This window comes from Bos mutus, chromosome 26, assembly GCF_027580195.1.
Source record: "Bos mutus isolate GX-2022 chromosome 26, NWIPB_WYAK_1.1, whole genome shotgun sequence".
NCBI classification, from domain to species: Eukaryota; Metazoa; Chordata; class Mammalia; order Artiodactyla; family Bovidae; genus Bos; species Bos mutus.
In genome coordinates this window covers 15,228,058-15,300,146 of record NC_091642.1, presented here as the reverse complement: position 1 = coordinate 15,300,146, position 72,089 = coordinate 15,228,058, and the positions used below count along the sequence as shown (strand labels likewise).

The window sequence follows — 72,089 nt, the reverse complement described above, 5'->3', positions numbered from 1 at the left end:
CCTTCTCAGGCCCCACCCAACCTAAGAAATTCTGGTAGGATCACTCTAGCATAGGGTCTAAGAATCTCTGTTATTTTTATTGAGTATAGATTTACAATGCTGTGTTAATTACAGCTATATGTACAGTTATACATACATATACATATATAAGCAGTCTTCCCTGGTGGCTCAGTGGTAAAGAATCCATCTGCAATACAGGAGACGCAGGAGACACGAGTTCGATCCCTGGGTCAGGAAGATCCCCCTGGAGGAGGGCATGGCAACCCACTCCAGTATTCTTGCCTGGAGAATCCCAGGGACAGAGGAGCCTGGCGGGCTACAGTCCATAGGGTCACAAAGAGTCAGATACTGCTGAAATGACTGAGCACTCGCACACACATTCACATATACATTCTTTTTCTAAATATTCTTTTCTGTTGTTTTATCCTAAGATATTGAATATAGTTCTCTGTGCTATAATGTAAATTCTTATTGCTTATTCGTTTTGTATGTAAATGCTTATGTCTGCTAACCCCAACCTCCCAGTCCATCCCTCCCTTAACCTCTTCCTCTTTGCAACCATCAGTCTGTTCTCTCTGTCTAAGATTCCATTTCTGTTTCACACATAGTTTCTCTTGTGTCATATTTTAGATTCCATGTATAAGTGATATCATATGGTTTTTGCCTTTCTCTTTCTGACTTACTTGCTTTCAGTTAGTTCAGTCACCGAGTCGTGTCCAACTCTTTGTGACCCCATGGACTGCAGCATGCCGGGCTTCCCTGTCCATCACCAACTCCTGGATCTTGCTTGAACTCATGTCCATCAAGTCGGTGATGCCTTCCAGACATCTCATCCTCTGTTATCCCCCTCTCTTCCTGCCTTCAATCTTTCCCAGCATCAAGGTCTTTCTTAATGAGTCAGTTCTTCACATCAGGTGGCCAAAATAGTGGAGCTTCGGCTTCATCATCAGTCCTTCCAATGAATATTCAGGACTGACTTCCTTTAGGATGGACTGGTTTGGTCTTCTTGCAGTCCAAGGGACTCTTCAATAGGCTTCTTCAACATCACAGTTCAAAAGCATCAGTTCTTTGACGCTCAGCTTTTTTTATGGTCCCAACTCTCGCATCCATACATGACTACTGGAAAAACCATAGTTTACTTTACTTAGTATGATAATCTCTAGTTGCATCAAGAATCTCTATATTGAAAAGTTTCCCAGGTAATTCTGATGACCATCTGGGTTTGAAAAATGTGGTAGACTGAATAATGGACCCAAAGATATCCAGATTCTACTTCTTGGAACCTGCAAGTGCTACCTTAAGTGATAAAGGGGAGGTTACAGATTGATTAACCTAAGATTTTTGAAAAGGGGAGATTAGCTTGGATTACATGGATGAGCAGTGAACGTAATCAAGAGGGAGACAGTGAGCTTTGACTATAGAAGGAGGCAAAATGATGATAGAAGCAAGATGCCAAGCCTCTGGCTTTGAAGATGGAGAAAGAGGCCAAGAGCCAATGCATGTAGGTGGAACTAGAAGTCGGAGAGGGCAAGGAAAGAGATTGTCTCCTACAGCCCCCAGAAGGAGCAAGCCTTGCTGGCGTCTTGACTTTAACCCAGTGAAAGAGATTTTGAACTTTTGACCTTAAGAACTGTAAAATAAATCTGTGTCGTTTAAAGTCACTGTGTGTGGTAATTTGGTACAGCTGCAATAGGAAATGAATACAGGAAATCACTACCCTAAACTGTATCAATTTTAGTAGTCCCTGTTGCTAAACACAATTCCTCGAGCCAGAGCTTTCAAGGCCCTAACCTGTTTCCAAGGGTAGAAGGACACAAAGGCAGCCTTGTCTCTAGCAAATACTGCTGTCCCCTCCCGCCCCCCACCCCCCGCCCTCCCCGCCCCCCCACACACAGACACCTGTGTTGAATACTTTGCTCACAGTCACATTCCCCTGAGGAAGTCACCAGTGCCCAAGAGAAAAGGCAGCCATGTGGGACCCTGGCCAATAAGTGCATCCTTCAAGCTTAGACATCAAGCCACAAGGATTCATCATACCCCTCCCGTGCACTCAGCATTCTGCTGGCCACTGTGGGGAATGCAGAGAATTACGAGAGGTTACTCCCCATTCTCCTGCTGAGCACAGACATCGCAGAATGATTCCGAACAGTTTAGGCTGCATTTTCCAGAAATGTCAAAGCTGAGCTCCCCTAGTTACAAAGGATATTGTCTCATTTGGGGTTAGGCAAATGCATCACATTTAGAGGAAAGAAGATGATGTCAAAGCATGGGCTTCCCAGTTGTACTCTGATTAGAAGACCTGGAAATCAAGTCATTTTTCCACAGTTTCAAGTTCTCAGTCCACTGAGGGATGTATTAATGAATTATCGGTGCAACATTTGAAATGTAGTTTTATTTTCTGAGCTAGGTGAGCATAGTGGGGGAGGGGGATCTCTATATTTTATCAGTTCTTGCTCCTATCAGAACTGCTCATAGAGAAGGTGGCGGGGCGGTGGGGGGAAAGATGGCAGCTGCATAGAGCTGGGATAGCATCTCGTTTCTATGACAACAGTGTCTGCTCTGCTCCCCAGTTCCATCTGGTATTTTCAGGCCTAACAGCCAGGTAGCATCTAAATGCCTAGCGGGGAAAAAAAAAAAAAAGGTTTCAATAGAGATTCTTCAGATCAGGCACAAATGAACACAGCAACACCATGTCCTTTCTAAGAAACACAGTGAATTACTTCACCAGCAGCAGGGCATTATGAAAGCGGGCCACTGAGTACATAGGGCACACTCAACTCTAGCTCATAAGCTAAGCAAGCACAACACGAAGGTAAAATTAAAGTAGGCTGTGGGAGCTGATGTGGGCTCTTTCCTAAAGGCAATCTAACAAAACTCACACAGGGCGATTCTATTTTTCCCTCTTGCCCTTTCTAGGTCCGGCTTGGTCCTGTTTAGTGGAGCCGTGTTTGCTTTAGGTAATATGGATGCACCAGTTCTTACCTGCCTCACTGACCTTCCCTCCAGATTTTATCCTTGTTGATTACTGTTCCCTGGTAGCACTGCAGAATTTATGAGAAGCTGAATTTCAGTCCCCGCTCCATGGGCACTGGCTCACGGTGAAGCATACTTTTAAAACAGCGCAATGCAGCACAGCCAGTTTCCACTGTCTACCCCCATTTGTGAACACAATCTCCTGACAGCACTTCCTTTTCTTCCTGCATAATATCATCGTTAAGGCAGTAACATCTTTACAAAGTTACAATTTGTCTAAAATATGATACAATATGACATTATAGCTAGATTGCCATACAATATTTGGAAAACACTTATATGAAAAATTATTCATCGTTTATCTGATGTTCACATTTAACTGGGCACCTTGTACTTTTATTTGATAAATCTGGCAACTGTATTTATAGACAGGAGTACAGGGCTCTCATTCATTTGATCATTTAGGTTCTGATATGATGCATCAAAATGCAGTACATTGAATTGAGTATTGGTTTCTAGCATTTTCCTGTTATTGAAAGGAACATTTACACATTCATTGCCTATACAAAAAGACTTTGTTCATACCACATATTTTCGTATATTTATTTTTTTTTCTTTTCATTTAACACAGTTCCTGGGCCCCTGCTCTTTGCCTGGCACAAGATCTGGGAATTGGTGGTGACAAGACTAACAAGCACTTCCTCGTGGAGCTAACTGTCTGTTGTGGCTCCTGGATTTTATTTCAGGACACTTGTTCTCCCTGCATATGAGGCATTTTTTTTTTCTTTCTTTCCTTCTTCACTGTGTCTTAGTTGAGGCATGCAGGACCTTTCGTTGCGGTGGCAGGGCCTCTCTCTGGTTGTGACATGTGCCCAGTAGTTGCAGTATGCAGGCTTAGTTGCCCTGTGGCGTCTGAAAATCTTAGTTCCCCACCCAGGGATCAAACCCACATCCCCTACATTGGAAGGTGGATTCTTAACCACTGGACCACCAGGGAAGTCCCCAAGGCATTTTGATGTACAAAGACCCACCAGATATGGCCCAGCCCTCTAAAATTAGCTGTGTCTTACCCATCTTTAAATTTCCCCAAACCTCATCAAACCAATCCCATGTAGTTCCAGGGACATTAGGTCCCAGAGGAAATTCAAATTGCCATTTTTCACTTCCTTTGTGCCTTAGTATACCAGGTTGAGAGACAACTGATCCTGGAAGGGCTGGACATTATCTGGTGAATCCCACCATCAGTTTCTGGGGTCTTCTCTAGCCTTGTTGGGATCCATTCACTTGAAGGTCTTTGCTCTTTCCCTTCTCAGTCTTTACAGGAGATTTGGACACACAAGTAATATTTCTATTCTTTCTCTCTCTTCCTTACTCCATATTTTTATATTTCTCCCAACATTTTTTCACTTTTAACTGTTTCATCTATTTGATACTGAGAACTACTAAATCAGATGGGAAATGAAAAGTCTGTAGTATTTAAAATAGTTCTTGAGATGCGGACCTATATTTTTTTCTGTATGACAGATTCTGTCATGTGTCAGCTTTTGACTATGACAATCAGATTTATTTTATGCAAATGTTAAAGTAACTTATTATATACATTCAGAGATGATATTTTAAATATATAACCACTGTGGCAGTCAGAATAATGGCCCCCAAAGATATCTGCCTCTAATCCCTGAAACTTCAATGTCAGTTTATGTAGCAAAAGGGACTTTGAAAGTGTGACTGAAGTTAAAGATCTTGAGATAGTGAGATCATGACTTACCCAGGCAGGCTCAGGGGAGCCACAGGGTCTTTTAAGAGAACATCAGAAAGGTTAGACAAGGAGAGAGATTTGAGGATGCTATGTTGCTGGCTTGAAGATGGAGAAAGGGGCCAGGAGTCAAAGGATGCAAGCAGCTTCTGCAGGCTGGAAAAGGCAAGGCAACACATTTTCTTCTAGAGCCTCCAGAATGATGAATTAAAAAAAAATTTTAGCCCACTAAGACTGGCTTTGGACCTCTGATCTCCAGAACTGCAAGATAACAAATATTTTACACCCTTGAGTTTGTGGCAATTTGTTATAACAGCAATAAGACAATATTCTGATAAGTCTCGGTAGATATCAGAACTGACCCTGATCAGGTTCCTTGAGACCCTTTGCTAGGCCAAGCCAAGTATCAACCCTTAGTTGCCAGATAGTGGAGACCTGCATCATCATGGAGGTGGGCAGTCTGGCAGTGGGAGTTGACACTAGAGGGCTAGGGGCCTGGTTATTTACCAGCCAGTGTGAGAGTATTTCAATATTTTTGCAGTCCGAATGTGTGTGCTAGGGAATTTTGCTGTGCATACACTTATGAACAACTAAATCTAAAGGATATAGAGTAGATTCTAGCATCATTCTTGAATTTTTCTTCCTTAGGGCCCTGATATAAACTTTAACCAAAGGGACAAAGGCAATGACTCTAACAAATTTCTAGATTCTTTTCTGTATAGCCTGTGCTGTGGTGTTGCCTGTCATGTCCAACTCATTTTAACTCCGTGGACTGTAGCCCACCAGGCTCCTCTGTTCATGGGATTCTCTAGGCAAAAATATGAAGTGGGTTGCCATGCCCTCCTCCAGGGAATCTTCCCTACCCATGGATCGAATCCAGGTCTCTTACTGTCTCCAGCATTGGCAGGCAGGTTCTTTACCACTAATGCCATCTGGGAAGCCCTCTATATATCCTACGTTGGGCTTTTCCAGAATGGGGACTGAGATGACTCCTTCTTGCTTAAAGACTTTTATTAGTATTATTGATACTAAATTCTTAGTTGTTTGCTTTTTCGGTTTACTATCTGAAATTTCCATCTGCCAAGTATTGAGATTACCTTTATCATCTCTTTTGTTTCCTTCTCTCTTATACTCTTCCTCTCGATCCCCATTTGAAAACAAATGAAATAAGGAGGATAGAGAGTCAGTGACTTGTGCAAGGTCACATAACTAGTGATCAGCCAAATTAAGCTCTGGACCCAGGTCAGCACTCTGCGTTTCCATCCAGTGATGTTTAGTCACTCCTCCCCCAAGGGAACAGGGCTTAGTGGTCATCGTTTGTTCTTAAAATGCAATCATTCCCCTACAGAGTCCTTTCATGACCATCCACTGCATTTTGAATAAAACCCAAACTCCTTCCATTGCCTTCAAGACTGAGCATGATTGTGCCCTGACCATTTCACCAACCCCATCTGTGCTTTGATCCTACTAGCTTTCTATCTGTCCTCCAGACACCAGCTCTGTCCAGCCTGAGAGACTTGATGGAACATAATGTACCAGCCACAGCCTGCAGTGGGTCTCTGCCTCATGCGAATAGGTTTTTACACCATCACTCACTCAGTGTGTATTGAGCTGATGAATGTGTGTCTGTTATTTCCTGTGGCCCCTGTGGGCTCCATGCGGGCAGAGAGCTTATCCATCCTGCGTATTGTTGAGCCTGGTACGCACTGGTTATTCAATGAACACTCCATGAATGATGTTTGTGGTCATTCCTCCTGGCCTCACCCTAAATTCCTGCCACCACTCTATTCCTGGTCCACTTCGTATACCACCAAGATGGGCTGCCAATCAGATGCTGGGACTGAATAAGGGAAAGACAAGATGCCTGGTCAGTTATAGAAAATATCTTATTAAATAGATGGTACCGAAAGAAAATGGAAAGTAGCTTTCTGACCTCTCTGGTAATCAGCTTACACAGTGAAGCAGGAGATTTGAATCCCCTTATCTACTTGTTGATGAGAATATTATGTTTTATTCACAGCTACAGCCTTCTGGACTGAAATACCATATTTGATGAGTAATAGCATCTTTAAATAAGATAAAGACATCAAAAGAAGAAAATGAAAACATTTAAAATACAACAGTTGCTGAAATAAAATCATCTTTAGGACATACTTCTGACAAGTTCTCTTAGGCTTTATTAATTTCTTCTGAGACTATCCTCATGAATAGTCTGGGTCTTGTGTTCACAACCCTTGTGATTTTTCACTTAAATAAACAGAGTGCAGGATCTCGGCTGTTTTCTGCTTTTCTCTGTTTTCTTACCTTAGAAAAGGAAATGGTAAAGGTACATTATCAAACGGTTTAGGAGACCTGTGCATGTACACATTTTATAAGGAGAATAATGAGATATAACAACTGCAGAATTTCAAGACTGTCAAATTTCAAATGATGATATATACACAGATGCAGTAAGTCTAATATATTGCAATATTTCTTCATTTATTTTCACATATTTAAATTCCTTTTACTCTCTTTATTCATTCCGTTCAACTGTATCCCAGAATTGCTTCGTATTACCTGTTAAATAATCAGTTTATTCTCTGTTTAAACTGTTTCTTAGGGAGCTCTTTTATTTAAATGCTAATTAATTGTTTCCTTTAACCATCTTACAGAGTTTCCATATCCTATTATCAACACATCTGCAATGTCAAATGAAAGGTAAGGTTTATGAGCCATGTAAACTATGATAGAACATTTTGAACTGTCTATGGCATCATGAAGAAAAAATAATGGCAGTGTTTAACTTTTATAGTGTAATACTATTGTACTAAGGCCACTAAATTTATTTTAAATATTGGAAACATAAAGCAATTTTACCCTGATACATGAGCAATTTTTCAAATTATTTTAAGAATATATAGGATTTATGGTTCACTCTATCTACACATGTATATATGAACATTTTCCTTCAAATTTTCTAAAGAGTCACTGTGAATAATTCATAGAAAGTAACAAAAATATTGAAATTTACCTCACATTTCCAAATAGTCACCATGATTAATTCACTGAATTAAATAGAAATTTTCATAAAAATTGCAAAAAGAGATTAGAGTATAATGTATTGATTGTGGGTTTAAATTTGGACTTAATAACTAAGGAGTCAATTATTTACTAAACTGTCATGAACTTATTAGGTAGGCAAAGAATACATTAATGACTAAAATAAATAACTGGTAAGAAAATAAACAAGTAACATATTCCATGTTCCTGGGTAGGAAGAATCAATAATGTGAAAATGACTATACTGCCAAATTCAATCTACAGAATCAATGTTATCCCTACCAAATTACCAATGGCATTTTTCACAGAACTAGAACAAAAAATTTCACAATTCATATGGAAACATGAAAGACCCCAAATAGCCAAGGCAGTCTTGAGAAAGAATAGAGCTGAAAGAATGAACCTTCTTGACTTCAGACTGTACTACAAAGCTGCAGTAATCAAGACAGTAGGGTACCAGTACAAAAACAGAAATATAGACCACTGGAACAAGATAGAGAGCCTGGAAATAAACCCATGCACCTGTGGGCACCTTATTTTTGACAAAGGAGGCAAGAATATACAATGGGGCAATGTTAGCCTCTTTAATAAGTGGTGCAGAGAAAACTGGACAGCTACATTTAAAAGAATGAAATTAGAACCCTTCTGAAATACACTTCCTAAACACAATACACTTCCTAAAAATACCCTTCCTATGCACAAAGATAAATTCAAAATGGATTAAAGACCTAAGTGTAAGACTAGAAACTATAAAACTCTTAGAGGAAAACATAGGCAGAATACTCAATGATATGAATCAAAGCAAGACTCCCTGTGACCCATCTTGTAGAGTAATGGAAATAAAAACAAAAATAAACAAATGGGCCTTGATTAAACTTAAAAGCTTTTGCACAGTAAAGCAAACTATAAACAAAGTGAAAAGACAACCTTCAGAATGGGGGGAAATAATAGCAAAGGAAACAACTGACAAAGAATTGATTTCCAACATATACAAACAGCTCATACAACTCAATACCAGAAAAACAAACGATCTAATCAAAAAGTGGGAAAAAGACCTAAACAGTCATTTCTCCGAAGAAGACTTACAGATGGCTAACAAACACTTGAAAAGATCCTCAACATGGCTCATTATTAGAGAAATGCAAATCAAAACTACAATGAGATACCACCTCACACCAGTCAAAATGGCCATCACCAAAAGTCTACAAACAATAAATGCTAGAGAGGATTTAGAGAAAAGGGAACCCTCTTGCATTGCTGGTGGGAATGTAAATTGATACAGCCACTATGGAAGATGGTATGCTGCTGCTGCTGCTAAGTCGCTTCAGTCGTGTCCGACTCTGTGTGACCCCATACATGGCAGCCCACCAGGCTCCCCCATCCCTGGGATTCTCCAGGCAGGGGCTGCCATTTCCTTCTCCAATGCATGAAAGTGGAAAGTGAAAGTGAAGTTGTTCAGTCGTGTCCGAATCTCTGCGACCCCATGGACTGCAGCCTACCAGGCTCCTCAGTCCAAGGGATTTTCCAGGCAAGAGTACTGGAGTGGGTTGCCATTGCCTTCTCCAAAAGATGGTGTGGGGACTCCTTAAAAACTAGGAATAAAACCACCATATGACCCAGCAATCCCACTCCTAGGCGTATACCCTGAGGAAATCAAAATTGAAAAGGACACATGTACCCCAATGTTCGTTGCAGCACTATTTACAATAGCTAGAGCATGAAATCAACCTAGATGTCCACTGACAGATAAATGGATAAAGAAGCTGTGGTACATATATACAATGGAATATTATTTAGCCATGAAAAGGAACACATTTGAGTCAGTTCTAATGAGGTGAACAAACTTAGAGTGTATTATACAGAGTGAAGTCAGAAAGACAATTATAAATATTGTATACTAAGGCATATATATGGAATTTAGAAAGATGATACTGATGAACTTATTTGCAGGGCAGCAATGGAGAAACAGACATAGAGAACAGACTTATGGACATGGGGAGAGGGGAGGAGAGGGTGAGATATATGAAGAGAGTAACATGGAAAATTACAACACCATATGTAAAATAGATAGCCAATGGGAATTTGCTGTATGACTTAGGGAACTCAAACAGGGGCTCTGTAATAATCTAGAAGGGTGGAATGGGGAGGAAGATGGGAGGGGAGGGAGGGTTCATGGGTGTACCAATGGCTGATTCATGTTGATGCTTGACAGAAAGCAACAAAATTCTTTAGAGCAATTATCCTTCAGTTAAAAGTCTTTTATTTGTCTTTTACTTCTTCCTGTGTAATCCCCAACCACTTAAATTTATTGTCATGGAAACTATAACTTGATATGACCAGATTTCAATTTTCTTGTTTATTCTTCTTTGTAATCACAGATTCTTACTTGCCTTACATATAGAATATATATAGTAAATATTTACGAAGTAAAAGAATTTTACAAGGTGGAGAACAGTGGCTTCAAAGTTCTGTTTTATTTTTGTTTCCTGGGCCTAATAGTCTAATCTCATGTGGAGTAGCCTTCCTGGATCCTGTGCTGGGTTCTGGGCTCTGACAATGTAAAAATCAAGTTCAGTAGCTTTTTTCTTCCAAAAACCTTGGTATTTAATGACTCCTATACGTAGAGTACATCATGAGAAACACTGGGATGGAAGAAGCACAAGCTGAAATCAAGATTGCCAGGAGAAATATCAATAACCTCAGATATGCAGATGACACCACCCTTATGGCAGAAAGTGAAGAGGAACTAAAAAGCCTCTTGATGAAAGTGAAAGAGGAGAGTGAAAAAGTTGACTTAAGGCTCAACATTCAGAAAACTAAGATCATGGCATCTGGTCCCATCACTTCATGGCAAATAGATGGGGAAACAGTGGAGACAGTGTCAGACTTATTTTTGAGGGGCTCCAAAATCACTGCAGATGGTGACTGCAGCCATGAAATTAAAAGATGCTTACTCCTTGGAAGGAAAGTTATGACCAACCTAGGTAGCATATTAAAAAGCAGAGACATTACTTTGCCAACAAAGGTCCATCTAGTCAAGGCTATGTTTTTTCCAGTGGTCATGTATGGATGTTAGAGTTGGACTGTGAAGAAAGCTGAGCACTGAAGAATTGATGCTTTTGAACTGATGTGTTGGAGAAGACTCTTGAGAGTCCCTTGGACTGCAAGGAGGTCCAACCAGTCCATTCTAAACAAGATCAGTCTTGGGTGTTCATTGGAAGGACTGATGCTGAAGCTGAAGCTCCAATACTTTGGCCATCTCATGCAAAGAGTTGACTCATTGGAAAAGACCCTGATGCTGGGAGGGATTGGGGGCAGGGGAGAAGGGGACGACAGAGGATGAGATGGATGGATGGCATCACCGACTCGATGGATGTGAGTCTGAGTGAACTCTGGGAGTTGGTGATGGACAGGGAGGCCTGTCGTGCTGCGATTCATGGGGTTGCAAAGAGTCGGACACAACTGAGCGACTGAACTGAACTGAATATGTTAATTGGGCTTCCCAGGTGGCATCTGTGGTAAAGAACTCACCTGCCAGTGCAGGAGATGAGAGAGACTCAGATTCGATCCCTGGGTCAGGAAGATCCTCTGAAGGAGGGCATGGCAACCCACCCCAGTATACTTGCTTGGAGAATTCCATGGACAGAGGAGCCTGGCGGGCTATGGTCCGTGGGATCACAAAACGTGGGACACAACTGAAGCAACTGAGCACACACACACATGTTAATGGAATTTCTGCAATATATTTTACAACCAAAAAATAGAAGTTTGTTTTTCTTAATCAGTAACAAAGAATTGACAGTTTACTTTCATTTCTGTCTAAAAATGAAAACCTTAAAGCATTTATATTATAGATATGATTTCATCATGTATATGTGAATATATATATATATGTTTGTATATCAGATCAGATCAGATCAGTCACTCAGTCGTGTCCGACTCTTTGCGACCCCATGAATATGTTTGTATATACTCACATATGAATCTATATGTGAGTATATTTGTTTGTCAATACTTACATACGTATATATGCACTTGTGTTTTCTCTACATCTGTCTACCTGTCTCTGCGTGTGTCTCTCTCTGTCTGTCTCTCCTTCCATCTATCTATCTACCTGATTTCCTTAAGGAGGATGGGCTCCTGCAGTAGATAATTGCCTGAGGCCTGCTCTGTACTCTAGTTGTGATACCCTTTCTTCAAACTCTTACTAGAAAGTTCAATATAGAAAAAGATAAAAGAGGAGTTGCTTTAACTGAAGTAGTTGAAAGCCACTGGTGAACAAAACAGATCTTTTATTGGAGCAGAAGGAATTAGGAGGGAGTTCTAGACGTAGCTCTGACATTAATTGCCTGTGCAATGTTGGGAAAATCCATCATCCTCCAGGCCTCAGTGTTAACATCTAAAAAATAAGAGGATTGTGCAAGATCTTTTCTAAAGTCAATTAAACCACTACAAATGCTTTGATTGTAATAGAAATAAATCTTAAAATTAAAAGAATCATAATTCTTTCCCACAACTGAACTTTTAAGGTTTGTTATGGTTTTACTTGCAATCTCCAATAAGAGACGTGAAGTCCTAACCCCCCAATAACTCAGAATGTGACCTTATTTGGAAATAGGGTTGTTACAGATGGAATTAGCTAAGATAAGGTCATACTGAAGTAGGGTAGGCTCTTTATCAAATATGACTGGTGTCCTTATAAGGAGAGAAGAACAGACAAAGAGGCAGGGACACACAGGGAGTCCGCCAAGGAACAATGGACGCAGGGATAGGAGTGATGTATCTGCCAAAGAACTCAGAAGGCCAGAGACTACCGGTGAGGACAGCAAGCTAACAAGAAGCGCAGAAAAGATGCTCCCTCAGAGGGCCTAAAGGAACCAACTCTGTTGACACTTCAATTTCAGACTTCTAGTCTCCAGAACTGTGACAAGATAAATTTCTGTGTTTTTTTAAACCACCCAGTTGTGGTACTCTGTTATAGCAGCTATAGGAATCTAATAAAAATATTAAGAAACTAATATACTTTGTATGTGCTATGTTATGCTCAGTCTCTTCAGTCGTGTCTGACTCTTTGTGACTCCATGGACTGTAGCGTGCCAGGCTCCTCTGTCCATGGGATTCTCCAGACAAGAGTACTAGAGTGGGTTGCCATGCACCACCCTCCACAAGAGGATCTTCCCCATTCAGGGACTGAACCTACATCTCCTGCATCTCTTGCATTGCAGGTGGATTCTTCACCATATAGTTTCATTTCTTAGTTTCATACTAATTTCATTTCTTAGTTTTACGTATTAATATGTAGCTGGTTAAATAAACATTTATAACAAATATGATCCATCTTCAATTATTTTGCTTTATATCACATTTAATTTTAACTTGTAATAGATGCATTGTGTTACTAATCCAAATTCTAGAAATCTGCAAGGTGTCTTAAAAATATGACATTAATTTGTTGATGGTAAGTATTTTTTAGAAAATGTATCTGTCTTGAAATATTAACAGAGATGCTGAAATTGTCTCATTTTCTCCAGCCTTTTATTTTTGGAGGCAGTAGATGAAGTGATTAAGTGTTTGCTTTAAGAGATTATCAGAGTTCAAATCCTGACTCTGTTACTTCTTAGCTAGTATTATATGTGACCTTGGGACAAGACAAGATGAGCTCTCTCTGCCTTGCTTCTCTGATTGTTAACTCGGAAATAATAAAAGCATTGATCTCATCGGACTGTTGGATTGATTATACTAATGAAAGCGTGACAAGGTCTCAAACAGTGGTTGGAACATAGTTGTTAATACATGTTAGCTGTTAGCCTTTCCTTTCTAGTGCTTCTAACCCGTTGCCAGATTGACTGCGTAAAGCAATTCTGATTTAGCTGGTGCCACTCACCAGCTAGCGAACATTACGGGAATCTCCATCACATACATAAAAATGTTAAACACTGTCCAAAAATAGGCATCATCTAAGTTTCTGCTTTTTTTCTCCCTTACATGCTATCTACTGAAGTTTTATCCTCCTTTAAAATCCAGCTCGTATTTTATTTCCTTCTGAAAAGTCTTCCCAGATCACCTACGTCAGACATTCTTTTCCTCCCTGCCATATTTCCATCACATCAGCGTGAAGCTCTCATACACAGCCTACCAGGAGTCATGCCTGCTATGTCCCATTTGATAGATTATGACCTCCAGGAGGGCAGGGCCTGTATCTTATAATTTTGTATCCCCCATAGTAGTTACCAGAGATTTTACACTTAGTAGATACTCAATAAATGGTTGTTAAACTTGGTTGAACCCACATTTTTTTTTTCTTTTTGGCAGATGCCCTAAGAAAATCATAAAACAAATGAATTACTTTTCTTCTTTTCATTGCAATATATATGCCCTGGGCTAGTGGATATTTGCAAGCCTGGTTTAGAACTTAGGGAAGTCATCAATCTAAGAAAGGAAAGGAAATGCATTTTAAATCACAAGAGCAATATAGCCCCATATAAGGCCTTCTAGCAAAGCAATTATCGATGGCTCAATAACCCAGGTGCTAGTGTTATTATGAACAAAAATATGAGGTTGAGAGGCAGTGAGTGATCTCAACTTTTATATTCCATAGGTACGCAATTCAGTGAAACATGTACAGATGGAAAGTTTAGATCTGAGAATCATATGTGGGTATCATAACACAAATAATTGGCTTTCTTTCTAAAGAACATCTGTTTAAACATCTGAAAGCAGTTGTTTATACTGCTGCCAAGATGCTGAAAAATATAATAATTCTCCAATGAGGTTAGAATATCCGGGGGAAGAAAAATACTTTTTATGTAGTTCTATTTTTATTAAATCCTGTTGTTGTTTCTCTAATATGGCACATAGGATATGCTCAATAATATTTGTTGAATGAATAGCAGAGAGTCATTAAACAGTTGTTGAATGAATCATCTTTCTTTTTAGGTTTTAATATATATTTTCAGAAAATAGAATGCCCTAGTTTTGCCATGTCACATATAATTTTTATTTGGCATAAATTTAAGTAATGCTACTCTTGCTCTAAACATTATAGAATGTAATTAGCATGCATATCTATAAGAAAAAATATCTTAACACTACGGAAAATGTTTTAATAAAGCTTGATACAGGACAGCAATATCTTAATATGTTACTTTCACTCATTATTATGAAACACTTTTAAGAATTGTGACCTTGCATAATTGTGTTTGTGCCTATAAATAAAATGAAAAATCCTGCTAAAGCCTATAGGTGTGATACCTCTAAGAAGACTCAAACTTGGGATTTAAAAGCACAAAAATATTCTGAGAGGTGAAGAAGACTACAAAAGATGAAAAAGCCATATTTCCCATGCCCCTTCCCCAGAATTTCCAGCGGTGTTCTCTTCCATACTCCTGTGTGACTAAGGCGACGCTCCCTAAAGTCTGCCCAAATTTTTCTCTGCCAAGTTTTAGCACAGAAAGAGCATGTTAAATAATAAATGTGAGTTTGAGTGTAACTAATAAAATTAGAATGCTAAAGAGCAGCATGCTTTTGAAAACCAGCCCCCTTGTGAGGATGCTCCCACTGCAAGTCCACAGGAAATCATTCTGAAGGGGGTGATATTAATTAGTAATATAATTTATCTTCTGGAAGCCCTTTCCTTTGATGATTGCTGTGGCATAGTTCATAAGCCTCCAAACGAGTGCTCAAAGAAAAATGGTTCACACCACAATTTCAGCTTTGTTTTCCATCGCTGAACAGATAAAAGTCAAATTTATGTCAATATATGTAAATTTTACACATGCATCCATATGACGGAAGACTATGAAGTTCTAAAAATGTATTAATAAAAGAGTTTTCAATGAAATGGTAAAATGCTTGTGCTGTAATAAGAAGGAAAAAGAGCAGAATCCAAAATCAAATTCATGGCCTCTGATCTCAGAGCTTGCTCTGCTACATACTAGATGTGCAATCTTGCAAAATACTTAACTTCTGTGCCTCAGTTTCCTCAACTATGCTCTGAAGGTAATAGTAAAAATCATCTCAAAAGGGCTTACAGTGTTCAGAATAGTACCTGGCAAATACTCAACAGATAATAACTATTATTATTACTTATTCACCATGCATTTGTAAAGAAAAAATGCAAATGCATGGTGAGGAATTACCTGAAGGGCAATAACCAAAACATTATTAACATTTGCTTCTGAATGATATATTTATGGGAAATTATTTTCTACTTCATTACACTTTTTAGTATGTGTTTTTTATAATAAAGTTTAAAAATTAAGTTTTTGCATACAAGTCTTGAAAAAAGGTTAACATTTATAACCAATTATGCTATAGCATTATTGAAATTTTAATTAAGTTTATTATACAAATGATGTGACAGAATTTACATTTACCATTTTTTACTTAATATTAAATACATTTCATTAAAGTTTAGCCACTTTGAATTTAACATTTAGACAGAAAGTCAAATGTTTATTATAATCTTAATATTTTGACCTACTGAAACTAAAAATATTTTATTTTTAATATAAAAATCCCATACCAAAGTCCCAAAGGTGCCTTTCATGTTTAAGCTTTAATTAGCAACCACTTTGGTCTCTGACACATATTACGCAGATATTGAAGTGTTAATATTACCACAGCTTGATTACAAAAGGCAGTGATTAATTTAAAAGCAGACAAAAAAGATATGCCCTGATTACAAAGGAATGATTAAGGCGAATGTCAGACATTGTACATTTATAGCAGTCTTTCCCATCGTCAAATGATAAAACTTTGCAAAAGTTTATATTTAGAATCACAGGCACTTTGTACTTTATTATAAGACTGGGTTTGTGCCTTGGAGACAGATCATTCCAACTCCCAGGACGACCTAAAGACTGTTGGGGGCCACATTGCCAGAGCGGAACCAAGCAAAACAACTGAATGCGCGTAATGGGCCCAACGAGACACCGTAGGCTCAGGTCCCAGAGAACCCCGCGAGGTGAGGCCTTCTGCTAGGTGTGCAGCCCACTATATTGTTGCAAGTACGTATTTTGCTGAGAGATTGCTTTGAGGACTTTCTATTTGAGACTGGGCATTGCGGAGCAGGGAAATGAGAGGCAAAGCCCGAGCCCAGAAAGGGCTGCTGTCCAAACTGCTCCAAAGCTCAGGCCTCGGTGACTCCATTTTTTTTTTCTCCACCCCCAACGAGAACGAAAAAGAACCCCGCACAGGGGCCAAGGCCTTGTCTGAGGGGAGCTGCGCTCAGCCAGAGGAACAAGGCAGTTTGAGACAGGTCACAGGAGAAACGAAGGCGCACAGAAGGGAAAAAAAGTCTGTCCAACTTGAGGCCCTGGAGCCTTGGGCCTCACCTCACCCCGTAGGGGCCCCGTCCTTGTTGGGCTGGGGGCGGGGGAAAGACAGGCCGGGGACAGGCCTCTGGAGGCCGAACCAGAAATGACCCTGGAATCAGGCTTCTTTCTGCTTTCCAGGATCCTCAGACTCGGTTATAAAATATTTTAAGGACGAAGACGGGAGCGGCAGGAGCGCGGCCTGAGATGAGTCTGGAGTCTTTGTTCCAGCACATCATATTCTCCGAGCACCAGGCAGAGGAGAGTCGCCGCTTGATGCGGGAAGGTCAGGGACTCTGCTGTTTGAGTTGGGGGCTTGGAGCCGGAGGGAAGGCCGGGGGCAGTGGGCAGGGTAGTGAGGGGTCGGGGAAAGACAGCCGAAAGGTGTCTTATCACAGGCCCCAGAATAGGGACTCCAGAGAGATGGACGTGTTTAAGCATTTAATTTTTATTACAGTAAGGTCGGAAATAAACAGATGTCGTGAGAAAATTAAGAAAGCAGCAGAGCAGCTGAATAAAGAGAAAATCCAGTTGGAATCTAAGGTATTGACATGCAGAACTTGCTCATTATCACTTGAAAAGGTGTTTTTATTTGACTTTTTGAGAATTTGATACTATTTAACTAGTTGTCCTTCCCTGTGGTGATTATGATAAAGAATCCTCCGGCCAGTGCAGGAGACCCACGAGATGCAGGTTGGATCCCTTGGTGGGGAAGATCCCTTCCAGGAGGAAATGGCAACCTACTCCAGTATTCTTGCCTGGAGAATCCCATGGACAGAGGAGCCCGGTGGGCTACAGTCCATGGGGTCACAAAGAATCGGACATGTATGAACATGTACAAAGACACACAGACTCACACAGACTCACACACAAACACACACGCACCCACCCACCATCATGAAGCATGCTACTATGTTAGTGAGTGTTCCATGCTGTCTGGTAATATTTAAAGTTCTGAATCTGGTGACACCTTCCACCCTAACATGAATTTGTCCTATAGAAACCAGTGTAAGTCATGAAGAATTCATGGTCCGTGTTGTGGAATGGTTAACGTTTCAAAAGAGCATAATGCCATTGGAAAAAGAATGATTCAATTAAGTAGTTGGTGTGGGAAATAAGTTTAGAAGAATAAATAATTTAAGAAGTGTGTTGTGTTGATGAAACAATTGAATGTAACTTTCAAAGGAATCTCTACCTTTTTTATTATAATGACTTTCTTTTTTTCACATTTTATTTTAATTGGAAGATAATTGCTTTACAATATTGTATTGGCCTCTGCCATATATTAACATGATTCAGCCACGGGTACAAATATGTCCCCTCCCTCTGGAACCCTCCTTGCATCTTACCATTTATTTTTCAGTTTTCTGCCACATTTTGGAATGTCTTTCATCCAGAGGAATCATTTTTTTTCACTAGCATTCAGTCTTTTCTGCAGCATTTGTAAAGTTCTGTTATTTTACACAGAAACAAAGGAATCTGATGATATCTTCAAGGTGGATTTTGAAATGTGGATAGCATTTTGGAGAGGCAGAGTGAAGTATAATAGTAAGAGAAAAGTATTTGAAGCAGGGGGGGAATATGAACAAAAGGGAGGCACAGGCAAGGCATTTGTGGAGAGAAATCTCTCAAAGCAGGGGTTGATGCCTGGGAATAGGAAGAAACCATTGCAGGATTTTGATTAGGGAATGGTGTGATAAAAGTGGGTTTTGGAAGATCTCTCTGAGCTCTGGGAGGATGGGAACTAAGCACATCATCCAAATAGGTCACCCATAGCCTTGCTATGAGTGGAGGGCAGACACCCATACAAAAATATTTATCCAGCTCCTAAAGATAAATTATATGAGCAGTGTGCAATGGGAAATCTGTTTGACGAAGTCTGTTGGCTAAAATAAGTCAAATAGGCTTAACACTGTGAGAAATTTCCAGTTCTCTTTTTGGATAAAATAATCATAGATTCTTTCTTCACCTCTCAAGCTTCTTTAGTTCTTCCTTTCTTGTTCAAACACCACCCGAGAGCCCTCCCTTGTACATCTTGGAAAGATTGTTTTTATTGTAGCATTTGGGATATCACCTTATCATTAAACAGAGCATACTTGTATTTGTGTTTGTATCCCTCATTCTTTTGTGGGCAATGTATTTGGAATTTTTTTCTTAACCATCTTTTATTCCCACAGCCTGTATTCCATAACACACAGTATACATTAGTGTTTTGAATGAATGAGTACTAAAGGGAGATAATAGGGAGAGTTCAGTTCAGTCGCCCAGTTATGTCTCTTTGCGACCCCATGGACTGCAGCATGCCAGGTTTCCCTGTCCATCACCAACTCCCGGAGCTTGGTCAAACTCATGTCCATCGAGTCGGTGATGCCATCCACCATCTCATCCTCTGTCAGCCCCTTCTCCTCCTGCCTTCAGTCTTTCCCAGCATCAGGGTCTTTTCCAGTGAGTCAATTCTTCGCATCAAATGTCCAAAGTATTGGAGTTTCAGCTTCAGCATCAGTCCTTCTAATGAATATTCAGGATGTACTGTCTTTTAAAATAGAATTTGGAAATATGGTTCAGTGAGACCTTAGGTCCTATTTTGCCTGTGAGTAGTAGATAAACTAACTGCTAAAAATAATTCTAAAAGCTGATGGCATGGGCAAAGTTTTGAGAATGTCATGGTGTAGCTTAATTTCCTCTTTAAAAATAATTAAGATACTTTCAAAATTGTTAACTAGAAGCTAATACAAGTAATAGGCAAAACATATGGAATTAAGTAATGCATATCTAACACTTATTGCACACTTACTGTATTTTGGGCACTGTTCTAGATGCTTCCCTTGTATTAACTCTTTTAATCCTGCCGGGAATACTGTGATGAGGCAACATCATTAATTCCCCTTTTTGGGGGAGGAAAAAGAGAGGTTAAATGACTTGTTCATGGTATATAATTTAAAAACAAATGACAATAATGAAAGTAGTAATTGAGTAATGACAGTGTATTTTATTAAAACATTTTTTAAAGCTCATCTTAAACTTTTTTCTTCATGGAATTCATGTATAATAGGGTCTGAAGCTTTTGCATCTAGTCTAGGGCAGTATTTTTAAAAGGATAGTGATGTAAGTTTTTGTGCAAATATGTATTTCCTGGATTGGCAAAAATATTGACCTAGCAGATAACAACTGTTAAGAAAAAAAAGGTTTATTCTTGAATATTTTTAGAAAAATAGTAAGTTTACTCTTTGTAATATTTTCTCAGTTAAAAGCCTATTTTGCTGAAAATGGAAATATAGTTTGTTGATATATACACATACATAAAAAGCTGATTCAAATAATTTTATTTGAGAGAAGAAAGAGCAAATCCCTAGCATTGCTTGGAAACATTTGCTGAAATTACTAATTAATATAGGCTCATGAATGCACATTGCTTTTTAATCAGCTCATATATGTGGGTAATAATACAATTGCTTTTACTAATACAATTAACATATGTGGTTCACAGTTCATACAGTACTAATTTATAACTGAAATAATTTGATTTATTATATAGTCAACATGGGGTGTGTGTGTGTGTATATAAAGATCTTTAAAGTGGAACCACAATTACAATGTAAATGACGAATGGGAAGAACTGAAGAAGTAATCATAAATTGATTTCTTGTTTCTTTTATTCTCAGAGTTAATTATATGTCTGCCAATAACAATGAAAATATATTTACTTGCATATTTGACTTGGCATTTATTGACCAATTTATCAAGTAGAAGCAGCATAAGGAGAAACTAGAACATAATTTGAATAGGCCAAGTGGTTGAGCTATTTGCACAGTGATACATTCAGAAAGTATTTTGGGCATTTATTTTGGAAGTTGCTTGTGGTCAAAAAATGAATTCAGGAAGTATAGTATTTATATTTTTCTGTTCTGTAAAACCCAAGTAGCATGTAATTAGAACTTGAATGATAGCATTTGCTTTTCAGGGCTCAATGAGTACTTTAAAATATATGGTTGCAAAAGTCTCAGATTATGTAGTATGAGTACTTTGTGAATTGGAGAACTATGATATGCCTGGTTAGGTTTGGTAATGTGAAAACAGAAAGACAAGAACATGCTCTGGATTTGTGTTAATGCTTACCAATACCTATAGCTTTTGATCATCAAGGAAAGGTTTTATAATATTGATGACAGGAAAAATCAAAATTAGGGACTCGAGGACATTTGTTGTTTTTTTTAAGCATCTGAAAGAGGTTTTCTTTTAAAAATAGTAGTATATGGTTAAAATTGGGACATTTTAATCTTTAGAAACATATTACAAAAAACCTAACATAAATCCATCTTCCCTCAAGAGGAAGTAAATGGAGGAAAATCTGAGGCAGTTTTACTTTTTTCTTCTTCCAGTTTTAATCTATTACATAAACATCATAACACTAATGAAATAATATTTCATGAATTTTTAAAAGAAAATGGTATTGAAATAAACAAGTAACTTAAGGTGGCTTCATTTACTTCTTTACTTCAGAATGTATGCTTTCATTTTTTCTCAATTGATAAAAATTATGAACTCTCCTAGAACAGCAGGCAGAGTCTTAATCTGTTAGGACTGATGCTATGGCTGAAACTCCAATACTTTGGCCACCTGATGCAAAGAACTGACTTATTGGAAAAAACCCTGATGCTGGGAAAGATTGAAGGCAGGAGAAGAAGGGGATGACAGAGGATAAGATGATTGGATGGCATCACCGACTCAATGGACATGAGTTTGAGCAAGCTCTGGGAGTTGGTGATGGACAAGGAAGCCTGGCATGCTGCAGTCCATGGGATCGCAAAGAGTCTGACACAATTGAGTGACTGAACTGAACTCTATTACCTAATTAGGGAAAGAACAAATCACAAATTATTATCATTTATAATAATGAAGCTGTGTAATTAAGATTTTTCCCCTTTTTAAGAAGTTTAATCAAAAATTTGTATACTACTTATGTTTCATTTTATTGTTGATGAAAAGTTGCTTAAAACATAGATAAAAGAAAGGCATTTCTTTTCTCCAATTAACATTTGTTTAAATAACAATACATTTGAATTATTTAATCTTAATTTTGAAAAATAAAGTTCAAATTCTCCTTACCATAGTTTAATATATACCTGTAGCTGTGTTAATCGTGACCAAGACACTTTTGAGGGTTCAGTTCAGTTCAGTGACTCAGTCGTGTCCAACTCTTTACGACCCCATGAATCGCAGCATGCCAGGCTTCCCTGTCCATCACCAACTCCTGGAGTTTACCCACACTCATGTCCATCAAGTTGGTGATGCCATCCAGCCATCTCATCCTCTGTCGACCCCTTCTGCCTCCAATCCCTCCCAGCATCAGGGTCTTTTCCAATGAGTCAACTCTTCGCAAGCTTCAGCTTCAGCATCAGTCCTTCCAGTGAACACCCAGGACTGATCTCCTTTAGGATGGACTGGTTGGATCTCCTTGCAGTCCAAGGGACTCTCAAGAGTCTTCTCCAATACCACAGTTCAAAAAGATCAATTCTTCGGCGCTTTTGAGGGAAGTTATACTTAATTGCTTTTAATCTCTGACCTTTCCACATGAAATTACCAAGTTCTCTTGTCTTAAACATGTGTAGCTGATTTTTTAAAGTTGTCATAGAAGTTTAGGTATATTTCCCCTTTTTTATTCACCTTGGTCAGTTGTATAAGTCCATGTCCTTCTTGGAGCGGGGTATGGCAACTCACTCCAGTATTCTTGCCTGGAGAATCCCATGGACAGAGGAGCCTGGCGGACTACAGTCCATGGGGGTCACTGAATCTGGAGTTTCTTGTATGAAAAATAATTTTTCTTTCACATCCAAGGTACCTCATAATTGATGGTTTGATGGATGTCCTCTTCACTCCCCAGTGCTGCTTCTAGGACATTATTTCTCTACTTGCTTGTGGTGGTTAATCCTGTATTCTAGACTCTGCCAACTTTCCTCCCTGCTCTTTTCTGTCATTTTACTCACTCACTGGGTAATCTCCCTTGTTCTTTAGAATTTGGCACCTGGCTCTCAGGCTTCCACTCTATCTCAGCTCTTGCCAGCATCTTGTATGATGTCATTGTCTATGTACTCTTCAGCTACCTTCCTGACCTGTTGGTTCTTTGGTCTCCACATGTTCAGTGACCTTATTCTTCATTCTATCTCAGCTTCCTATTTCCAGAATTATATTCTGGGTGAGTCGATTATTTACTACTATGCCAACACTCAGGAAATTCTAGGAGACATTTGATCCAATGTATATATACATGGATGTTGGCTTTAGTCTCAGTTGAGACCTCCACACTGCCTGGAAAACTGCTGCATTTCTCTTTCTCAGTCTCTGCAGTGACTGTTGTAAACCTTTTACTCTCATGTATTTTGTCCTTCTTCTGAACTACTTAACTGTCATGATAACTTTGCTTTGTGATAAAAAAAAAAAACAACCTATAAAAGTTACATAAGCATGATACCATTTAAAAACACACAGCCCAAATAATGCATCTTGTAAGGGATTTATATGTATATAGTGAAATTATAGTGCTGTACATAGGAATGATAATAGCACATCAACTTAATGATTATCTCTGATGGGAGTAGAAGACAAATGTAATCAGGGAAGGATATACAGGGTATTTCAGCTGTATCTATAATGTTTTATTTCTTAAGCTGGGGAACATAACTGTGAGATTACTTTAAAAAATAAAGATATGTCTTAAAAGTTGCAGAGTGGTGGCTTTTAGTCCATTCAAAAGGTTGTGCAACCATCACTATCTGAGCCCAGAATATTTTCATCACCCCAAAAAGAAACTGTACCCATATTAGTCACTCCTTCATTTCCCTCAAACCTCATGAGCTCTCAGTCACCACTAGTCTACTTTCTGTGTCTGGACATTTCATGTAAGTGTAATCATACAATAATGGCCTTTTATGGCTGTCTTCTTTCACTTAGCATGTTTTCAGGATTCATCCATGTTATAGCATGTGTCTGTACTTGATTCTTTTTAATGGCTGAATAATATTCCATCATATGGATGCACTTTGTTTATCCATTCATCAGTTGATGGACATTGGGTTATTTCCACGTTTTAGCTATTGTGAGTAATGGTGCTGTGAACATTTGTGTACAAGTTTTTGTACGAACATTACATTTCAGTTCTCTTGGGTATTCCACCTAGGGGTAGAATTTCTTGGTCATATGGTTAATTATAGGTTTAACTTTTTGAGGAAATACCAAGTTTTCTGCAGTGGCAGTTTTACATTGCCACCAGGAATATATGAAGGTTCCAGTTTTTCTATATACTCACCATCACTTGCTTTCTTGGAATTTTTGGTTTGTTTGATAGCCATCTTAGGGGCTGGGAGGTGGTAGTTCATTGTGGTTTGTATTTCCAGTTTCCTAATGAGATTAATATTGGACATTTTTTCAGGTGCTTATTGGCCATTTTGCAAATATATTTTCTAGATGGCCTACTTAATTAATAGTCATATAATTGGTTGCAGTTCTTTTATGGGAGGGTCTTGTCTCTGAGAAGTAGTAATCTTTCTCTATATTAATATAACTGAAATGATTTTATTTCTAAATGAAGTAAAATATTATTACATATAACATTTGTTGGACTCCTTTTTCTCAGCTTTGTTTTCATGATCTTAAGAAAATCTGAGTAATATTTCATGGTAATAGCAGTATAGAGCAAACCATATAACAGTATGCCAGATAGCCTTTCTATTTGCAAATGCGTATAAATCACAAACATTGCACATTTCCTGGCTTGGATCCATGAAGTGGAGAATCTACTGCATTGTTTCTAATTGTTAAATCTACTAGTGTGCTTCTATTCCTTTTTTAAAAAGAGCTGCTGCTAAGTCACTTCAGTTGTGTCTGACTCTGTGCGACCCCAGAGACGGCAGCCCACCAGGCTCCCCTGTCCCTGGGATTCTGCAGGCAAGAACACTGGAGTGGGTTGCCATTTCCTTCTCCAATGCATGAAAGTGAAAAGGGAAAGGGAAGTCGCTCAGTCGTATCTGACTCTTCACGACCCCATGGACTGCAGCCCACCAGGCTCCTCCGCCCATGGGATTTTTCCAGGCAAGAGTACTGGAGTGGGGTGCCATCGCCTTCTCCCATTAAAAAGAGCTACTCTAAATAAATTGTTTACCCTGAAATGTTAGAAGCATTTTAAACAGGAAAGAAAAGAAATACTTCTTTTCCAGGAACTGAGACAATGATCTTCTAATTAAAGACAGTAAGTTTGTGGCTAAGTATGCAGAAAGTATGAGATTAACATTGAGTTTGCTAGCCTCCTAAGAATATACAGCACAAAAGAATACCTCTTAAAAAGTTTACCTTTTGATTTGTGATTTCCTGGAAAATCAATTAGCTATGCTCTTCACTTCTGTTATTCATTCACTCAACAAACATTCATTGAACAACTCTTAAATGAAAAGCAAAGGGAAAAGGAAAAATATAAGCGTCTGAATGCAGAGTTCCAAAGAATAGCAAGAAGAGATAAGAAAGCCTTCTTCAGAGATCAATGCAGAGAAATAGAGGAAAACAACAGAATGGGAAAGACTAGAGATCTCTTCAAGAAAATTAGAGATACCAAGGGAACATTTCATGCAAAGATGGGCTTGATAAAGGACAGAAATGGTATGGACCTAACAGAAGCAGAAGATATTAGGAAGAGATGGCAAGAATATACAGAACTGTACAAAAAAGATCTTCACGACCCAGATAATCACGATGGTGTGATCACTGACCTAGAGCCAGATCCTGGAATGTGAAGTCAAGTGGGCCTTAGGAAGCATCACTACGAACAAAGCTAGTGGAAGTGATGGAATTCCAGTTGAGCTATTCCAAATCCTGAAAGATGATGCTGTGAAAGTGCTGCACTCAATATGCCAGCAAATTTGGAAAACTCAGCAGTGGCCACAGGACTGGAAAAGGTCAGTTTTCATTCCAATCCCAAAGAAAGGCAATGCTAAAGAATGCTCAAACTACCGCACAATTGCACTCATCTCACACGCTAGTAAAGTAATGCTCAAAATTCTCCAAGCCAGGCTTCAGCAATATGTGAACCATGAACTTCCTGATGTTCAAGCTGGTTTTAGAAAAGGCAGAGGAACCAGAGATCAAATTGCCAACATCCGCTGGATCATGGAAAAAGCAAGAGAGTTCCAGAAAAGCATCTATTTCTGCTTTATTGACTATGCCAGAGCCTTTGACTGTGTGGATCACAATAAACTGTGGAAAATTCTGAAAGAGATGAGAATACCAGCCCACCTGATCTGCCTCTTGAGAAATCTGTATGCAGGTCAGGAAGCAACAGTTAGAACTGGACATGGAACAACAGACTGGTTCCAAATAGGAAAAGGAGTACATTAAGGCTGTATATTGTCACCCTGCTTATTTAACTTATATGCAGAGTACATCATGAGAAATGCTGGACTGGAAGAAGCACAAGCTGGAATCAAGATTGCTGGGAGAAATATCAATAACCTCAGATATGCAGATGATACCAGCCTTATGGCACAGAGTGAAGAGGAACTAAAAAGCCTCTTGATGAAAGTAAAGAGGAAAGTGAAAAAGTTGGCTTAAAGCTCAACATTCAGAAAACGAAGATCATGGCATCTGGTCCCATCACTTCATGGGAAATAGATGGGGAAACAGTGGAAACAGTGTCAGACTTTATTTTGGGGGGCTCCAAAATCACTGCAGATGATGACTGCAGCCATGAAATTAAAAGACGCTTACTCCTTGGAAGGAAAGTTATGACCAACCTAGATAGCATATTCAAAAGCAGAGACATTACTTTGCCAACAAAGGTCCGTCTAGTCAAGGCTATGGTTTTTCCTGTGGTCATGTATGGATGTTAAAGTTGGACTGTGAAGAAAGCTGAGCGCCAAAGAATTGATGCTTTTGAACTGTGGTGTTGGAGAAGACTCTTGAGAGTCCCTTGGACTGCAAGGAGATCCAACCAGTCCATTCTGAAAGAGATCAGCCCTGGGATTTCTTTGGAGGGAATGATGCTGAAGCTGAAACTCCAGTACTTTGGTCACCTCATGCGAAGAGCTGACTCATTGGAAAAGACCCTGATGCTGGGAGGGATTGGGGGCAGGAGGAGAAGGGGACGACAGAGGATGAGATGGCTGGATGGCATCACTGACTCGATGGGCATGAGTCTGAGTGAACTCCGGAGTTTGTGATGGACAGGGAGGCCTGGCGTGCTGTGATTCATGGGGTCGCAAAGAGTCGGACATGACTGAGCGACTGAACTGAACTGAACTAAATGATACCAAGAGTAACTGGCAAATAAATTATGTAACAAACTTCTACCTTAAATAGAGGGTTGACATTAAGCAACTTCAACTATAGAAACCTAACTGTAAATTCAAAATTCTTGATGTTCTCGCTTTTTAAAAATTCTGTAATTACTTTAAATTTTCTGTGTAGTTCTCTAAAGAAAGCCTTATAATGTTTGTCATGAATTCTTTTCTAAAATGGGGAACTAGAATAATTCACCAGATATTTTAATGTAGCACTGGCATTTTCTAGTAGCTTGCCACTAGGGATAATCTGATTTTCTAGAGTGTGTACCTTTGCAGTGGGTTTTTGAATCCTTGATTGAAAGAATATTTTTGAATGTACCAGCCATTCTTTGACCTCAGGGCCTTCGCACTTAGTGTCTTCTCTGCTTGAAATGCTTCTCTCAGCTATTGGTGTTTTATACACACTTCTTTTAGCTCTCTCCCAGTAAGGAGGCCAACCATTCTATGAGAATGTGAGACTTTGAGTTCTCACGTTGGAACAGTCACATGTAAATCTTGATGGTTGGTTACCTTACCTCTCAGCTTAGTTGGCACTTTAGAGCCGTGGGTCTCAAAGTGTGGTCTATGATCCATTGTTGTGCTGTCGCTCAGTTGTGTCCAGCTCTTTGTGACCGCATGGACTACAGTACTCCAGGCTTCCCTGTCTTCCACTGTCTCTTGGTGTTTGCTCAGACTAATGTCCATTGAGTCAGTGATGCCATCCAATCATCTCGTCCTCTGTTGCCCCCTTCTCCTCCTGCCCTCTATCTTTCTCAGCAGCAGGGTCTTTTCCAGTGAGTCAGGTCTTTGAATCAGGTGGCCAGAATACTGGAGCTTCAGCTTCAGCATCAGTCTTTCCAAAGACTATTCAGAGTTGATTTCCTTTAGGATTGATGGGTTTGATCTCTTTGCTGTCCAAGGAACTCTATGCCATACCACAGTTTGAAAGCATCAGTTCTGTGATCTATAGGAAGAATTTTGTGAGGTCAAACTATTTTCTTAATAATATAAAGCTATTATTTGTCATTTGCACTGTTCTGATATGTACATTGATAGTCAAAGGCAAATATTGGCACCTCAGAACAAATTAAGGCAGTGGCAACAACTTCTAGTAGTCATTGTACTATTCACTGCCACACGCTCACAGTGAGAAAGCAAAACCCACCAGTTTCACTGTGTGCCCTTGATTAAAGTGTAAAAAATATTGTTTTGAAACTAACCATTCTGTGTATGTATTTTTAATATTGTGTGGGATGAAATGGGAAGTTCACATAAAGTACTTTGATATTCTGAAGTACAATGATTGTCTCACAGGAGAGTATTTATATGATTGAGTTTCAATATGAACTAACTATTCTTTTTCTGGAGCATCCTTTTTACTTGAATAATTGACAGATAAGTGTAGTTATTTAAACTTGAGTATTTGGCATAATTTTCTCAAAAATGAATGAAATGACCCTGACATGTCAAGGCAAATATTATTATTTTGCCAATGATAATATTCAACCTTTCACACAAAAATTACAATGTTGAAAGACTCAGATTTGTCACTATATGTGCAGTGTATGTGTCACTCTGTGTTCACTGTATGTGTCACTATTTGTCACTATATGTACGGTTTCCCAGTACATAAAGATTTTTCTGAGTTTGTAGGTGATGTTAATAAATGTTAGTTTTTAATATTGCATTATGGAGTGTATCAACTTTTGGAGAACCTGAATAATTCAGTGAAGGAATATTTTCGAAATGACCAGCACACAGTTTTAATTATACACGGATAGAAGATCCACTCAAAGCACAAAATAGACCAGTGGTTTTTATTGTAACAGGATGAAAAATTTATTGAAATGGTTTCAGATCCCACATTGCAACTAACCTTTAAGGAACTACCACTCATTAAGTTCCTGAAGAATATGGCATAATTATTCAGTTAGGGTATTAAAATACTCCTCTCATTTCCAGCTCTACATCTGTGTGAGGCTAGATTTTCTTCATATACTTCAACCAAGAAACAGTGCAAGAGATTGGATACAGAAGCAGATATAAGAATTCAGTTGTCTTCTGTTAAGCCAGACTTAGAAGAGATTTGCAAAAATGTAAATGCAGTGCTTCTTACTTCATTTTGTTTTGGAAAATGTTATTTTTATAAAAATACATTTATTTTAATATACAACAAATTTATTGTCATTATTCCTAAGTGAATTAAATATTTTCAAAGTTTCTCAGTTTTAATCTTTGATACTGAAAATATTTATAGATACAACTCACAAAAAATAATTAAATAAAAATCCTCAATAATTTTTCAAGGCTATAAAATCTTAAAGACCAGAAGTCATAAGATCAAAAAGTTTGACCCTCCCCTAAGACCATATATAAAATAACATATAAACCATATATAAACCTCATGCCATCTCTCTCTCTTTCCTGGTTTCTGCTTTATTTTTCTTTGTAGCTCTTAATTTCTTTTGACGTGTTTTTATATTGATCTGTTTACTGTTTATCTTTTCTTGTGCTGCATGTGTACTAAGGCGCTTCAGTCCTGTCCAATTCTGTGTGACCTTATGAACTGCAGCCTGCTAGGATCCTCTGTCCATGGGATTTTCCAGGCAAAAATATTGGAGTGTGTTGCCATGCCCTCATCCAGGGGATCATCCCGACCCAGGGATCAAACCTGAGTCTGTTATGTCTCCTGCTTTGGGAGGTGGGTTCTTTACAACTAGCACCACTTGTGAAGCCCTTGTGGATGTAAACTTCACATGGAATACATATTCCTCTGTTTTGTTTACTACTGTTATTCTTACTGTCTAGAACAGTGCCTGAATTACAGTAGGTGTTACATATTATTGAGTGAATAAATAAAACTTTTTTTCTCTTAGAATTCACTGTTTCTTTTTGCTCTTCTGTGAATTCTGCTTGTGACATCTGTTGACGTTTTCACGTGGTGGTACACTTTGTTATGAGCCTTAAAATTTTTTATTGTGAACTTACCTTTAGCAGACTTTCCTTTCTTGGGAGTCCTACCTAGTCTTGATAAAAAAAGATGTTCCTAAGGAGCAGTTTCAGCCCTGCTGTCAGAACCATGCAGAGTTCATTTGTTCAGGATGAATTTTCATGTTAATTTTTGGGCTCAGGACTTCTGCACTGCCTGGCTAGGAGACATTCGAATCTCACATCCATGAACGATACAAGTGTGGGTTTGGGGGTTCTAGGGTATGATTCTTTTTCTGTTCATGGCTCAACAGAGGCAGCTCACTTCGCTGCTGAATCTCTAAACTGGTGGTGGACTTTTCTTACTCCACGTGCATGGCCAGCATAGGCACTTTTTTTTTTTTTTTTGCAAAGAACAAAAGCAGCATTTTAGTTGAAAAGTCTGATAGTGTTGAAGTCGTTATACTTACTCCTCTGCCTTATTTCCAGACTCAGAGGTAGTCTCTGTCAGCAATTTCCTGTTAGGTATTTTTAAAAATTGACATATGGTTAATTTATGATGTTGTGTTAGTTTCAAGTGTATAGCAAAGTGATTCTGTTGCATATATATAATACATATATGTATATAACACGTGTTATCCATATATGTATCAGTTCAGTTAAGTTGTTAGTTGTGTCTCTTTGCTTCCCCACGAACTGCAGCACACCAGGCCTCCCTGTCCATCACCAACTCCTGGAATTTGCTCAGACTCATGTCCATCAAGTTGGTAATGCCATCCAGGCATCTCATCCTCTGTCATCATCCCCTTCTCCTCCTGCCTTCAGTTTTTCCCAGCATCAGGGTCTTTTCCACTGAGTCAGTTCTTCACATCAGGTGGCCAAGGTAGCATCAGCCCTTCCAATAAATATTCAGGACGGATTTCCTTTAGGATTGACTGGTTGGATCTCCTTGCAGTTCAAGGGACTCTCAAGACTCTTCTCCAACACCACAGTTCAAAAACATCAATTCTTCCATGCTCAGCTTTGTTGATGGTCCAACTCTCACATCCGTACATGACTAGTGGAAAATTCATAGCTTTGACTAGATAAGCCCTTGGTGATAAAGTAATCTCTCTGCTTTTTAATATGCTATCTAGGTTGGTCTAGGGCTTCCCTCATAGCTCAGTCAGTAAAGAATCTGCCTGCAATGCAGGAGACACAGGTTCAATTCCTGGGTCAGAAAGATCCCATGGAGAAGGAAATGGCAACCCACTCCAGTATTCTTGCTTGGAGAATCCTATGGACAGAGGAGCCTGGCAGGCTGCAGTCTATGGGGTCACAAGGGGTGGACACAAATTAAAGACTAAAGAGAGAGAGGATGGTCATAGCTTTTCTTCCAAGGAGCAAGTGTCTTCTAATTTCATGGTTGCAGTCACCATCTGCAGTGATTTTGGAGCCCAAAAAGATAAAGTCTGTCACTGTTCCCATTGTTTCTCTGTTTGCCATGAAGTGATGGGACCAGATGCCATGATCTTACTTTTTTGAATGTTGAATTTTAAGCCAGGTTTTTCACTCTTCTCTTTCACTTTCATCAAAAGGCTCTTTAGTTCCTCTTTGCTTTCTGCCATAATGGTGGTGTCATCTGCATATCTGAGGTTATTGATATTTCTCCCACCGATCTTGATTCCAACTTGTGCTTCATTCAGCCTGGCATTTTGCATGATGTACTCTGCATATAAGTTAAATAAACAGAGTGACAGTATACAGCCTTGACATACTCCTTTCCCAATTTGGAACCAGTCCGTTGTTCCATGTCCAGTTCTAACTGTTGCTTCCTGACCTGCATATAGGTTTCTCAAGAGGCAGGTCAGGTGGTCTGGTATTCCCATGTCTTTCAGAATTTTCCACAGCTTTTGTTGTGATCCACATAGTCAAAGGCTTTGGCATAGGCAATAAAGCAGAAGTAGATGTTTTTCTGGAACTCCTTTGCTTTTTCTGTGATCCAACGGATGTTGGCAATTTGATCTCTGGTTCCTCTGTCTTTTCTAAATCCATCTTAAACATCTGGAAGTTCTCGGTTTACATACTATTGAAGCCTGGCTTGGAGACTTTTGAGCATTACTTTGCTAGTGTGTGAGATGAGTGCAATTGTGTGGTAGTTTGAACATTCTTTGGCTTTGTCCTTCTTTGGGATTGGAATGAAAACTGATCTTTTCCAGTCCTGTGGCCACTGTTGGGTTTTCAAAATTTGCTGGCATATTCAGTGCAGCACTTTAACAGCATCATCTTTTGGGACTTAAAATAGCTCAGCTGGAATTCCATCACTTCACTTGCTTTGTTTTTAGTGATGCTTCCTAAGGCCCACTTGACTTCGCAGTCCAGGATGTCTGGCTCCAGGTGAATGATCACACCATTGTGGTTATCTGGGTCATTAAGATCTTTTTTGTATAGTTCTTCTGTGTATTCTTGCCACCTCTTCTTAATATCAGAGAAGGCAATGGCAACCCACTCCAGTACTCTTGCCTGGAACATCCCATGGATGGAGGAGCCTGGTAGGCTGCAGTCCATGGGGTCGTGAACAGTTAGACACGACTGAGTGACTTCACTTTCATGCATTGGAGAAGGAAATGGCAACCCACTCCAGTGTTCTTGCCTGGAGAATCCCAGGGATGGGGAAGCCTGGTGGGCTGCCGTCTATGGGGTCGCACGGAGTCAGACACAACTGAAGCGACTTAGCAGCAGCAATAGCTTCTTAATATCTTCTGCTTCTGTTAGGTCCATACTATTTCTGCCCTTTATTGAGCCCATCTTTGTGTGAAATGTTCACCTGGTATCTCTAATTTTCTTGAAGACATCTCTAGTCTTTCCCATTCTATTGTTTTCCTCTATTTCTTTGCATTGATCACTGAGGAAGGCTTTCTTATCTCTCCTTGCTATTCTTTGGAACTCTGCATTCAGATGTGTATATCTTTCCTTTTCTCCTTTGCCTTTAGCTTCTCTCCTTTTCTCAGCTATAACATATATATGTGTGTGTGTATGTGTGTGTATATATATTCTATTTCAGATTCTTTTCCATTACTGGTTCTTATAAGACGATGATATTCCCTGTGCTAGACAGTAGGTCATTGTTATTTATCTATTTTATTTATAGTAGTATATATATATGGTAATCCCAAACTCCTGATTTCTCTCTCTGCTCTGTCCTACTCTCCCCTTTAGTAACCATAAGTTTTTTTCTGTGTCTGTGCATCTGTTGCATAAATAAGTTCATTTGCGTCACAGATTCCACAGATAAATGTTATCGTATGATATTTTTCTCATCTGACATACTTCACTTAATATGATAATCTCTAGGTCTATACATGTTTCTGTAGATGATATTATTTAATTCTTTTTTACGGCTGAGTATTATTCCTTTGTATTATATATGTATACCACATCTTCTTCATCCATTCATCTATCATTCTTGACATGCTTCCATGTCTTGGCTATTGCAGATAGTGCTGCTATGAACATTGAGGTGCATGAATCTTTTCAAATTATAGTTTTCTCCAGGGATATGCCCAGGAATGGGATTTCAGAATCATATGGTAATTCTATTTTTCGTTTTTTAAGGCATGTCCAAACTGTTTTCCATAGTGGCTGCACCAATCTTTGTTCTCACCATCAGTGTAGGAGAGTTCCTTTCTCTCCACACCCTCTCCAGTATTTATTATTTGTAGACTTTTTAATAAAGGCTACTTTGACTGGTGTGAAGTGATACCTCATTGTAGTTTTAATTTGCATTTCTCTAATAATTAGTGATACTGAGCATCTTTTCATATGCCTCTTGGGCATCTGTATGTCTTCTTTGGAGAAATGTTTATTTAGGTCTTCTGCCCAATTTTTGATTGAGTTCTCTTCTGATATTAAGCTGTATGAGCTCTTTATGTGTTTTAGAAATTAATCCCTTGTTGGTAGCATCATTTGCAAGTATTTTCACTCAGTCCATTGGTTGTCTTTTGTTTTGTTTATGGTTTCCTTTGCTGTGTAGAAGCTTATAACAACCCAAATGTTTGTTTTATTCCTGACTTTATCCAGTTTCATCTCCCTTTGGCTTTGACTTTGAGTCATATTTGAGCATTTTTAAAATCCTAGCCCCTGTTGCCTGTATCCAGTTTCAAAGATACCCTTTGGACTTGAATTCTAGCGTGATGACTTCTGGCATGATATTTCTGTCTTGTTTTTTGACTTCCCTATGTTAATGATATAGGTTTTAAATTATTTATATTTTATCCAGGATTTCTCTGTCTTTGAATAGAAAATGAGTCTTTGTTTGCTCTTATTTTTTTGTGGACATATCTTTGTTTGCACCTCTTGAGGACATCAAATAGTTGATTAGCAAAAAAATTTGTACTTTATAGTAAAATTATTATAGATATATACAGTATTTTATCTCTGTAATTCTCCAGGCAATTCTCTTTTTCTCTTCTGTTATAGGGTTTACATTGTTATTCTGTGAAAACTGTTCAGACTTACATTTTGCCAACAGTTAGCATATATAAATTGTTCTTTCCCCCATTCTTGTTTTCTTGAGTTCTTGAAGAATGAACTGTCTTCTTGGAACTAAAGCTGCCGTTTGACAAGTTGATGTGAATGTCTCCAACCTGTTTCTAGCATTATTGTGGAATACTTGACTGAGGTCTGATCTTCTCTTGCTTGTGTGCCAAATTTTCTTATTATGAGCAGGAAAATACATGTTTTAAAGAAGCTGTGACATTTTATAGATCTTCCGTTAAAAGCAGTACATGAAAATTCACTACCCTCAGCATTCCATTGTTTTATACCCTGACAGAACAGGAAGATGTAGTGATAGGTAAGGTAAGGTTCTGCTTCCTAAGTTGTCAAATTGCACAGAAGTCACCTTATTTCAAGTAGCTCCCCAGGGAGAGTCTTTCAGATTAAGAAGTATCATCACAGACTGTTCCTGGCCTACCACTATTTGTATTTTACTATTCTTTCCCTAGTCAGATTAATGCCTAGCTGAATCAGCAATTCTCTGGAAATGGGAGTTTTATTTGAGGAAAAGGAGAAGAAGAATTTTGAAGATGGAGGGTTATTTTGAGAAGGTTGTCTATGGACTTTGGAACCCCGGATAGGTTCAGAAAAGGTGAACGAAAACGGTCAAAGGTAAACTGGCTATGTATAGCTGTGCCTGTCATCTCAGTGCTGCTGGGAAGAATTTCTTATAGCCTTTGGTGCTTGTGTGTTCTTATGAATTGTTATAGCCTGAATTAATATTTCAAGATTAGTTGAAAGGCTGCCTACCTCAGCTTCTTTGGTTCAAGCTAGTTCCATGGTTATAAATATAGTCCAGTTTTTCTTGCTTAAAATTCTAATCAGTTCCTCCCAAGAGAAGACAGAAAAGTGGACGGAATGGGAGATATGTGACCACCACAATAGGAAAATAGATCAGGCTATTACTCTAAAATGTTCTTTTCCTCTTTATTATCAACTCCTGCTCCTCTCATTTTTTTTTCTTAATATATATATTTTATTGAAGTATAGTTGACTTCTAATGTTTCAAGTACACAGCAAGGTAATTCAGTTATACATATATACACATATTATTTTTGAGATTATTTTCCATTATTGGTTATTACAAGATACTAACTAGAGTTCCTGTGCCATACAGTAAACCTTTGTTGCTTATTAAGTGTCTTTTAAAATTAGAAATCTAGTATTCTGTTCTTATAAGTCAAACAAGTGAAATCAGAATGTCATAAATTTTTTGAAGCAACTTAGCAGCAGCAGCAGCAGCAGGCAAAAATTGTTAAGTTTTCTAAAATACATGTACATACTATTTATGTACATATATACAAAAGCTTTTCTACTACACTTGATAAAGGCTTGAGAAAGAACACAAAAAAGGAGATGGAGAAATTGGAAAACATAAACTAAATGAAATGGGAGCACTGAATATGAAATAGAAAAGGTGAAACAACCTAGATAAAGTAAAAGATCATCGTATAGTCCAGTTGCTTTTAATCATGGCTGCTCATTAGAAACATATCTGGAGCTTTGGAGAAAAAAAGCAATACCTGGGCATTTGTATTTTTCAAAAAACACCAAGATAATTCTGATATGCATCTGGATTTTTAAAAAGTGATTATAAGTTTTTCTATTGAATTATATAGATTTGGCGATATAGAATTCTATTATTTTTCTGTTGACCAATCATGATACAATGGCATTAAAGTGAGTAATAGTTACATAATCACAGTAGTAAAAGAGGTTTATCAGTTTTCACAATCAATAGCCAGACAAAAAATAAAATACAGTTGTAAGCCATAATGGGAACATTAACCTAACAGTATAAAATAATTACATGCAATTTTTGGGGTCAAGCAAAGTGATGTGGTAAGTGGCAATGCACACATGCACATGTTTTCATCCACTCAGCCAGTCTGTGTCTTTTGATTAGTGCATTTTAATCCATCTACATTTAAGGTAATTATCAATATGTATGATCCTTTTGCCATTTTCTTAATTGTTTTGGGTTTAATTTTTGTAGGTCTTTCCCTTCTCTAGTGTTTCCTGAGTAGAGACGTTTCTTCAGCATTTGCTGTAAAGCTGGTTTGCGTTGTGCTAAGAATCGTGTCCAACTCTCGTGTCCAACTCTTTGCTATCCTATGGACCGAAGCCCACCAGGCTCCTCTCTCTGTCCATGAGATTCTCCAGTCAGGAATACTGGAGTGGGTTGCCATGCCCTCCTTCAGGGGATTTTCCAACCCAGGGATTGAACTCACATCTCTTAGGTCTCCTGCATTGGTAGGTTGGGGTTTTTTTTTTTTTTTTTTTGGCCGCTAGTGCAACCTAGGAAGGCCAAAGCTGGTTTTGTGGTGCTGAATTCTCTTGACTTTTGTTTGTCTGGAAAGCCTTTGATTTCTCCATCAAATATGAATTAGAGTCTTGCTAGGTAGAGTATATTTGGTTGTATGTTCTTCCCTTTCATCACTTTAAATATATCATGCTGTTCCCTTTTGGCTTGTAGAGTTTCTGTTGAAAACCAGCTAATAACCTGACTGGAGTTCCCTTGTATGTTATTTGGCACTTTCCCTTGTTGCTTTTAATATTTTATCTTTGTCTTTAGTTTTTGAAAAAGCAAGAGAGTTCCAGAAAAAAATATATTTCTGTTTTACTGACTATGCCAAAACCTTTGACTGTGTGGATCACAATAAACTGTGGAAAATTCTGAAAGAGATGGGCATACCAGACCACCTGACTTGCCTCTTGAGAAACCTGTATGCAGGTCAAGAAGCAACAGTTAGAACTGGACATGGAACAACAGACTGGTTCCAAATAGGAAAAGGAGTACGTCAAGGCTGTATATTGTCACCCTGCCTATTTAACTTATATGCAGAGTACATCATGAGAAACACTGGGCTGGATGAAGCACAAGCTGGAATCAAGATTGCCGGGAGAAATATCAATAACCTCAGATATGCAGATGACACCACCCTTATGGCAGAAAGTGAAGAACTAAAGAGTCTCTTGATGAAAGTGAAAGTGGAGAGTGAAAAAGTCGGCTTAAAGCTCAACATTCAGAAAACTAAGATCATGGCATCTGGTCCCATCACTTCATGGCAAATAGATGGGGAAACAGTGGAAACAGTGGCTGGCTTTATTTTTCTGGGCTCCAAAATCACTGCAGATGGCGATTGCAGTCATGAAATTAAAAGACGCTTACTCCTTGGAAGAAAAGTTATAACCAACCTAGATAGCATATTGAAAAGCAGAGATATTACTTTGCCAACAAAGGTCCGTCTAGTCAAGGCTATGGTTTTTCCAGTGGTCATGTATGGATGTGAGAGTTGGACTATAAAGAAAGCTGAGCACCAAAGAATTGATGCCTTTGAACTGTGGTGTTGGAGAAGACTCTTGAGAGTCCCTTGGACTGCAAGGAGATCCAACCAGTCCATCCTAAAGGACATCAGTCCTGGGTGTTCATTGGAAGGACTGATGTTGAAGCTGAAACTCCAATACTTTCACCACTGGATGTGAAGAGCTGACTCACTGGACAAGACCCCGATGCTGGGAAAGATTGAAGGCAGGAGGAGAAGGGGACCACAGAGGATGAGATGGTTGGATGGCATCACAGACTCAATGGACATGGGTTTGGGTGGACTCCAGGAGTTGGTGATGGACAGGGAGACCTGGTATGCTGCAGTTCATGGGGTTGCAAAGAGTTGGAAATGACTGAGTGACCGAACTGAACTGAACTTAGTTTTTACCAGTTTGCTTCTATGTGTCTTGGGGTGTTCCTCCTTGAGTTTATCCTGCCTGGGACTCTGCGCTTCATGAACTTGGCTGACTATTTCCTTTCCCATGTTTGGAAAGTTTTCAGCTATTATTGCTTCAAATATTTTCTGAGGTCCTTTCTCTCTCTCTCCTCTCCTTCTGGGACCCCTATAAAGCAAATGTTGGTGCATTTAATGTTGTCCTAGAGGTCTTTTAGGCTGTCTTCAGTTTTTGTTTTTGTTTTTCATTCTTTTTTCTATATTCTCTTCTGGGGCAGTGATTTCCACCATTCTGTCCTCAGGTCACTTGTCTGTTCTTCTGCCTCAGTTACTCTGCTATTGATTGCTTCTAGCGTATTGTTCATCTCTGTTTGTTTGTTCTTTAGTTCTAGGTCTTTGGTAAACATTTCTTGCATCTTCTCTTTTCTGTTTCCAAGATCCTGGATCATCTTCACTATCACTATTCTGAATTCTTTTTCTGAAAGATTGCTATCTCCACTTCATTTAGTTGTTTTCTCGGGTTTTATATTGTCCCTTCATCTGGGACATAACTCTCTGTGTTTTCATCCTGATTAGCTTTCTGTAATGTGGTTTTTGTTTTAGCTGCTGTGGAATTGTGGTTCTTTGTGATTCTTCTGTCTCCCTCTAGTGGATGAGGCTAAGAGGCTTCTGTAAGCTTCTTGATGGGAGGGACAGGGTGGAAAAAACCAGGGCTTGATCTAGTGGGCAGCACAATGCTCAGTAAAGCTTTAATCTAATTATCTGCTAATGAGTGTGATTTTGCTCCCTCCCTGTTAGTTGTCTGGCCTGAGGTGACCCAGCCCTGGGGTCTGTGGGCTCTCTGGTAGGGTTAATGCTGACCTCCAATAGGGTTTATACCAAGGGGGACCTTCTAGGACTGCTGCTGCCAGTACCCCTATCCTGTGTTGAGCCGCTGCCAACCCACACTTTCACAGGAGACCCTCCAACGCTAGCAGGTAGTTTTGGTTCAGTCTCCTGTGGGGTCACTGCTCTCTCTTTCTCTGGTATTGGGGTATGCAGGATTTTGTTTGTGCCCTGCAAGACTGGAGTCTCTGTTTCCCGCAATATAGTGGAAGTCCTATAATCAAATCCCACTGGCCTTCAAGGTCAGATTCCTTGGTATTTCCCAGTCCCTTCGTCAGATCCCAGGCTGGGAAACCTGACGTGGGGCTCAGAACCTTCACAACAGTGGGAAAACTTTTTTGGTATTATTGTTCTCCAGTTTATGAAACACCCACCTGGCAGGTATGGAATTTGATTTTATCATGATTGTGCACGTCCTACTGTCTCATTGAGGTTTGTTCTTTGTCTTTAGATGTGGGACATCTTTTTTTAGTGTGCTCCAAACCAGGTGGTCTGGTATTCCCATCTTTTTAAGAATTTTTCACAGTTTGTTGTGATCCACACAAAGGCTTTAGCATAGTCAATGAAGCAGATGTTTTTCTGGAATTCTCTTTCTTTTTCTATGACCCAGTGAATGTTGGCAATTTGATCTCTGGTTCCTCTGCCTTTTCTAAGTCCAGTTTATACATCTGGAAATTATCAATTCAGGTACTATTGAAGCCTATCTTGAAGAATTTTGAGCATTACCTTGATAGCATGTGAAATGAGCACAGTTGTGTGCTGGTTTGAACATTCTTTGGCATTGCCTTTCTTTGGAACTGGAATGAAAACTGACCTTTTCCAGTCCTGTGGCCACTGCTGAGTTTTCCAAATTTGCTGGCATATTGAGTACAGCACTTAAACAGCATCATCTTTTCAGATTTGAAATAGGTCAGTTGGAATTCCATCACCTCCTCTAGCGTTGTTCATAACAATGCTTCCTAAGGCCCACTTGATTTTGGACTCCAAGATGTGTGGCTCTAGGTGAGTGATCACACCATCATGGTTTTCTGGGTCATTAAGATCTTTTTTGTACAATTCTTCTGTGTATTCTTCCCACCTCTTCTTAATCTCTTCTGCTTCTGTTAGGTCCTTATCATTTCTGTCCTTTATTGTGCCCATCTTTCCATGAAGTATTCCCTTGGTATCTCTTATTTTCTTGAAGAGCTTGCTAGTCTTTCTCATTCTATTTTTTCTCTTTTTTTTTTTTTGCATTTTCCACTTAAGAAGGCTTTCTTATCTTTCGTTGCTGTTCTCTGAAACTCTGCATGCAATTGGTATATCGTTCCCTTTCTTCTTTGCCTTTTTCTTCATTTACTATACCTTGGATATATCAATAAATATATATCTAAGTAAACAATTTTTAATGGTAGCATAGTTTCCCATTAAATGGCTAAGATATATTTTATGTAACTGATTTTCTATTTATAATGTGATTATTAATATCACTGTGATGATACTTTTATACATACATCCTTGTGCGCTTATTTTTTTGGGGTAAAGTCCTAGAAATCAAATTGGTAGATACAGTTGATCCTTGAACAACATAGGCTTGAACTGCATGGGTACACTTATATGAAGATTTCTTTTAAATAAATCCTGCAGTACTGCATGATCTGATGGATTGAATGTGAGGATTAGAACTGTGGTTATGGAGATCTAACTATGAATTATACATAGATTTTTTACCGTACCAAGGACCAGTCCCCCAACCCTTGTGTTGTCCACGGGAGGGTCAACTGTATTCTTAAGGCTTTTGATAATTTCCAAATTGTCCTCAGAAAAGTTCCAGATTGTATTTCCACAATTTCACTATTTATACAATAGAAATGATTGATTTTCTTTACAAATGTATCAACAGTGACAGCTTTTATGGTTTTAATTTGAACTTTTTAGGTTACGTATATTTTCATTCGTTAGGATTGTTCATAGTTACCTTGTGTATTGCCTAATAATATCCTTTTCTTGTCTTTTTCTCACTGAATTCTAGCTTTTTATATGCAATAGATATTAACTCTTTCTTTGTCATTTGTTGCAAATTTTATTATTTGTAACTTTTTTAAATCAAATTTTAGAATCTTTGTGTTACTAGAAATTTTAAGTCTTTTGTTTGTTTCTGAAATTCATTGTTTAAGCAGTGTCTTTTTCCAGTACTTTTACAAGCTTTTTTCTTACTCATAAATAAAAATGATTGCCTATTTTTCTCCTGGGTAAATGTCACATGTTTCTCATTGACTGGAAACACCATCTTTATGATGTAGTTTTATATATATATACATGTTATATATATACCAGCTTGTGTTTTTGTGTGAAACTGTATATTTGTGTCTGTTCTAATGTATTCTGTATAATTCTGTTAATCTATTTGTTTTGTCACCAGTATCACATTCACTTAAATTAGCTTTACAGTATCTTTGATGCTCTGAAAGAACAATTTCTTTTTTAGAATTTTCCTGATTCTCTTTGTTTGTTTTCCAAAATGAATTCGAGATCATTTTATCAAGATCCAACAAATATATTGCAGTTTTAATTAAGATTATACTCAGTTTATATGGGGAGAACTGATATGTTTACAACTATGAATTTTCACATTCATGAATACAGTGTATTTTTCTATTTATTTATACTTTCTTTTATGTTCCTCAGTATAGGCTTTTTCATATAGGTCTCAGATACTTCTTGTTAAGTTTATGTGTGGTTTTATTTATTTTGTTTTTGCTGTTATAAATGGGATATTTTCCTTTTTTTTCCTACTTGTTGGTAAATAGAAAAAAATACTAGTTTTTGGTATTTATTTTGTAACTAGCCTTTTTACTGAACTCTTCATTATTTCTAACAGTGTCTTAGATTTACTAAGTATACAATAATCATATTTGCTCAAAGAAATGAAAAAGAGAGAGAACTGTGTGTCACGTTTTTGAATCATCATATCTCTTGCAGAACAGACCTACATAGCAGTGGTCTTATCAGGCATCCTTATAATCTTTAGTGAAAAGAGGAGAGATGAGCCAAGACTTGACTGAGATGAAGGAATGAACCATGAGGAATCTGGAGAAAGAGATTTCTGCAGAGACTAGTCAGTTCAAAGGCCTTGAGGAGAGAGTGTGGCTGGATGTTTGGGGAATAACAAGGAGACCAGTGTGGCTAGAGAGGAGTGATTGAAGAAGAGACTGGTAGAAGATAAGATTATAGAAGGAATCAGTTCAGTTCAGTTGCTCAGTTGTGTCCCACTCTTTGCGACCCCGTGAACTGCAGCACGCCAGGCCTCCCTGTCCATCACCAACTCCCGGAGTTCACCCAAACTCATGTCCATCGAGTTCGTGATGCCATCCAGCCATCTCATCCTCTGTCGTCCCCTTCTCCTCCTGCCCCCAATCCCTCCCAGCATCAGAGTCTTTTCCAATGAGTCAACTCTTCGCAGCAGGTGGCCAAAGTATTGGAGTTTCAGCTTTAGCATCAGTCCTTCCAAAGAACACCCAGGACTGATCTCCTTTAGAAGGGACATACTAACGCATATATATGGAATTTACAAAGATGGTAACAATAACCCTGTGTACGGGACAGCAAAAGAGAGACTGATATATAGATTAGTCTTATGGACTCTGTGGGAGAGGGAGAGGGTGGGGAGATTTGGGAGAATGGCATTGAAACATGTATAATACCATGTATGAAACGAGTCGCCAGTCCAGGTTCGATGCACGATACTGGATGCTTGGGGCTGGTGCACTGGGACGACCCAGAGGGAGGGTATGGAGAGGGAGGAGGGAGGAGGGTTCAGGATGGGGAACACAGGTATACCTGTGGTGGATTCATTTCGATATTTGGCAAAACTAATACAATATTGTAAAGTTTAAAAATAAAATTAAAAAAAATAAAAAATAATAAAATAAAATAAAATAAAAAGAAGGGACTGGTTGGATCTCCTTGCAGTCCAAGGTAAAAAGCGTCAATTCTTCGGCACTCAGCTTTCTTCACAGTCCAACTTTCACATCCATACATGGCCACTGGAAAAACCATAGCCTTGACTAGATGAGCCTTTGTTGGCAAAGTAATGTCTCTGCTTTTGAATATGCTATCTAGGTTGGTCATAACTTTCCTCCCAAGGAGTAAGTGTCTTTTAATTTCATGGCTGCAATCACCATCTGCAGTGATTTTGGAGCCCATAAAAATAAAGTCTGACACTGTTTCCACTGTTTCCCCATCTATTTGCCATGAAGTGATGGGACCAGATGCCATGATCTTCGTTTTCTGAATGTTGAGCTTTAAGCCAACTTTTTCACTCTCCACTTTCATCAAGAGGCTCTTTAGTTCTTCTTCACTTTCTGCCATAAGGGTGGTGTTATCTGCATATCTGAGGTTATTGATATTTCTCCTGACAGTCTTGATTCTAGCTCTTGCTTCCTCCAGCTCAGTGTTCTTCATGATGTACTCTGCATGTGAGTTAAATAAACAGGGTGACAATATACAGCCTTGACGTACTCCTTTTCCTATTTGGAACCAGTCTGTTGTTCCATGAGCAGTTCTAACTGTTGCTTCCTGACCTGCATACACATTTCTCAAGAAGCAGGTCAGGTGGTCTGGTATGCCCATCTCTTTCAGAATTTTCCGCAGTTTGTTGTGATACACACAGTCAAAGGCTTTGGCATAGTCAATAAAGCAGAACTAGATGTTTTTCTGGAACTCTCTTGCTTTTTCAATGAGCCCGTGGATGTTGGCAATTTGATCTCTGGTTCTTCTGCCTTTTCTAAGACCAGCTTGAACATCTGAAAGTTCATGGTTCACGTATTGTTGAAGCCTGACTTGGAGAATTTTGAGCATTACTCAAAATTCTTTATTTACTGGAACCCAAACACTAATTCCACATCCTCAGTCATTCTCAATTTTCAAGTTATTTTGGTGGAAAAATACCTAAGGGTGTCCAAGTGGCAAGAGTAGTGAAGAGTCCCAAATAATGCCTGTGCTGAAAACTGACCTAGTTAACCAGATAAGTCAACTCACTGGGAAAGCTACAAGCTCTATTGACAGCTCAAATATCCCAGGAGAAATAAGACAGAAGAAGAAACAAGCAAAATCTTTATTGCTGAAAAAGGTAAAATTAACCAGAGTGTTGGCACTGTTATAAATTAAAAATTTTCAAAACAGCAATATTTTCTGACAAAGTTTGGCTGTTTGATTCTAGAATATAATTTTACAGCTGCACACAGATATTTTCATTTCATTTGTAGTCAGAGGAAGGAACAAGATGAGAAAGAGAAATTTGAACCTTCCACCCCTTTCTTTTTATTGTTTGTAGCCCCTTGAGATCCCTGGGTAATTTAGCAGATATAGCCAGTAGTTTCTTTTTGTAAGTAGGTCATTTTGTTTGTTTGTTTGTTTGCTTTTATCATGGATGTCCAGGCTACTATGAGTGTAAGATAGTGCCTCAATTCAAACCTGACTCAGAGATAAGTCCAAAAATATCTTTTTAAATTACAATTTTGAATCTCTTTTAGTATCTTTCCAATTCTGATTCCTACCCATACTTTTGCAAAAAAAGAAAGATGAGAGAAATCTCTAATGATGATTTATTTGTGAAATGACCTCATCTTGTGACCCTATCAGTATCTTCAGGGTTATATTTGAAATATTTATACAGTAGTAGATATGGTTTTAAAAAGTCAGAATGTGAAAAATAATTTAAGAAATTAGGTGTGATAACAGGAAGAACAAAAGGAATAGCGAGAAACACATTCCACAAATAGGTGGTCTTGAAAAGCTTTTTTAGTAGTAAAATTAATAACTTATACTTGGTAGATGGAACTGGATGGATCCTAAAGCGTTTGACCCCTTAGTTACAATAAAATAGAAGGCCTGATAATAGACCCCATGTAGTTCCCACAGCCCTAACTTATTGCCGTCCTCAGCTTGTGAGTCAGCATATCATAGGCCTCTGTTCTTTCTTAACCTTCCTAACTTGAGCTTTTCCAAAGTCCTGCTTCTTTCTTCTATTGCTCTCTTTTCCCTACTTGCCAATTCTATTATGCATTAAATGTTTTCATCACAGATCCTAAGTAAATTTAAAAATTAATGTTACTGTAATCTTTCTGTAGTAATTGATTCTCTGGGACTTTTTAGGTCTTGATTAAAAGAGGAAAATGTATGAGAAGATAGAGTGTAAAACAGAAAGTAAGAATGAAGAGTACACCAATAATGAGTTAAAGCAAAGAAGTAAAAAGACCTCAAAGTGGATAATTTACATAGAATTTAAGGAAGAGAAAATTTTCAGCTATACCTTTCTTACAGATCTTTTAAAAAGTTGTCTAATTTTCATTTGGTGTATTTAGATTTCATTTTTTTCAGGTTATGGTGAAACATTCCAATTAAATTACAGTATGTCTAATATCTTTCTTTAATTATTATTTTCCCTTTTAAGAAAGAAGACATGAGTTCAGTGATAATTTTAGGTCTTAGTGAACGCTGTAGTAGCACACCTTAACTTCTGAGTCCTTAACATAAGGCTTTTCTGAATCTGAGTAATAAATTTGTTTGTCTTATTTTAAACTTCCTTAGTTTAATAAATAATATTTTCTCCATTTTTGGTTTTCATTGCAGGTTTGACTACAGATAGTGGTAGAAGGAGAATCAGAATTTAGGAATTTTGATTCTGAAAGGCATGTTACATAAAATACCTAATTGGATTAACCCAAAATTTATCCAGCCTGATGTTTGGTCTCAAAGCATTTTTGTTGGCATTGATGGTTCTTGTTCATAATTGCAACTCTGAGAGTTAGGAGTATACTGCAAGCAACCTTTTCTCAATGAGTTCTGATAGACCTAGTATTTGGTAGTTTTTCTGTCTCTTATCCTGTATACTTTCAACTTATACTGTTGTCAGAGACGGAAGTCCTGTTTTAGTTCCAAAAGTATCTTTATATTACTGTGAAATAGTTCTAGTATTTCCATAATAGGATAATGGTTTAGAAGCAATAAAGTCAGAAGAACTGAATATTAGTCCTGGGTTTCCCCCTAATTAATTATATAACTTTTGTTAAGGTATCAATGTCTTTGGAACTCATTTTACTCCCATTTATATAATATATATTAGATAGCTTAGAAGTATTTTCTTATTTGAAATAAATGTGATAGAATTCATGATCATAGCTTTGCTCACTATTGTTACCAGTTTGTATATGATTTTATAGATCAGACATATGTTTTCTAATTTCTGTCTTCTCAGACAGTAAAATACTGCCCCATTCTCCCCTCCCCCAATTCTGAAAGTATTTTCTGAATCCCTTTGGTCATGTAAGTTGCACCTTTCTAATCTTTCTTTATTGATGATAGAGTTGATGACATCAGCACTAAGTGCTGAAGGTATGGGCAGATGTGCTATGATATTATATAAATGTAAGATCATATTTTCTGTTTTATTTCAGCTGCTTTTTTTTAATGCCAGTATTTGTAGGGCTTTTTAGCCATATCATTTCAAAATGTCTTTTAGGCCAGCCCTTTGGGTCTGGACCAGACTATTCCTAAGCTCTTTACTATTCAATATCTTCTGGGACAGAGATTTCACAACCTGTCTCTCACCTTGAAGAAGCTCTTATAGCTAACATAAATCTTGCTTTTGCAATTTAAGTTCGGATTTATTTCCTTTTTCTTTTCTCTTTGGAGATGGGAACAGCCCCAAACTTGAAGTGATGCTTTCTTATGAGGGCCAGTACTGAATGTAGTGGAAGGATTGTTTCCAGTCTGGCATCATTTTTAGCTTTTATATATTAAAGCTTCCTGACTTTGATTTCAATATTCATGGTCTCAAGAGATGCTATTCTTTATAGCCCAAATGAAATAACAGTTACCTATCTAATATTAATGTTTATTATATCTTTTGCTAGTTAGAACCAAATGAGGTACTGAAACAAAAAATGAGTTCTCAAAACCCATTTGAGAACTTTAACAGATTTGTGTTTTATTGGGTATAACTATAGTCATGAGGGAGTGGATTTTTGCCTGTAGTTTGTAGATTTGATCTCATTATTTTATTCGTCATATTGTATACATGATTTCTCCATCATATTTCTAGTACTAAAACTAAAAACTTGTTCTTTAAAACAAGCTGTCTTGAAGCGAATTTCAATGTGTGTCATCAAAAAGCTTTAGTACCTAAGCTACCAAATGTACTGCTGCTGCTGCTAAGTTGCTTCGTCCGACTCTGTGCGACCCCATGGACTGCAGCCTACCAGGCTTCTCCGTCCATGGGATTCTCCAGACAAGAACACTGGAGTGGGTTGCCATTTCCTTCTCCAATGCATGAAAGTGGAAAGTGAAAGTGAAGTCGCTCAGTCGTGTCTAACTCTTAGCGGACCCCGTGGACTGCAGCCTACCAGGCTCCTCCATCCATGGGATTTTCCGGGCAACAGTACTGGAGGGGGGTGCCATTGCCTTCTTCCACCAAATGTACTAGATATCAGGAAAAAGCAAATGCATTCTCTGCCCTTGATGTGCCTATAGTTTTATTAGAGGAAGAGATTATAAAAATTATAAAGCACTTATAAAATAATTTAAGATAGAGCATATAAAGTAAGATGTTTAATGTGAATTTTATTTTGCATTTTAAAGGTTGATATAAAAATTTTTATACTATACAGATCTATTCTATTAACTAAGATACCCTGAAATGTCTAATTGTTTAATTCTGATTCCTTTTTTTTTTTTTGCTTTAAAGGTTCAGCAGTTTTCTGAAAAAGCCTTCCTCTTACAGCTTTTGAAAACACATGAAAATGCCTTAGAAAGACAGTGCAATGAAATTACAAACCAAAGGAATATGCTTCTCCAAACCTTTGTACGTTTCCAGCCACTTGGAAAATTTATTTTACTAATTGTATGAAAATTTTGTATAAAAATATGCTTTAGATATATGTTTAGAAAAATCATCCATATGCATATTGGCAGGTAGTCCTGTTGAGATATGGAAAATTATTAAGTGCTATTTTAAACCAATTGGTAGAGTAATATAGTTTGAAAGAATTAAATTGTCAGGATGCACTATAGAAATTATTTGCTATTGTAATAAGCATAAAATAAACATTGAAACTGAGTTGAATTGCTCAAGATCTTGGTTTTAATGCTTTTGAAAGGCACAGAGGTTCAAACTTGTGGATGTGGGTGCAAAGATAGATTTTGTTTATTTTTTTAAATCATAAATCACAGCAAACAGACTCAGTAGCTTTAAATGACAAGAACAGCTTAGGAATATAATCTATAACTAATTGACTTTTTGAAAAAATACATTTTGAACTGTTAAAAATATATATCCAGAGTCAGAATCAACCACCAAATGGTTATGAATGGCATGGCAAGTTTCCAGCTGTAGCTCTTAATTAGTTATGTTTCTTGGAAAAAAATTGGAAAACACAGTAATGTTTAGGTTCTACCATTGTCAAAAAGTTTAGGTTCTAATATTGTTTAAAGTTTCTGGAAATTCTTATTTCTTTCTACTTCATGTTGACATTTTATGAAATTTAAACTGTTATTTAGAACTGTATTTGAAATGACCATGTAATTTTACCTTGTCTATATTTTAAAAGATTTTCTTGGAATTCACACTCAAAGGACAGTAATTCCTTTGAGTGTAGATCTGCATTTTCAACTTTGGTCATTTAATTCTTTTACCATCCAGTTGCAATGTAATTCCTTTGAGTATAGATTTTCAACTTTGATCATTTAGTTATTTTACCACCAATTTTGCAATGACAAAATGGCATATATTCCTGTGAGTTTAATACACAAACAGACACATACATAATGATCGGTGGTAAAATTTCTACCTCAATAATTCTCCTAAAATTTTAAGGATAAATCTTTCACATGAAAATAGTTGGTTGTTATCATGTAATAACCTAAGTTTTTAAATTAATACTGCTGGAGGAATATAGCATTTTAGTACCAGGAATATAATTTTCTGTTTTGTTGTCAGTATTTCCAAATGATTGAATTTTAATCAGTAAAGAAGAATATTGTTGCAGTTAACACCTATATTTGGTCCTGTGTTTCCATTTTTCAGGAGGCTACAAAGAGAAGAGTTACAGAGGAGGAAGAAAAATTTATTAAGGAAATTACAGACTTCAATAATGAATATGAATTAACAAAGAAACGAGAGCGTTTGATGAAAGAAAATGTCAAGATTCAAATATCTGACTTAGAAAACCAGGCAAACATTCTTAAAATGGGTATGAAAACATAGTACCACCTCATTTATCTGGCATTAATGAAGATAACTTATTTTGAATTAATGAATTTTCCAGAAATTTTACATTTTTATAAGTAAATTGGGTTATTGCATTGCTATTTTTTTACTTTTATCTTAATTGTATGTCTCTCTTACTGTGAGTTGTCTCAAGCTCTTTAGAAGTAGGTGTGACATGATCATTGGTCATTTATTTAATAACCACATTCTGTTTACTATCTGTTATATATTAGGCACCCTTTTAGGTCCTGGAGGTATAAAACTAAAATGGGGGGGGGATGAAATATATAGGCAGATATTCATAGTACATTGTGATAGAAACTATATAGGTGATATTGTTGCTGTGATCTTTATTCTACCATCAAAACAGTTTAGGAAACACTGTTACACAGGGGGGTAGGGAGAATTCCATTTCAGAAACACTAGTATGCAGGCAATTGCAGTCTGTAATAAGATGCTGAACTAAAGAAATTATCAGAGAGGCTAGTGGTGAAGAATCCATCTGTCAATGCGAGAGACATGGGTTTGATCTCTGGCCAGGGAAAATCCCATATGCGGCAGAGAAGCTAAGCCCTTGTGCCTAAACTACTGAAGCCCACATGACCTAGAGCTTGTACTGTGCAGAAAGAGAAGCCACCACAATGAGAAACCTGCCACAGCAACTAAGAGTAGCACCTGCTCACTGTAACTAGAGAAAACCCTGCACAACAATGAAGACCCAGTACAGCCATAAGTAAATAAAATTATTAAAGAAAAAAATAGAAGTTACCAAAGACAGGAGAAGACAAAGAGATTTTTAGGAAGAATGACAGATGTATCACTGACTAAACAGATATAAGGAAAGTCAAGCATGAACCACAGTTTTCACACTTCAGAGATTGGGTAGAATATGGTACCAGGAGGAAGAGCAGAAATGGAGGTGAACTATAGCCTTTTCTGGACAAAAAAATTAAGTTTTGTTTCAGTGTTTTTAGTTGGAGATGTCTATGGGATAAACAGGTAGAAGTGCCCAAGTAGCAGGTTGAAATTGGTTGTGAAACTGATACAAGAGATCAAGCTAGAACATTAGGTGTGGGATTCCAGATAATTTGCTAACATAATTCAAAGGGAACATGTAGAGGGAACATAGAGGGGTAGCAAAGACCAAAGGCAGAAAATGGAAAAGCATAGCATTTAAGGAAATGAAGAGAATAATGAGACAGAGATGTCAAAGAGGGCAAGAGAACCAGCAGAGAGTAATATGTGATTTGGGACAAGATGCTTAAGTTTTATTTGCTTCAGTTTCTTCATCTATGAAGATGGAGGATAATGATAATGACTTTAACAAGATTGTTGTAAGTACTCATGAAATAATATTTAATTACATAAAATGCTACCTGGATCATAATTAAACCCTTAAAATATAAGGATTATACTTTTTAATTAGCTTAATTTCATAGATGAAAGAAATGAGGCTCTTAGAGATAGGTTGCTTTGTGTAGAGAGTATAGGACAGAGGTTCTTAAGGCATACATATAAGCATACATCTTATAGGCATACATCTGAGAAGTTCTTATATATATATATATATATATATATATATATTATGATCAGGAAGGAGCACAATACAAAAAACTAGAACTAGAAGAAATGCATTAAAAACTGTTTTTAGATATTAAGGACAAGAGACTGTCCAAGGCTATGATTCCTAAGAGAAGGAAAACACATGAGGCATGATTACCTAGGCTTTTACCTGGTTGCAGTTTTTTGACAACAGGAGTGAGAGAGGGAACTTAAAACATAGTGGCCTGATTGAGTCAAGGATACGATACAAAGACTGGAGTTCAGGGAGGCTGAGTTAGCTGAAATTTTCAGGACAACGTACTGAGAGGAAGGAACTGCACAGACAAAACCTCCAGAAATCTACATAGAAGTTGCTTTGAGTCTTTGGCTATATATTATTCTTTGCATACATAGGGGAAAATCCTCTAGACTGAATAAAGAAAAACTGCTGGGGAATCATAAGGTCAACAATTCTGTGCGCTCACCCAGGACTGGGAGACATTCATGTTCCATCCTTTCAGAATAGAAAGAGCTCATTAAACAGAAGAATCCTGCCTTAATAGTAGGATTCAATTAGCCTTCGACCTAAGGCTACTCTGCTGCTAAGTTGCTGCTAAGTCGCTTCAGTCATGTCCGACTCTGTGCGACCCATAGATGGCAGCCCACCAGGCTTCCCGTCCCTGTGATTCTCCAGGCAAGAACACTGGAGTGGGTTGCCATTTCCTACTCTGGACACACACTAAATCTTAAAAGCACGGTTTGAACCTTATTATGTTACCTAACTGCATGCTAAATAGCCGGTATCAACATGCTTGAGGGGAAGAGAGCAAAATTCAAACATCAACAAAATAGTAAACAAAATGTCTAGTATCCAACCAAAAATCACTGTATCTGTGAAAAAGAAATTGTATCTCATACCAAAAAGGAAATTAGGTCAACAGAAACATCTCCAGAAATCACAGAGATAATGAAATTCACAGAGAAAGACTTTTAAAATTGATATTATAAAAATATTCAAGACCATGAATATAATACAGATAAATAAAAGATATAAAATAATAATAAATTCAAAAAATCATTTGGCAAGATCCAATACCCTTTCATGATAAACACAGTCAATAACCTAGACATAAAAGGGACCATTCTCAACCTGATGAAGAGTATCTTTGAAAAACCATGGTGAATGTATCTTTTCATCAGGAAAAGATGAAGATATTCATCCATTCCTAGTACTTGTATCCAGCATTTTACTAGAGATTGTAGCCTGGGCAATCAGGCAAGAAAAAGAAATACGAGACATCTAGATTGGAAATAAAGTAGTAAAACCATCTCTATTTGAACATTGCATGATCTTGTGTATAGAAATCCTAAGGAATCCATAGGAAAACTATTTGAGCTAATAAACAAGTTCAGCAGGGTGGCAGGTTATTAGATCAATGTACACAAGCCAAATGGACAATTTGTGAATTAACATTCAATTTTCAATCAAAAAAGAGTAAAACACATTTAACAAAAGTTTAAGACTTGTATACAAAAACTACAAAAAACATTGTTGAAAGAAATTAGAAGTAAAGTGAAGTCACTCAGTCATGCCGGACTCTTTGTGACCGCATGGATAGTAGCCTGCACCAAACTCCTCCATCCATGGGATTTTCAAGGCAAGAGTACTTGAGTGGGTTGCCATTTCCTCCTCCAGGGAATGTTCCCAACCCAGGGATCGAACCCAAGTCTCTAACATTGTAGACAGACGCTTTACCGTCTGAGCCACCAGGGACCTAAATAAATGGAAAGTCGTCCCAAGCTGATGGATTGGAAGATCTAATATTGTTAAGCAGTACTTCCAAAAGTATATTGACCATACATTGCTTACATTTTTACTACACAAGAAAAAGTTAATCATTCTTGACAGACATTAGGCAGAGCCAAAAGTAGTTAATATGTTTTTTTTTTTTGCATATTTATTTCTAGAAATGAAGTCAATGGAACATGATAGTGACCTGTTAAATGAACTTCAAAGACAAAAGAATGAATTAATACAAGAATTATCTACTTTGCAGAGAAAGCTTAAAGGTATTACATGTATGAGTTACTTTGCTGATGAATATAGTTATATATCTGTCATTTGTTGTTCAGTTGCTAAGTTGTTGTGTCCGACTCTTTATGACCCCATGGACTGTAGCACACTAGGCCCTCCTATCCTTCCGCTCAATTCATGTTCATTGAGCCAGTGATGCTATCTATCTCATTCTCTGCTGCCCCCTTCTCCTTTTGCCTTCAGTCTTTCCCAGCATCAGGGTCTTTTCCAATGAGTCAGTTCCTATCAGGTGGCCAAAGTATTGTTCCATCTTCAGCATCAGTCATTCCAGTGAATATTCAGGGTTGATTTCATTTAGGATTGACTCCAAGGGGCTCACAAGAGTCTTCTCTATTATAGGTTAATATTATTCTTTGAAAATGTATTTACTCATTGAGATATAGGTGATGTAAAAAGGGAATTTTGTTGATGTGAAAAAGGAATAGGTAAAGCACTAAATTGATAAATGTTGAATCTGGTATTTTTAATTTCACACAAATTTTAAGATCTTTTTTTGTGTCTTTAATTGCTACATTAAAGTAGAAAAATAAAAATCATTAGTACATGTATTTTACATGAAACACTGAAATTTAGAGCATTGTTCTTATGAGTGAAGAAAGATAACCTTTATATTTAATTTTTTAGAGAGTATAAGAATTGTCTTAATTGTTTAGGTTTTGAAGATAAAAAACATGAAGCTATTTGTACTACGAAATACCTAGAGGCAGAAAAAATAAAAATCAATGAAAAACCTCAAAATGATGCTGAATGCTTAAGGTAAGAATTGCCTATTATACTTTGATATAAAGTCTGGTAATTTTTCAAGTTGTCAAGTAGATTTCAACATAAAGCCAAATGCATAATTATTTCAAGATCATTTAAGATGTATTTCCGTCTATGTGTATTCTGAAATATGTTAATAAGCAAATGCTTTACGGGCTAAAAGCACATAAGTTTTAAATCGTATCAGGTTGATAATATTGAAATCAGTCTTTTCCTTTTCCTCAAGAACTCTTGAGTTATTCACATCCTAAAAGATAAAATGTAGAATCATTTCCACAACTCTTTTTTTCTATTATCCCTAAGTTTTTGGAGTGAAATGACTGAAATTATCTTTTTTGGTCCTTCTAGATTTCAGGGGGAAAAATAATCACAGTCTACTTTACTCGAAATCTGTGCTTCTGGTTTTGTGCCTAAAGATTAAAAATGTATTTTCTCTATGGAATATTTAGATGTTTTCTGTGTATTCGGATAATGAAAGAATGGGTGAGGTCTGAAATGACATAGTTATATACAAAAGGAGAACATCTCCCCCAGTTTATTAATTTCATTGTTATTTCTTAATAATTCAGTGTTAACATTTGCTGGTTTAATTTTAAAGAGCTTCCTATACTTTCTAGGTTTCATGTAAGAAACAGAAGCCTCATTACTGAATCTATGAAGAGGCAAATGAAGCCTTCTTTCACATAAATCACATAGGAAATATGTCCACTAGAGCTGAACAAATGCTTCAGATTAGCAGTGTATCGCCTTAGGCCATAATTTTAGTAGATTGTGAGAAAATATTTGCAATTTAATTTTATGTTAAGTTTTATAAGCATGAAATATCAATCTCTTGGGTGATATGTTTGATACAGAATGAGTTTCTGTAATGACAGTCTGCTCATTGATTTTTTTACACTTTTAAAAATGGTCATGCCCACTGGTATCATTATAGTTCATAGTGTAAAGGCTTCCAGTATGAACTCCAGTTTTGTGGGTTTATCCCTCAGTCATAAAAGTTTTCCCTGGTTTAAAATTAAACACTCAAAGTCTGTTAAGAGGGCCATTTCCTTCAGAGATGGTGACGGAGGAAATTTGGATAGAAAGAAACATCAGTTAATGTCTAGTCCATTCTTTGCATTTTAGCAGTTACTGAATGAAATGCCAGTATTTAACAGTTCCCACTTTAAATTCTTTAAAATGTGTAGGTTAGTTTCCCTTCTGGTATGTTCCATAAAAATGATTTTGAGTATGAAGAACAGAGTCAAAGTACTAAGTATAGAGATTTTGAAAACAGCCTCATCAGTCTTATAAATAGCAAAATAACAAGGCACTAATAATGGTAGCAAGAAATGATATGACATTTATTGAACATCACTAAGACCTATATTAAGTTGATTTTACCCCTAAATTTTAGAATAGAATCTTCTTCATTTCTGTGTTCAAATGTATACTGAATTCTGTAGTGATGACCTTCATCTTAAATTTTCTGATTTAACTACTATTGGTATAGATACTGTTTTTATAGTAGGGTTTCTCAGACTTGGCACTGTGAGATTTGGGGCCAGGATATTCTGTAGTGGGAGAGCTGTCCCATGCATGTAAGATGTTTATTAGCATTCCTGGTCTCTACCAACTAGGTGCCAGTAGCACTACTCACCCCCAGTTGTTACAGGCCAAAAGTGTCTCCAGATACTACCCAATGTCCCCTGGGCAGAGGCAGGTGGGCACAGTTGTCCCCAGTTCAGAATCAGTCTTATTTTTAAGGTTTTTATCATTGTACTTCTACTTTTATTAAACTTTAACCAATAAGAAAGCAATTGCAAAAAATTAATACTTCATTTCTATGAGCTTATTGTTTCTGCTTTTTATAATTAGAAAAATTTTGATACCTATTTTGTTGTCTATATTATTGAAATTCTTTTATAATGATTATAAAGTTAGAGTTTTTTAAAGTTGATCTGCCATGTTCAGGTTGTTTGTTGGACTTAATGCCATTCATTAATGAAGAGAACCAGTACTTTATATTCACAGTGTTTTAATGATCTCGGCTTTAATTTTTCCCTGTTTATAAATTATAAGATATTTGTTTATTTAAAAGATTCTGTTGTAAAGAGTATGGGATCATTAATTAACACATGTTAAGGCAACTAACTTACAGAATATTTCTATGCTTAACACCTAAACTAGAGGTTGGATTAATTTCTAAGAAGCATCCCTGAGAACTTTATAACTGATCAAGCTAGTGTTTTTCACATAATCTGGGGAGGACAGAAGTGATAAACCTCAGGGTCTCAAGAGGCAGTAAGCATAGAGATTAAGGTTACAAACCCTTTGAACCCCAACTTTGCTATTTACTAGGTTGGTGACCCCAGACAAGCAATTTAACATGTCTGTGACTCATTCTCTACATCTATCAAATGAAGTTAATAATGGCAACCACCTCACAAGATTATAATAAAAATTAAATGACTTAATATATGTGTGTGTATGTATGTGTATGTATATATAAGGTCTTTACATATATATATATATATATAAAGCCCTTAAAGCAGTGCTTAGTATACAGTAAATACTCTAAATTATTATACATAATTATAATTGTATAATTACTTATGATTTCATTTGTACTTCTTATTATCCATATGGATTTCATGCCTTCGAAGCTTCTTTCTCATTTTTTTTTCTGTCCTTTTAATGCAGAGACTTCCTGATAGTTATTGATTGGATTCTTATTTTGTACTCTCCATGGCTTGTCTCATCTGGTCTAAAGTTTTAGTTATAGTCTATAGATAATTTTTAAATCCCTGTCACTAATCCCTCCTTCCTAAGATCCAGCTGAATTCTCAACAATTTAATTATTGTTATTTTGTTCAGTTACTAAGTCATATCTGACTCTCTGCAAACCCATGGACTGTAGCACACCAAGCTCCTCTGTCCTCCACTGTCTCCCGTAGTTTGCTCAAATTCATTCCCATTAAGTCCGTGATGCCATCCAACCATCTCATCCTGTGTTACCCTCTTCTCCTCCTGCTGTCCATCTTTCCCATCATCAGGGTCTTTTATATTGAGTCGACTCTTCACATCAAGTGGCCAAATTATGGGAGCTTCCTCTTCAACAGTTCTTCCAATCAATATTCAGGGTTGATTTCCTGTAGGATTGACTGGCTTGATCTCCTTGCAGTCCAAGAGACTCTCAAGAGTCTTCTCCAATACCACAATTCAAAAGCAACAATTCTTTGGTGCTCAGCCTTCTTTATGGACCAACTTTCACATCCATGCATGACTACTGGAAAAACCATAGCTTTGACTGTATGGACCTTTGTCAGCAAAGTGATGTCTCTGCTTCTTAATACTGTGTCTAGGTTTGTCATAGCTTTCCTTCCAAGGAGTAAGTGTCTTTTAATTTCATGGCTGCAGTTACTGTCCACAGTAATTTTGGAGCCCAAGAAAATAAAGTCTGTCACTGCTTCTACTTTTTTTCCCTTCTATTTGCCACGACATGATGGGATTGGATTCCATGATCTTAGATTTTCGATGGAGTTTTAAGCCAGCTTTTTCACTCTTCTCTTTGACCTCTTTCAATAATGTAATATAATCAAACAAAACCAAAAGTATAACTTATGTTATCTCCCTGCATTTTCTGTCACATACTCTATTCTGCTAGCTCATCAGAATACTATTTGTGCATTTCCAAATATGCCAGAAGACTTCACACCTCTGTATCTTTCTTTTTCTTTTCCATTAGCTAAAATCTGATTTAGTCCTCAAGGCATAGCTCACATGGCATTTTTCCTGGGTATTGCTCAAACCCAAAATGTGAAACCGAGAAGGACCCTGTGGGGCACCTGGGCACAGAAGTCTTTTGTCCCCCTTTTCTTATAGGCATGGAGCTTCCCTGGTGGCTCAGAGGTTAAAGCATCTGCCTGCAATGCGGGAGACCAGGGTTCGATCCCTGGGTCAGGAAGATTCCCTTGGAGAAGGAAATGGCAATCCACTCCAGTATTCTTGCCTGGAGAATCCCATGGATGGAAGAGCCTGGTGGGCTACAGTCCACAGGGTCGCAAAGAGTCGGACACGACTGAGTGACTTCACTTTCTCTTTTCACTTTCACTTTCTTATAGGCAAGGCTCCAACCTCCATGGCCTTCCCTGAGTTCCAAACGACAGGTTTGAATAGTTGTTAATCAAGAGAGGAGTAGCCAAGAAACCACCTGAGGCAAGATTAAAGGGACTAGAGAAGCTCCTCAAGATTAGGAGACTCTAAATGAGAGTAAAAGAGTGCAAGCCCTGCATATACCCTAATTTTGTCAGCAAGCCCACCCTTGAACTCCTGCCATAAAACTCCTCATCAAACCCTCCCAGATTGGGACACATAGTTTTCAAGAGCAGGAGTCTGCTGCATCCGCCTTTACTAGGCATCCCCTACTCTTGTCTACTTTACCCAAAACTCTTGTGTCTTCATGATTCGCTTTGGCACTGGTGCAGAGAGGCTGAGCTTTTGGCATGATATGTAGCAGGTGTGTTTGATGTGTTCACAAATCATTTCCACCCTATTCCAACCCATCACCAAATTTTGTTGCTTGTGCCTCCAAAACATTTCTTGAATCCTTCCACTTCTCTCTCCACAGCTAACATCCTATTTCTAGTCACTTGTCTCTCTTCCCTGGATCCCCGTAACAATCTCTTTTCTGCTTTTCCCTCATCCACTCTTGCTACCATTGCATAGTAAATTGAGTTGCATAATTTCCCTTATTAAAATCATCTGTGGTTTCATAATGACCATAATACAACCTAAAGCTCATGCCTTGTCACCATATGGTATATGACCACCTCCCAGATGTTTTTCCCAACTATGGTTACCAACAGAGGTCCATCTAGTCAAAGCTATGGTTTTTCCAGTAAGCATGTGTGGATGTGGGAGTTGGACTATAAAGAAAGCTGAGTGCCGAAGAATTGATGCTTTTGAACTGTGGTGTTGGAGAAGACTCTTGAGAGTCCCTTGGCTCGCAAGGCAATCCAACCAATCAATCCTGAAGGAAATCCTAAAGTCCTGAATGTTCATTGGAAGGACTGGTGGTGCAGCTGAAACTCCAATACTTTGGCCACCTGATACAAAGAACCAACTCATTGGAAAAGATTGAAGGCAGGAGGAGAAGGGGACGACAGAGGATGAGATGGTTGGATGGCATCACCAATGCACTGAAAATGAGTTTGAGTAGGCTCAGGGAGTTGGTGATGGACAGGGAAGCCTGGCATGCTGCAGTCCATGGGGTCACAAAGAGTCGGACATGACTGAGTGACTGAACTGATTGACTGATGGTTCCCTTCTCACTCTGCTCCCTCAAGCAATCCAGGCTTTCTTCCACCAAAAACCTTTATCTATGCCTTTCTTTCTCCTCAGGTTATCAGATTCAGTTCAGTTCAGTTGCTCAGTCATGTCCAACTCTTTGTGACCCCATGAATCGCAGCACGCCAGGCCTCCGTGTCCATCACCAACTCCCAGAGTTCACTGAGACTCATGTCCATCGAATCAGTGATGCCATCCAGCCATCTCATCCTCTGTAATCCCCTTCTCCTCCTGCCCCAATCCCTCCCAGCATCAGAGTCTTTTCCAATGAGTCAACTCTTCGCATGAGGTGGCCAAAGTATTGGACTTTCAGCTTTAGCATCATTCCTTCCAAAGAAATCCCAGGGCTGATCTCCTTCAGAATGGACTGGTTGGATCTCCTTGCAGTCCAAGGGACTCTCAAGAGTCTTCTCCAACACTACAGTTCAAAAGCATCAATTCTTCGGCACTCAGCCTTCTTCACAGTCCAACTCTAACATCCATACATGACCACTGGAAAAGCCATAGCCTTGACTAGACGGACCTTTGTTGGCGAAGTAATGTCTCTGCTTTTGAATGTGCTATCTGGGTTGGTCATAACTTTCCTTCCAAGGAGTAAGCGTCTTTTAATTTCATGGCTGCAGTCACCATCTGCAGTGATTTTGGAGCCCCCAAAAATAAAGTCTGACACTGTTTCCACTGTTTCCCCATCTATTTCCCATGAAGTGATGGGACCAGATGCCATGATCTTCATTTTCTGAATGTTGAGTTTTAAGCTAACTTTTTCACTCTCCTCTTTCACCTTCATCAAGAGGCTTTTTAGTTCCTCTTCACTTTCTGACATAAGGGTGATGTCATCTGCATATCTGAGGTTATTGATATTTCTCCCGGCAATCTTGATTCTAGCTTGTGCTTCTTCCAGCCCAGCATTTCTCATGATGTACTCTGCATAGAAGTTAAATAAGCAGGGTGACTCTTACCTGAAGGGACATACCTTATCCTTTAGATCTCAGTTGAACTATTTCCTCAGGGAAGATTCCCTGTGATCTTTTTATAACTTGTTATTTTTACTAATAACACACTGTATTTTTTCCTATCTAACACAGAATCCATTTTGTAATTATATATTTATGTGCTTTATTTTATTCATGTTTGTCTCATCACTCATCATATGCTCAATAAGGGGAAAGATCTTACCTACTTTGTTTACCATTGTATACTAAGTGTAGCCACTCAGTCGTGTCCGACTCTTTGCGACCCCATGGACTGTAGCCCACCAAGCTCCTCTGTCCATGGGATTCTCCAGGCAAGAATACTGGAGTGAGTTGCCATTTCCTTCTCCAGGGGAATACCTACTCTAGGCCAAGCTCTGTACAAATGTATTAGTATTAGACCATGGTATACTCATACTAATACCTTTGTACAGAGCTTGGCTTAGAGTAGGTATTGAATAAATAAATGAAGGAATAAATGAGCATAATAAATTATGAAAGCATTCCTCTACTGTTTTCTTCTCTGTGTTCATAGAGATTATAATTCCATTATATGACTGATCGTATTCAGTGATAGCTATGTGTATCAGTCTCTCCCACTGAACTGGGAACTCCCTCTACTTCTTGTTTGTTTTTCTGTCAGTGCCTGCATCTAACATAATCAAGGGCACATAATGTTTAATAAATATTTGTGCCAGTGAGTATATCTACATTTTAAAAAACTTACTACAAAGAGGATAGAAGTTCCTCATGTATTTTCAATATTCTTTGCAAACACATGGTATATATTAACCACTGGGATAGCCACATGGAATTCTTCTTCCTGCTCCTGATTGTTTTCTTTTATGTAGAAAAAACTTTACTGGTTTAACTCTCCTAGCCATCCCCCCAGAACTCCTTCTTTCTTATTCTAAGGTAGAGAGGAGTGATTCAGTCTGATTGTTGAGTTTGGAAGGATAAACTGAAGACCAGCTCCTTTCTTTGCCTTGTCTCTTGGAGTCTGGCCTGCCTCACAGTGTGTGTTCTACTCTGCTCCTCTATCCTTTGAGTTTTACAGTGGTAGGACTTCATGGGAGAGAGCTTTTGGCATCTGCCTTTAATGGTGTGAGTTAGGTTAGTCTAATTCTGGGTTCAGTATTAGTAGTAAATCCTTTGTGTATAGATACAAGCCACATTCTCTAGTGTCTGCTGTATTAGTAGCAAACATGACATCTTGGCTTCCCTTCTGCCTTCCTCGTTTCTCAGATGCACAGAATTCAGGTAGCAAAGAATAGACCCCTTCAAACTTCCAACACCTATTATTTGTTATTATTAATCAATACCAGGATAACCAAAATACAATTCTTCATCATGAATTTTTATTTACTCCAAATAGTAACATACCAGACGACTTGAAACATTTCGGGCTTTTTCTTACTCACAATACTTAGAATGGTTTTACATTTTTAATAATCAATGTTTGTACTGGTTTAATGCAACAGGAAGTTTGTTTCAGAAATGAAGCTGCAGAATCAACAGCCTGGATTTTCTTTCTTAGCATTTGAAGATAGTATGGTTTTGTGAAGAGCATATTTGCAGTGGAAACTGCACAAAAGTTAATATATACCTGCTACTGAGAGACTCTAAATGCATTTATATGAAGTAATAAATCAATGCTGTTGCCTCTTCAATGAAAAAGTCATCCAGTTAAGTTAGTTGTAGAGGTCACATTGATGGTCCTTAGTGCAGGGAGCCAGCGTGAGGAACTCCGCCCGTGGCAAAGGTCATGAGGAAGGAGGCTCGGTGTACACAAAGGCGGGATCGAGCCTCAGGAATCCCCCTGGAAATTCTTGAGCATCTACCCCCAAAACCAGAGTCTGCCTACTTTACTGCTTTGTGCTCTCACCTACACCTCTGACTTTATGGGGGGCTGTCCCCCACCACCATTTCTCTCCCTTTCTCGGAAAAAGAGTTAATTTACAGCTCCAGTTAATAAAGTTCCTGGGTGTGACAAGGGTGTTTTAGTTCACAAACTCCTTTGGAAGTTCTCTAGCCTGCCTGAACAGGTTCTTCCAGCCACATGTAATTGTTCAGAGCCTCCCAACCATGAGAGGCATAAGATGTTCTAAACTGTCTAAATACAGATTCCTTTGAGCAGTTAAAAGATTGATTAGAAATTGTATTGGTGAAGGGTTTTTCACTTTTTGGGCCAATGTTTGCTGCTAAGTTTCCATATCCCTTACCTACTGTGTCCCTGGAAGCGTATTGAATAATATAATTGGTGTATAGGAATGTAAATAATAGCTTTAATGTTTGTAACCTTGGACCTTTGAGTTAATTCTTTTCTTGTTATAGCCCACCACACCTTTGCCCTATAGGAAAGCAACTTTATCTAATGCTTTCGGAGGGTGGCGCCTGACTTTAGAATAATCACCTTTAAAGAAAAATAAGTTTTCTGAAGAAAGGATCATAAAATGTTAACAGGCCTCCTGGCCAGAAGATGATGTAAATCACCTAAACTTTTGCATATGATAAGTTTGCAGGAAGAAAGCCTGGCTTACTGCTGACTCTACCCCTTCCCCCATTATCCTCTATGCACAACTTAAGGTATAAAAACTACTTTGGAAAATAAAGCGCGGGCCTTGTTCACTGAAGCTTGGTCTCCCCATGTCGTTCTTTCTCTCACCTTCTGGCTGAATTCCCATCTGGAGCGTGGAGGCTCATCAAGCCTACTAATTTTGCCTGGGCTTCTAAGATCTGACCAGGGAGGCCTTAATGTCTCCTGTCCTTCGGGAGAACGGGAGGACGCCTGTGGCCTACGTAGGTGACGCAAATTCCTTGTCTTGGAATTTTATTGGCTTTCCACGTAAACCAAGTTATTCAGCCTCTTTTCTCCACTGAATTTTCTCACTGAGCTATCCTTATTTAACCACTCTTTGTATCTTTAATTCTATCGTATCCTGATCGCTGAAGCCGTCTCCCCTTTGAATTCCTTGGATCCACCTGGGCTGGACCCCAGCACCTTAGATTTATAGGAAGGTATAAGCACATGATGATGTTAGAATACTTCTAACCTCTCTGAAAGATACACAGATAAATATGTATATTTACATATATATATTTTTTTATTTTACCAAATATGAATAGTTTTAAATTATGAGAGTAGACTATGTTGATTAAATAAAAAAATTTAGACATTACAAAAATGTAAAACATCAGTCTCTTCTCTCATGTCTTGTTAAAAGTTTGACACGTATCCTGTCAGAGTTTATAGTCTGTGTGTGTGTGTGTGTGTGTGCACACGTGTGCATTTAACATGGGTCTGTAGTTTGCTTTATTACTTAGAAAACAGATATTACTCATTAATACGTACTGATCAACTTGATTCTTTTTAATGCTGATGTATAAAGATGCCATATTTTGTAAGCTTCCTCCCATTGATAGATGGGAGGAAGTACTTAAATATTCATAATTAGAAGCATTTTTATAAATGTATCCTTAAATACTGTGGAAGTGTTTCTGTAACATCATTTAGCAGAGTAATAAGAATTGTTATCTAGTCTATATTGAGGAAATAATGCACATTTACGTTGCAATACTCTTGATTATCACAGTAATAAACTCCAAGTAGACAGGTGTAACAAAATCTCAGTTCTAAAGTTTCTAGAAAATACTAGTCAAAAATTAGATATCTGTAGCCAACCCCTATCATCTCTTTAGTTTCTAACATTTATAAAATATGAAAATCCTCATTTAATTCCAGGATCATTCTTAGCTATGTATTTTGTTGAATATTTCTGTTGACTCTGCATTTTTCTGGTCAAACTTCATCATTTATTCACTAGCAGAAGTGCCTTTACAGCATTGATTATGTAGCCTTCAAGCTAATAGAAATCCCCTGTTTCGTGAATTCCTGGCACACACAGTAGTTATTAAAACTTCAAGTAAATACAAGGGAAATTTTTATGGTAGAAGTCAGTTGATTATTTTAAATGTTATATTCTGATATAAATGTGCCTGTTTGTAAATGTCCCAAACTTTGAAATAATTTTGCTTATTATATGAGCCATATATAATATTAATCATTTCCAAAGTTCATTTGTCCCTTTGATATCATAGTGCACATTTTTTTTTCACTTTCACATGTTTATCTTTAGAAACAACCCCTTTTGGTTGTGGGATGGGGAAGGTGATAGAAAATACCTGGTGAAAGGCGATGCCTAATCCACCCAAACCAGGATTTGTAGTAATGGAGGTGCTGGTAGCACGCCTCTCTTTTACTTCCTTCTCAGTAGGTCTCATCAGTTCAGCCTTACCCACCTGTGAAGGTTCCTACCTGTCTGCTGATGGCCTGGACTGAAGGAATGCATAATTAGAAAACTGAAATTCTACTTTCATAGAATGAACTTTGAAACCCATGCTCATAAATAAATTGTGTATGAAAGAGCATGACATATATATCTTTAAAATGGAGTATTTTGTGTTTAAATGGCACTGAAATAATTTTCATATGAATTACTATAGAGAAATGATATTAAGAATGTCACAGCGTGAAAAACTAGTGAAAAGTAGTAAGGATTGCTTATTAAACCTCTAGTGTGATTAAGGTAACCAAAAAGGATAAGATTCATAGACTTAACATGTTAGGTCTAAAATTCCATGTGTCAGAAATGGCATCAACATGGAATGATAATCTGGGAGAAATTTGTAGTACTTATGATGAACAAAGGGTAACAGTTTATCAAAAATTAACAGATAAAAAGTCAGCAAGAAAACACTAAAAATCAGTAGTTTTTAAGTTATGTATTTATCCAACAAGCATGTATTAAACACTTGCTTTTCCCATACACTTTGCAAGTTACAGGGATACCAAAGTGAATAAGACAAGGTAATTCAGTTATATATCTTATTATTTAAGTGCAGATTAAAACTACTGAATATCAATTTTTAATCAAATTTTGAAAGATATACTTAGATGACCATACTGGAAATTGGCCACAGTATGGTACAGAGATAATTTACTCATTGCTGTGGCAGTATACATTGCTTGTATTTGGAATGCAGTTTGATGTATACAAGTTATTGTAAGCATCTTTAAAATGTTTATGCCATTTAAAGCAGTAGTTTCACTTAGCTGTATCCCAAGGGAAATAATCCAAAGCATAGAGGAAGCTTTATGAACAAAGGTGTTCATAGAAATTTATTTATGGTAGAAAAAAATAGGAAGAACTTAAATGCTGTACTATAAATGAATGATTAAATTAACTGTGTTATAGCCACTTAAACTACTATATATTTATCTTAAATGGTATTAATTGGCAAATGTAATTAACTGGGGGAAATATATATGACAGTATAAAGCAAAAGAAAGAACTAGAAGGCAAGATTACATAATCAATATCATATGGAAGTAAAAGACCTGAGATGAAGCATACCTACATTTTAATCTCATTGAATTTGTGTACTAGGACTTTGGGTGAAAATTGTCCTCCTTTCTAATTAAATAGTATTTGTTTATATTTCTATAACTAAAAAGAGTGTTCTTTTAGTTAAGGCTTCTCCATGGCACTAAGAGGTAACTGAAAAAAAAATGCAATGATGCAAGAAATTATAAAAATACATGGAACATACATTTTGCTCAACTATCAATGTTGGCCCATCCTCATCAATATCTGATGATTCAGAGAAAGGAGACAGTAAGCAGTGCAAACTGCCCTTAGTTACTGTGCAGTAGGTGAGGGAAGCTTTTCTTGACTCCTGTAGGCAATCAGTCTATGCACTGAAGCATGAGATCTGCTTACCATTATAGAGCTCCAGCCTAGCTGCAAATACATAAATATTCATACCGTTAGCACCCAGCCTCCTTTAAAGCTAGCAACAGTAATCTTTCCTTTAAGTGAGATCTGAATTCTACAACTTGGTTATAGGCTGAATTGTGAAATGCTTCCTATAATTCATCTTAAATGCCATCCTTAACTTAAGTAGTCTCTCCTCCTCCTTGTTAGCTAACTAAAATGGAAACCAGTCACCACCCAATTCTGATGGGCATCAGAGCTCTGACCAAACCATTTGAACTGAAAGGTGAAAAAGGGCAAGTATTGATGGCATAGTGGGAAGAATGATCCCTACTGTTGTATGTATTTGAAAAGATATATATATTAAAATGAACATTGTATAGCAGCATCTATGGTATATTGTTCCTCTCCGTTTAACTTTACACTTACTTTAAAAAAATATTTTTTGCGAGGGACTTTATGCTTGTGTAAACATCTAATGCTCCAAATCATTAACTTTTTCTCTCTTTGCAACTTTAGCATTCCTTCAGAATTTTTATTCACTATTAAATTCCTACAAGTTCAGAACACAGTGAACTTCATATATATTAGGTATTGTTTCTCAATCCATTCTTATTACTATTGTGTTTTTTTTTCCCTATCTAGGTGTTAGTTCTTAAGTACAATAATATAGTGAGGACCTGTGAACTAGGCTAAAACATTACCAGTATCTTGCTATGGGGTCCTCCATTAACCCACACTCCCTTCTTTACCTCAGATGTAATTGCTGTCCTAGAGTGTTTCATTTGTGTGCGTGTGTGTGTGTGTGTGTGTGTGTGTGTGTGGTATGACTTACTTCTTTCCTTGCTTATATATAATTTTCTTTGTTACTTTATGATTTACTAACTTTATGTCATATATTCATAAATGTAATCTACCTGTCATTTATATGCCTGCCAAAACAAAATATTGGTTATTTTTGCTTGTTTTTGAGTTATGTACAAAGGGTATCATTCTGTCCGGGACTTGCTTTTTATTCACTTGTTTCTAAAATTCATCCATGTTGTTGAGTATAGATATGTGAACATGCTTTTTCTCTTTTTAATGCACATTTGAGTTTTCAGTTGTTGTTGTTGCACGCAGTGCTGTTTTGATCATCCTGGTGCACACTGCAAGAGTTTCCGTAGGATATATGCCTGATGGAGTTGCCGAGTATAAGACATGTAAATGTTGAACTTCACAAGGTAGCGACAAACTTTCTGTCGAAGTGATTAAACCATTTATACTTCCATTGGCACATTACCAAATTCCCCAGTGATCTATATTCTCTTAAATGCTATATTTTCAGACTTCTTATGCATTAAAAATCTCTGTCCCAACTTACGAAGTTTTGTTTGGTTTTCTTCCTGCTGTTGTGCTTGGGTATGTTTCTTACTCTTACGACGGCTGAAATCATCAGTCATTTCTTCTTGTGGTTATCATTTTTGTGTCTTGTTTAAGAACTCTTTCCCTACCTTAGATCAGAAGGTTATTCTCCTGTATTTTCTTTAATAATTTTTAAGGTTTGTGTTTCACATTTAGGTCTTTAGTTTATTTGGGACTAATTTTTGCTTACATTCCACAGTAAGTATAGCTTTATTTTTCTCCATTTATTGAGTAGTTTGTCCTTTCTCTAGTGATCTGCAAAACCACATCTTTTATTTAAAAATAATAATCAGAATAACATTTGTGAATCTATTTTAAGATTCTGTTTTCTATTCTGCTAAATTGGTCAACATTCATTTCTTTCATAACTGTCTTAATTATTGTTAAATGCACGCTATTAACTTTTAATTACTTAATTACTGTTACTTTATAATGAATCTTAATCTAAAGCAGAACACTTCCCTTTATACTTCTTTGTCGTCATCAAGAATATCTTGGCTGTACTTGACCCTTTGCTTTTTTATGTACATTTCCGAATCAGCTTAAATCCATGAAAATCTTTTATGATTCCACTCATCCTACAGTCTCTTTTGAGGGATTTTACATCTTTATTAAGCTGAGATTTCTCGTCTGGAAACTTAGAATATACTGGGTTTTTTTGTCCTAATCTTTTAATAAAAATCTTTTGTGAGTTTTATTTTTAGATACCTTGTAGTTTTAAGTGTAAATTTTTAATGACATCAGTATTCTCTTTATTGCTGGTGCATGGAAATATAACAGATTTTTGTATGTTGATTTTTTGGCCACTATCTTTGTTAAACTCTATTTTTTTAAGTTTTATTATAGAAGATTTAGAGCACATACAAAAGTAAAAAAGTGAAATATAGTGAATCCTAGGTACTTATCACTTAACTTTCAGTTGAGTTCAGTTGCTCAGTCATGTCTCAATTTTTGTGACCCCATGAACTGCAGCACGCCAGGCCTCCTTGTCCATCACCAACTCCAGAGTATACTCAAACTCATGTCCATTGAGTTGGTGATGCCATCAACCATCTCATCCTCTGTAGTTATCCCCTTCTCCTCCTGCCTTCAGTCTTTCCCAGCATCAGGGTCTTTTCAAATGAGTCAGTTCTTTGCATCAGGTGGCCAAAATATTGGACTTTCAGCTTTAGCATCAGTCCTTCCAATGAACACCCAGGACTGATCTCCTTTAGGATGGACTGGTTGGATTTCCTTGCTGTCCAAGGGACTCTCAAAAGTCTTCTCCAGCACCACAGTTCAAAAGCATCAATTCTTCAGCACTCAGCTTTCTTTATGGTCCAGCTCTCACATCCATACATGACTACTGGAAAAACCGTAGCCTTGACTAGACGGACTTTTGTTGGCAAAGTAATGTCTCTACTTTTTAGTATGATGGCTAGGTTGGTCATAGCTTTTCTTCGAAGGAGCAAGATTTTTTAATTTCATGGCTGCAGTCACCATTTGCAGTGATTTTGGAGCCCCCAAAGATAAAGTCTGTCACTGTTTCCCCATCTACTTGCCATGAAGTGATGGGACTGGATGCCATGATCTTCGTTTTCTGAATGTTGAGCTTTAAGCCAACTTTTTCACTCTCCTCTTTCACTTTCATCAAGAGGCTCTTTAGTTCTTCACTTTCTGCCATGAGGGTGGTATCATCTGCATATTTGAGGTTATTGATATTTCTTCCAGCAGTCTTGATTCCAGCTTCTGCTTCATCCATCCCAGCATTTCTCATGATGTACTCATGTAAGTTAAATAAGCAGGGTGACAATATACAGCCTTGACATACTCCTTTCCCAATTTGGAACGCAGTCAGTTGTTCCATGTCCAATTCTAACTGTTGCTTCTTGACCTGCATACATATTTTTCAGGAGGCAGGTCAGGTGGTCTTAACAGGTGGTCACTTTAAGAGTTATCAATTTGTATTACTTGAAACATATCATACATATTATTATCTTATTATGTCTGTAAAAAAGTACTTTAAAAAATATAACTAAAATCCATTATTACACATAAGGTAATTGACAACAAATAACAATTCATCAAATATTGTCAGTGTTCAAATTTCCAATTATTTATAAATGTCATTATTTTGTCTGTGTGAATTAAGTTCCAAATAAGGTCCACACATGACAAGCAGCTGATATTTTAAATCTCTTTTAATCTAAAAGCTCCCTCTACTTAAAAAAATTTTTTTGGCATATAATTGATTAGTGATGTTGTGCATCTTCTCATTTCCCTGTTAGCCATTCATATGTAGTCTTTGGAAAAAATATCTGTTCAAATCCTCTGCCCATTTTTTAATCAAGTTGTTTAAGAGTATAAGCCATTGTAGAATGTCTCTCAATTTAGACTTATTTGTTCCTTAGAGATTAGATTCAGGTTAAATAATTTGGGACAAGAATAATATATAATTAAGATTGTGTCCTCAGAACATTGCATCAGAAGGCATATAATGCCAGTTTTGTTTCATTTTCAGTTATGTTAGGTTTGATCGCTTAGGTAAGATTGTGTCTGCCAGGTTACTCCAATGAGAAAATAGTCTTTTCCATGGATATTTACTAAATGATATAGGGGATGACTCAGACCTTGTGCATAGCCTTTTTCCAGGAACTTTTCACACAGTCATTTTAGCGTCCACTAATGATGCTTCCCGAGTCAATTATTACATAGGTGGCTGGAAAGTGGCAACTTTCTAATAATGGAACTCCTGTTCATTTGTTAGCTAGTAAAACTCTGGGGGAAAAAAGACAGAAGTTCCTCTTCTTGTTACCCCATTCTTTTAATTTCTCCTTTTTAGGATTTTCTGTGGACTCATGAATTTCTTTTTATGTCATGTGTTATAAATACATTATTGTCATTATTTTTGATGCTCAAATTGTCCCAGATTTGGATATAGGCAGCCCCTTGAACTAAATTTCTCTGTCTTTAGACATGTTTCATTAGTTTTTGGTTGATTTCCTTCCTTCTTGTGCAACAAACTATTCTAGGCTCACCTTGAATATTACCCACTTCAGCCCTGGGACAAATTGTTTCAAGGAGTCCTGGTATCTTTTGTTGGTACTGGTTTTAGAAACTAAGATTAGCATGCTAGATGTGCTCATTACTACTGGGTGTTGCTTCCAAGTACTTTAAATGGACAGAAATAAAAATGCAATTTTTTTTAAATCATAAATTTTTATACTGATTTCTTCCATTCAAATCCAAAATGAGTTTTTTTTTCCTCCATCCATTTTCTATGTACATCTTCCTTTTCCTAGTGAAAACTCTGGTTTGTAACAATATCAATGTAATTATCCATTTCTTATAACTTTCTAAAATAATTTTAGAATAACTAGCTGTGTACCCTCACTAACAACAAAAGTAGTAAAATTTAAGATTCCTTTGTAATTCTTACTGCCTTACAACATATCTCACTGAAGGTATATAGACTACTATTTTTGAAAATTACTTGAGTTCTTTTTAATTTTTATCTGTGATTATTAGTTTGAAAAACTAATTTTCTAAATTTTTCTTAAAAAAGCTAGATTTATTTTGTTCTGTTTGCGTTTAATTCAGCTGTCATTTTGTGTTAAACTTTATGGTTCTTTTTCTCAACTTTATTTAATTTTATTTGTCAAGTATATAAATAATCATCATGGTTCAAAAGTCAAAAGTATATAAAAAGAGATACACACAGATGAGTTTCATTTTATTCCTTATTTATTGCACCCCATTTTCACTCACTGTTATAGGTGATCAACTTTGTTAGTTTCTGCTTCATCTTTCTGTGTTTCTTTTTATCTTCATTTTTTATACTATATAATACTCCATTATATGGATGTGCTATAGTTTATTCAGCCCATCTCTTAAGGATGGACATAGGCTGTTTACAGTATTTGGTGATTACAAATACTAATGCAGTAAGAACTTTGTGCATATATTGTTTTGTACTTACAGGGTGTATTACTGGTGGTGAATGGTGAAGTCAAAGGAAAAATTTAAATGTAGCTTTGTTAGATACTACCAAATTCTTCTCCTTTGAAGTTTAACCATTTTAAATTCCCCTATCAGTGTTTGAGTACACATGTTTACCCACAGCTTATGAAAAAAATGTGTCAAGTTTTTGGAGTTTTACCAATCTGATAGATGAGACATGATATCCCTGTGTAGTAAACTTTCAAGTCGTTATTATGAGTAATACTGAGCACTTTTCATATGTTTAGGGATGATTTTTATACTTTTTCTGTGAACTCACTTTTTATGACTTCTTCATTTTTTAATCAGCCTTTTGGTCTTTTTTCCCCTTGATTATAAATTTCCTTTACATATTAGAGAGATTAGACTTTTATCAGTGATATATGTGGCAAGTATTTTCTTTAAGATTGTCATTCATCTTTCTACTCTACTCATGTGTTTTGCTGTGCAGTTTTAAAAAAAATTGAATACTCTTAAATTTCATTTATATTTTGAACCATAGTGAGAAAGTTCTTGAACACTATTAACTTAT

General features: G+C 37.4%; 1 protein-coding gene across 1 annotated transcript; it reads left to right on the top strand.

The window, feature by feature from the left end:
• The first annotated feature begins 17,292 nt into the window (after positions 1 to 17,292).
• Positions 17,293 to 54,100, top strand: CCDC172 (coiled-coil domain containing 172). Its single transcript, XM_070363564.1, has 6 exons — positions 17,293 to 17,371; positions 17,543 to 17,628; positions 48,183 to 48,299; positions 49,521 to 49,686; positions 53,214 to 53,315; positions 53,994 to 54,100. Exons 1-6 carry the CDS (start codon positions 17,293 to 17,295, stop codon positions 54,098 to 54,100), a joined length of 657 nt encoding a protein of 218 aa, XP_070219665.1.
• Positions 54,101 to 72,089: the final 17,989 nt, after the last annotated feature.

What these genes read in the sequence shown, in the direction of transcription:
- CCDC172 (XM_070363564.1), top strand. Translation starts at nt 17,293, where the DNA reads ATGAGTCTGGAGTCTTTGTTCCAGCACATCATATTCTCCGAGCACCAG. An exon ending in AAATCCAGTTGGAATCTAAG is followed by an intron (nt 17,629 to 48,182) that starts GTATTGACATGC and finishes TTTGCTTTAAAG; the next exon opens with GTTCAGCAGTTTTCTGAAAA. An exon ending in GGCAAACATTCTTAAAATGG is followed by an intron (nt 49,687 to 53,213) that starts GTATGAAAACAT and finishes ATTTATTTCTAG; the next exon opens with AAATGAAGTCAATGGAACAT.